The sequence below is a fragment of the Eschrichtius robustus genome, chromosome 3 (genome assembly GCF_028021215.1).
Source record: "Eschrichtius robustus isolate mEscRob2 chromosome 3, mEscRob2.pri, whole genome shotgun sequence".
NCBI lineage: Eukaryota > Metazoa > Chordata > Mammalia > Artiodactyla > Eschrichtiidae > Eschrichtius > Eschrichtius robustus.
This window is the reverse complement of record NC_090826.1, coordinates 59,364,862-59,436,950: the sequence shown is the minus strand read 5'-3', so window position 1 is coordinate 59,436,950 and position 72,089 is coordinate 59,364,862. Positions and strand designations below refer to the sequence as shown.

At 37.3% G+C, this 72,089-nt stretch overlaps 2 protein-coding genes across 3 annotated transcripts in view; both read left to right on the top strand.

Annotated features, from left to right (window-relative positions):
* Positions 1-8,346, top strand: part of DEPDC1 (DEP domain containing 1) — a 24,491-nt gene extending 16,145 nt beyond the window's left edge. For both annotated transcript variants that reach the window (XM_068538012.1, XM_068538013.1), the window contains 2 exons: positions 6,942-7,127; positions 7,818-8,346. In XM_068538012.1, coding sequence (XP_068394113.1) covers positions 6,942-7,127; positions 7,818-7,958 — 327 coding nt within the window. In that variant the 3' untranslated portion in view covers positions 7,959-8,346. The remainder of the gene's footprint in view (positions 1-6,941; positions 7,128-7,817) is intronic.
* A 38,066-nt stretch (positions 8,347-46,412) lies between these two features.
* On the top strand, positions 46,413-63,890 carry RPE65 (retinoid isomerohydrolase RPE65). Its single transcript, XM_068538011.1, has 12 exons — positions 46,413-46,554; positions 48,045-48,152; positions 48,256-48,397; positions 51,847-51,994; positions 53,206-53,287; positions 53,526-53,658; positions 53,769-53,908; positions 54,878-55,007; positions 61,740-61,854; positions 61,952-62,046; positions 62,161-62,272; positions 63,567-63,890. The coding sequence occupies exons 2-12, from the start codon at positions 48,076-48,078 to the stop codon at positions 63,716-63,718; spliced, it is 1,326 nt and encodes a 441-aa protein (XP_068394112.1). The 5' UTR covers positions 46,413-46,554; positions 48,045-48,075; the 3' UTR covers positions 63,719-63,890.
* The last annotated feature ends 8,199 nt before the right edge of the window (positions 63,891-72,089 follow it).

Genomic DNA, 72,089 nt, shown 5'->3' with positions numbered 1-72,089 from the left:
ATAGTTGGAGTAGAATGGGAAGGAACTTTTAGAAGGAGAGAAGGAATCTAAGCAGCCAAAAACAACAGATGTCTGCTATATTCACTCCTTGGCTGCCCAACGTGTATATTCATGTTTCTTCCTATACATACTATTCTAATATTGCCATGACTTACTGTAATTATAACTGTCCCCTACAATTCTTTCTCTTCTCTGCAGATTTTTTTTAATTTATTTTTTTATACAGCAGATCCTTATTAGTGATCAATTTTATACACATCAGTGTATACATGTCAATCCCAATCGCCCAATTCATCACACCACCACCACCACCCCCCCACTGCTTTCCCCCCTTGGTGTCCAGACGTTTGTTCTCTACATCTGTGTCTCAACTTCTGCCCTGCAAACCAGTTCATCTGTACCATTTTTCTAGGTTCCACATATATGCGCTAACGTACGATATTTGTTTTTCTCTTTCTGACTTACTTCACTCTGTATAACAGTCTCTACATCCATCCACGTCTCTACAAATGACCCAATTTCATGCCTTTTTATGGCTGAGTAACGTTCCATTGTATATATATACCACATCTTCTTTATCCATTCATCTATCGATGAGCATTTATGTTGCTTCCGTGACCTGGCTATTGTAAATAGTGCTGCAATGAACATTGGGGTGCATGTGTCTTTTTGAATTATGGTTCTCTCTGGGTATATGCCCAGTAGTGGGATTGCTGGATCATATGGTAATTCAATTTTTAGTTTTTTAAGGAACCTCCGTACTGTTTTCCATAGTGGCTGTATCAATTTACATTCCCACCAACAGTGCAAAAGGGTTCGCTTTTCTCCACACCCTCTCCAGCACTTGTTGTTTGTAGATTTTCTGATGATGCCCATTCTAACTGTTGTGAGGTGATACCTCATTGTAGTTTTGTTTTGCATTTCTCTAATAATTAGTGATGTTGAGCAGCTTTTCATGTGCTTCTTGGCCCTCTGTATGTCTTCTTTGGAGAAATGTCTATTTAGGTCTTCTGCCCATTTTTGGATTGGGTTGTTTGTTTTTTTGTTTTTTTTTTTTAAAGGAGAAATTTTAGGACTGAGATCTTTTTTTTTTTTTAATTTTTAATTTATTTATTTATGGCTGTGTTGGGTCTTAGTTTCTGTGCGAGGGCTTTCTCCAGTTGCAGCAAGCGGGGGCCACTCTTCATCGTGGTGCACAGGCCTCTCACCATCGCGGCCTCTCTTGTTGCGGAGCACAGGCTCCAGACGCACAGGCTCAGCATTGTGGCTCACGGGCCCATTTGCTCCGTGGCATGTGGGATCCTCCTGGACCAGGGCTCGAACCCGTGTCCCCTGCACCACCAGGGAAGCCCCAGGTTGTTTGTTTTTTTAATATTGAGCTGCATGAGCTGTTTATATACTTTGGAGATTAATCCTTTGTCTGTTGATTAGTTTGCAAATATTTTCACCCATTCTGAGGGTTGTCTTTTCGACTTGTTTACGGTTTCCTTTGCTGTGCAAAAGCTTTGAAGTTTCATTAGGTCCCATTTGTTTATTTTTGTTTTTATTTCCATTACTCTAGGAGGTGGATCAAAAAAGATCTTGCTGTGATTTATGCCAAAGAGTGTTCTTCCTATGTTTTCCTCTAAGAGTTTTATAGTGTCCAGTCTTACATTTAGGTCTCTAATCCATTTTGAGTTTATTTTTGTGTATGGTGTTAGGGAGTATTCTAATTTCATTCTTTTACATGTAGCTGTCCAGTTTTCCCAGCACCACTTATTGAAGGCTTATTGACTGTCTTTTCTCCATTGCATATCCTTGCCTCCGTTGTCATAGATTAGTTGACCGTAGGTGCGTGGGTTTATCTCTGGGCTTTCTACCTTGTTCCATTGATCTATGTTTCTGTTTTTGTGCCAGTACATATTGTCTTGATTACTGTAGCTTTGTAGTATACTCTGAAGTCAGGGAGTCTGACTTCAGAGTTTACTCCGTTTTTTTCCCTCCAGCTCCGTTTTTTCCCTCAAGACTGCTTTGGCTATTCAGGGTCTTTTGTGTCTCCAAACAAATTTTAAGATTTTTTGTTCTAGTTCTGTAAAAAATGCCATTGATAATTTGATAGGGATTACATTGAATCTGTAGATTGCTTTGGGTAGTATAGTCATTTTCACAATATTGATTCTTCCAATCCAAGAACATGGTATATCTCTCCATCTGTTGGTATCATCTTTAATTTCTTTCATCAGTGTCTTACAGTTTTCTGCATACAGGTCTTTTGTCTCCCTAGGTAGGTTTATTCCTAGGTATTTTATTCTTTATGTTGCAATGGTAAATGGGAGTGTTTCCTTAATTTCTCTTTCAGATTTTTCATCATCAGTGTATAGGAATGCAAGAGATTTCTGTGCATTAATTTTGTATCCTGCAACTTTACCAAATTCATTGATTAGCTCTACTAGTTTTCTGATGGCATCTTTAGGATTCTCTATGTATAGTATCATGTCATCTGCAAACTGACAGTTTTACTTCTTCTTTTCCAATTTCGATTCCCTTTATTTCTTTTCCTTTTCTGATTGCCGTGGCTAGGACTTTCAAAACTATGTTGAATAATAGTGGCGAGAGTGGACATCCTTGTCTCGTTCCTGATCTTAGAGGAAATGCTTTCAGTTTTTCACCATTGAGAATGATGTTTGCTGTGGGTTTGTCATATATGGCCTTTATTATGTTGAGGTAGGTTCCCTCTATGCCCACTTTCTGGAGAGTTTTTATCATAAATGGGTGTTGAATTTTCTCAAAAGCTTTTTCTGCATCTACTGAGATGATCATATGGTTTTTCTTCTTCAATTTGTTAATATGGTGTATCACATTGATTGATTTGCATGTATTGAAGAATCCTTGCATCCCTGGGATAAATCCCACTTGATCATGGTGTATGATCCTTTTAATGTGTTGTTGGATTCTGTTTGCTAGTATTTTGTTGAGGATTTTTGCATCTATATTCATCAGTGATATTGGTCTGTAATTTTCTTTTTTTGTAGTATCTTTGTCTGGTTTTGGTATCAGGGTGATGGTGGCCTCATAGAATGATTTTGGGAGTGTTCCTTCCTCTGCAATTTTTTGGAAGAGTTTGAGAAGGATGGGGTTAGCTCTTCTCTAAATGTTTGATAGAATTCACCTGTGAAGCCATCTGGTCCTGGACTGTTTTGTTTGTTGGAAGATTTTAATCACAGTTTCAATTTCATTACTTGTGATTGGTCTGTTCATATTTTCTGTTTCTTCCTGGTTCAGTCTGGGAAGGTTATACCTTTCTAAGAATTTTTCCATTTCTTCCAGGTTGTCCATTTTATTGGCATAGAGTTGCTTGTAGTAGTCTCTTAGGATGCTTTGTATTTCTGCGGTGTCTGTTGTAACTTCTCCTTTTTCATTTCTGATTTTATTGATTTGAGTCCTCTCCCTCTTTTTCTTGAGGAGTCTGGCTAATGGTTTATCAATTTTTTTTATCTTCTCAAAGAACCAGCTTTTAGTTTTATTGATCCTTGCTATTGTTTTCTTTGTTTCTATTTCATTTATTTCTGCTCTGATCTTTATGATTTCTTTCCTTCTGCTAACTTTGGGTTTTGTTTGTTCTTCTTTCTCTGGTTCCTTTAGGTGTAAGGTTAGATTGTTTATTTGAGATTTTTCTTGTTTCTTGTGGTAGGCTTGTATAGCTATAAACTTCCCTCTTAGAACTACTTTTGCTGCATTCCATAGGTTTTGGATCGTCGTGTTTTCGTTGTCATTTATCTCTAGGTATTTTTTGATTTCCTCTTTGATTTCTTCAGTGATCTCTTGGTTATTTACTAACGTATTGTTTAGCCTCCATGTTTTCGTGTTTTTTACGTTTTTATTCCCTGTAATTCATTTCTAATCTCATAGCGATGTGGTCAGAAAAGATGCTTGATATGATTTCAGTTTTCTTAAATTTACTGTGGCTTGATTTGTGACCTAAGATGTGATCTATCCTGGAGAATGTTCTGTGCGCACTTGAGAAGAAAGTGTAATCTGCTCTTTCTGGATGGAATGTCCTATAAATATCAATTAAATCTATCTGGTCTATTGTGTCATTTAAAGCTTCTGTTTCCTTATTTGTTTTCATTTTGGATGATCTGTCCGTTGGTGTAAGTGGGGTGTTAAGGTCCCCCACTATTATTGTGTTACTGTCGATTTCCTCTTTTAGAGCTGTTAGCAGTTGCCTTATGTATTGAGGTGCTCCTATGTTGGGTGCCTATATATTTATAATTGTTATAGCTTCTTCTTGGATTGATCCCTTGATCATTATGTAACGTCCTTCCTTGTCTTTTGTAACATTCTTTATTTTAAAGTCTATTTTATCTGATATGAGTATTGCTACTCCAGCTTTCTTTTGATTTCCATTGGCATGGAATATCTTTTTCCATCCCCTCACTTTCAGTCTGTATGTGTCCCTAGGTCTGAAGTGGGTCTCTTGTAGACAGCATATATATGGGTCTTGTTTTTGTATCCATTCAGCAAGCCTGTGTCTTTTGGTTGGAGCATTTAATCCATTCACGTTTAAGGTAGTTATCGATATGTATGTTCCTATGACCATTTTCTTAATTTTGGGGGGTTTGTTTTTGTAGGTCCTTTTCTTCTCTTGTGTTTCCCACTTAGAGAAGTTCCTTTAGCATTTGTTGTAGAGCTGGTTTGGTGGTGCTGAATTCTCTTAGCTTTTGTTTGTCTGTAAAGCTTTTGATTTCTCCATCGAATCTGAATGAGATCCTTACCAGGTAGAGTAATCTTGGTTGTAGGTTCTTCGCTTTCATCGCTTTAAATATATCATTCCACTCCCTTCTGGCTTGTAGAGTTTCTGCTGAGAAATCAGCTGTTAACCTTATGGAAGTTCTCTTGTATGTTATTTGTCATTTTTCCCTTGCTGCTTTCAGTAATTTTTCTTTGTCTTTAATTTTTGCCAGTTTGATTACTGTGTGTCTCGGCATGTTTCTCCTTGGGTTTATCCTGTATGGGACTCGCTGTGCTTCCTGGACTTGGGTGGCTATTTCCTTTACCATGTTAGGGAAGTTCTCGACTATAATCTCTTCAAGTATTTTCTCTGGTCCTTTCTCTCTCTCTTCTCCTTCTGGGACCCCTATAATTTGAATGTTGTTGCGTTTAATGTTGTCCCAGAGGTCTCTTAGGCTGTCTTCATTTTTTTTTCATTCCTTTTCCTTTATTCTGTTCCACAGCAGTGAATTCCATCATTCTGTCTTCCAGGTCACTTATCCATTCTTCTGCCTCAGTTATTCTGCTATTGATTCCTTCTAGTGTAGTTTTCATTTCGGTTATTGTATTGTTCATCTCTGTTTGTTTGTTCTTTAATTCTTCTAGGTCTTTGTTAAACATTTCTTGCATCTTCTCCATTTTTGCCTCCATTCTTTTTCCGAGGTCCTGGATCATCTTCACTATCATTATTCTGAATTCTTTTTCTGGAAGGTTGCCCCTCTCCACTTCATTTAGTTGTTTTTCTGGGGTTTTATCTTGTTCCTTCATCTGGTACATAGCCCTCTGCCTTTTCATCTTGTCTATCTTTCTGTGAATGTGGTTTTTGTTCCACAGGTTGCAGGATTTTAGTTCTTCTTGCTTCTGCTGTCTGCCCTCTGGTGGATGAGGCTATCTAAGAGGCTTGTGCAAGTTTCCTGATGGGAGGTACTGGTGGTGGGTAGAGCTGACTGTTTCTCTGGTGGGCAGAGCTGAGTAAAACTTTAATCCACTTACTCCTGATGGGTGGGGCTGGGTTCCCTCCCTGTTGGTTGTTTGGCCTGAGGAGACCCAACGCTGGAGCCTACCTGAGCTCTTTGGTGGGGCTAATGGCAGACTCTGGGAGGGCTCACACCAAGGAGTACTTCCCAGAACTTCTGCTGCCAGTGTCCTTGTCCACACGGTGAGCCACAGCCACCGCCCACCTCTGCCGGAGACCCTCCAACACTAGCAGGTAGGTCTGGTTCAGTCTCCCCTCAGGTCACTGCTCCTTCCCCTGAGTCCCAGTGTGCACACTACTTTGTGTGTGCCCTACAAGAGTGGAGTCTCTGTTTCCCCCAGTCCTGTCAAAGTCCTGCAATCAAATCCCACTAGCCTTCAAAGTCTGATTCTCTAGGAATTCCTCCTCCCGTTGCTGGACCCCCAGGTTGGGAACCTGACGTGGGGCTCAGAACCTTCACTCCAGTGGGTGGACTTCTGTGGTATAAGTGTTCTCCAGTCTGTGAGTCACCCACCCAGCAGTTATGGGATTTGTTTTTACTGTGATTGCACCCCTCCTACCATCTCATTGTGGCTTCTCCTTTTTCTTTGAATGTGCGGTATCTTTTTTGGTGAATTCCAGTGTCTTCCTGTCGATGATTGTCCAGCAGCTAGCTGTGATTCTGGTGTTCTCTCAAGAGGGAGTGAGAGCACGTCCTTCTACTCCGCCATCTTGGTTCCTAATCACCTTGTCTACAGATGTTATGGGCCCTGCCCATGCTCTTACATCTCAAAAATAGTAGATGAACACTTTATTACAATTTCAAAACGTTAATGTTTTGAGATGAATTAAAATATCACTTTGTTAGTGTTTTGTAGTTAAAAGAATAAAATCCATGGTTATTAGTGCTAATGATGATAGCTACCTTTGTTTAAAACTTGTGTGCTAAGCATTTTATATACATTATCTCATGTACATTCACAGTTTACAGATGAGGAGACAGAGCAAGACCAGTTTAACTAACTTGCTGATGGTTATAAAGCTAGTAGGTTGTAGGGCTGGGATTGAGACCCTACTGACTTATTGCTACTCTGCAGCATAATACAGTTTTCTTAAAGTGTTGAATGTTTGGTGGCAAAATAATAGGTATTAAAACCCATCAGAAGAACCCTTTACCAAATAGGAACATGACCAGAATTAATAGATTTGACTATATGTATCATTTTGTTCATTACAGATTAAAAATCCTGGAGATGGAGTGATTGCTCTTTTGCCAACATATTCATACTGTAAACAAATTAGTGCTCAAGAATTTGATGAACAAAAAGTTTCTACCTCTCAAGCTGCAGTTGCAGAACTTTTAGAGAATATTATTAAAAATAAGAGTTTGCCTGTAAAGGAGAAAAGGAAAAAACTAAAACAGGTAAGAGAATGAACAAGTTTCAATCGTAAATATTTTCTAATATGCTATTGCTGATTGTTATTTAATGACATTTAGAATCTAATTTCTCATTTTAATATTTTGAATTTTAAATATCATATATGTAGACTATGTATGACTACCTGCCTGGTTTTACTCTGTCCTGAAATTTTCATAATAACCATAATAACAGATACTCTCCTTTACTTCCAGTGTTTTATATTTAAAGCATGCATTACCCTGGGAAAATAATTATAAACTTAGGATTATAATACGTAACTTTTAGTGACTTATCATTACCATTTAGAATTTTTAGCTCTACATCAAAACCCTGTAGCCACATGATTCTGGCAAGTCCAATTCCTGGTCTGAGACACTCAAAGAAGTATGAAATATACTAACTAGATCCTTGTGACCTTCATAGGCTTTACCAATGACAAGGAAGAACATCTGGAATTTAAGAGAATTAACAGCAGAAGAGAATCCTAGAATGTTAATGCTAACTGGAATCTAAGAAATATTACAGGGTACCTTTCATGTGTGAGAAAGTAGAGGGAGAAGCCAGGATAAAGTGAAAGGATACTGATCTCTGTAATACATCTTTGAGAAAGGCACTGAATCCTTATAAAATGTTGACCAGTGGCTTCAGATAATACTGTTAAATACCCTCTAATTCCTCACCTCGTTTTTAAGTTTCAGAAGGAATATCCCTTGATATATCAGAAAAGATTTCCAACCTCTGAAAGTGAAGCAGCACTTTTTGGTGACAAACCTACAATCAAGCAACCAATGCTAATTTTAAGAAAACCAAAGTTTCGTACTTTAAGATACTAATTGAATTGAAAATTATGTAATACTTGTGGAACTTTGGTAAGTGAAGCCATATCTATTCAGCTACTAAAAAGGAAGTCTATTTATAAATAAGGTTTTTCTAAATAAAACATTATGTAAGGAAGTGCCAAAATAGTTTTTATCAATGTGAAACTGCTGAGAAACTAGTGAATCTCAATGGAGAGCAAGTGACAATAGGTGATACCAAATATTTTAATCAGAAATAATCTTTTGTTTTTTATACAACTATCTGGAAAAGCTATCATGATGTGTGCTAAAGTTTCATTTACTTGAATTTTGAAAAATGACATTTGCTCATCAAGATTAAGCTGTAATTCTTTAAAAAAAACAACAACTTATCTGCATGTGCTTATGGATGTTAGCTTAAAGAACTAGTTGTTTAGGATTACTTTTGTTTCTAAGTGTAAGAATGTGAAGAATATTTGAAAATGCAATGAATTAATTTTCAACTGCTAAATATTGCACTCATATATTCTTTTGCTACTTTTGATCTATTTATATATGTATGTGTTTTTAAAATATGAATATATATTATAAGACTTTGGTTTGCCTTAAACATTTACCCTAACTGCTTCAGTCATTCATTTTTTCAATAAATATCTTTTGCATTCTTATCTTCATGAATCTACTAGAATATAAAGATATGAAAGAAGTATAAGGCAATCATGTATTCATTTAAAAGATATTTATTTAGCAACTTCTATGTGCCTTTCATTCTTCAAGATGTGGAGAGAAAATGATGAATAAAACAGAAAACCTCTTCCCTAAAGTATTTGCTTTCTAATCAAGGGAGATATACCTACCAGATACTTAAAAAAACAGTACACCCCCTGAAATCAAGTCATGAGAATTCATTCAACTGAAGACTAGCCTTTTTAAATGTGGAACAGTTCCCTAAGCTAGTGTTTTTCAAATTGTTGCATATTAGAATCACCTGGAGAGTTTTAAAATAATACATGTTAAGGCCCTACCTTATACTGATTAAATCAAAAGTTTAAGGGATGGCATATCGGCCTCAGTATTTTTTAAACTCTCTAGGTGATTCCAATATTCAGCCACCTTTGAGAATCAGTGCCCTAAATACTTTTTATAAATAAAATGTCAAGCTGGTGTCACACTGGCTTTATTATTTCATTGGAAAAAAATGCCAAGTGTAAATCCCTCTCATCTTAATAGAAGGTTCTAAAAATTTCTGCTTGACTAACTTCATATAAACTTGAAGCAGCTTTTCTTCCACATTTTTCTGAAGATTATTTAATATCTATTTGGTAAGTGTAAAGATATACATAATGCCTGGGATGTAATAGACACTTATTGTTCAATGACTGTTTTGTTTTTTCAGTGTAATATCATACTGTAAAATGACAATGTTCCATTTGAAATTAATATTTTTATTAAAAATATGGACAGAAAATAACTATATCTTTTGCCCAGAAACCTTAGCTATAAAAATATTGAAGCGAATTAGAATTCTTCCCAAGGTGTTTGTGTACTAAAAGTTTTCCTGTTTAAAGGTGTGTAATAATGTGAATTATGTTGCATATTGAGATAAAAACTATTGTGGGTTTTATAACAATTTAATTTTGTATTTATTGATTGATATTAAATATATAAATATTATAGAGACATAGTAAACTTTGATCTCCATTAGTGTGCATGCAACTGAGGTTACAAAATACATGATGTAACACTTTAATAATGTGAACTCTGAAGTCAGATTTGAATCCTACTGTGCTATTTACTGTGTAACCCCAGACAGGTTATTTAACTTCTCTAAATCCCAGTTTTCTTATCTGTACGATAAAGATTATAATAGTACCTGTCCTTTAGGATTGTTGTGAGTATTAAATAGAATAATTCGTGAGAAGTTTTTAGCACAGTGTCTAGCATAGAATAGGCACTCTATTAAATGTTAGAAATTAATACTAGAAACACCTAGAATTATAACACTAGAAGAGATCTTAGCAAAAATACTGTCCTCTCAATTGCTTTGCGCAGAAAGGAACCAAAACAAAATTGTAAACAATTGGTGAGTCTTATTAAACTATTTTCTAGTCATGAAACACAGCTTCTGATTGTACGTACTGGTTGAAAATACCTGGTCTAATATAATGAGAAAATTTGATGAGGAAGGAAAGCATTAATATCTTCAAAAGCAATATCCTTGAATATGTGAAAGCAATAAGGACACATTACACAAATAGAAGGCTTATTAACCTTTGGCTGGAGCATGGATAGATACCGTTGTATCAGAAAAAAAGGGCAGAGTCTTTAATTTCAAATATTGATGGGTTGATTTGATGTTGAGTGCTTATAAAAAGTATCTTCTAATTGCTTTTGCCTTCTCAGGAAATAAGAATCAGAGTCAACCCTTGAGAGTAAAGCGTGGTGGGGAAGATATTGCAAGTTTGAAGGGAGAGGGTGTGAAGTAGTAAATCTGTGGCAACGCACAGGGAATTGTAGTTCTGGTCCCAGAAGTTATTGCCACCAACCATTCCCAACAGCTTCTGCTAATTGTTGTCATTTAATGATCCACCCTTCTCATATACTGTCTAGTTATCTAGCACTCAGTAGTGGAAAGTATCAATACAAGGAATTTCCTACTGACTAGCTTCTGTCCTTGGAAAATGTAAACTCTGAGTTTCCTCATCCATAAAATATGAATAATAATATGTATCTAATTGGGTTGTTAAGATAATTTAAAGCAGCAATATGTTTAAATCTTGATCTTAGCAAGCCCAAGCTCAATTTCTAAGTCCTTTCCTCTGATAATGAGTTTAATAAGATTTCTGCTGATTAAAACTCCTTCCCTTCCAAATCTCTGTACTCATATCTCACAATATATTTTCTTTTCTATTCTATCAGTGGTGATATTTTTTACCCCATCTTTGGAAGAATTAAAAATAGATCCAGAATTTTATATCCTGGCAGCCTGTGTACCTCTCCCAAAGATATATCTCCCTTTGATTTTGAAGGTAAAGCACATGTGTGTATATGTGTATGCATGTGGTGTTATTGTTGAAATGAAACTTCTAGGAGAGAAATAAAGGATTGCTGGTTTTAATATTAAGCTCTAAATTTAAAGAAATAAAGTCAGTTCACTGGAATAAATTTAATAGTTCTAAATACAATAAAGTATAGCAACTAAGAATCTTTTGTTAACTCAGAATTAGCTTTTGTGTTAACTAAGAATCTTATTTTCTAAGAACTGGGGGGGGGGGGGGGGAAATGTACAGAATAGCTGTTCTTATCTCTCCTGAAAACCTCTCAGAATGTGTACTGAGGAAACGCAGAATGTATAAGACATTTGAAAATAGTTTTGACTTTTGCTCATTGTAAAAACAATTTTTGTATCATTAGTTGGTCTCTAACTTACCCTTCCATAAGCAACTAGAAAACCAAAGTATATGCAACAACTGTTTCTAGGCATCGAACTACAGGTAATAAAATACTGATTCCCGAGAAAAGGAAAACAAAGGAGGTAAGTCCTATGATTGTCCCCAGATTACTGCCTACAGGCAGTTGCCAGGCCACAGTGCAGGGAGGGGCAGCCAAAATAAAGCCGAGTGTCTCACTGCATTAAGGAGCTAGAGATAAGAGTTCAGGATGACTGAGAGAGATATAAAAAAAAAAAAAAAAAGAAGAAGAAAAGAAAAAAACCCTTCAGAGATCTGCAGTGGTCTAAAGGTTTTGTTGAGTACTAATTGGCATGGGGCACGGTGAAGAAAGTCAGTTGAGTACTAAAAAAAAAAAAAAAAACTAGCCAAGGAAAGAATGAGAATGGACTGGAAAGCAGTAAACCAAACAATCTCTGTACCTCATGGATCTGGGAATAATTCGTATTCCCTTCAGCCAAAATATAGAGAGCTTCTAATACTTGGGACGTTGGGTAGCATCTTCAGAAGAGTTGTGCTTCAGTAGTGGGGCCAAATTAGCCCTAGAATAAAAACTGCTATAAATTCACCCTAATAAATTTTAAAAGCATCCTGAAAATGTTCAAATTGCTCTTCAAGTAACTTCCTGTGTGCCAGAACAAAGTTCAATACTTTAAAGAAATACAACAAAATCCAGCACTTAACAGTGTAAAAATCACAATGTCCAGCATCCAATCAAAAATTACCAGACATGCAAAGAAACAGAAAAAAATATATAATCCATAACCAGGGGGAAAAGCGATCAGTAGAAACATACCCAGAAATGACAGATAATGAAATTAGAGGCACTTTAACAGTTATTATAAATATTATAAATATATTCCAGGATATAAAGAAAATCAGGGATATAGTGATAGAAATGAAAGATACAAAAAAGATTCAAAGAGAAATTCTGGAGGTTAAAAACACAATACCCAAAATGAAAAATGCATGGAATGAAATTAAGAGCCAATTAGACACAGCAGAAGAAAAGATTCATGAACTTGAAAACAGCAGTAAGAACTACCCAAAATAAAGTACAAAGGAAACAAAACTGAAAAAGACAAAGAACAGAGTCTCAGTGAGCTATGTGAAAATATGAACCGAGTAACATGTGGATTGGAGTCTATGAGAGAAGAAAATGAGAAATGAGAGAAGAAAGAAAAAGGGAGGGCATAAAAGTTATTGACCAAAAATAATGGCTGAAGTTTTTCTAAATGTGACAAAGACCATAAACCCACAGAAGCTCAAGTAACCCCCAGCAAAAAAAAAATAAATCTGCACCAAGGCACACAATCAAGTTGCTGAAAACTAGTGATAAAGAGGAGATTCTTAAAAGCATTCAGAGAAAAAACAGTTTATACAGAGGAACAAAAATAAGAATTATAGACTTCTTTTAAAAAAACTGCAAACCAGAAGACAATTAAGTGATATTGTTTTAGATTTGTTTTCTTGGCTGAGAATTGGTGCCAATTCACTACTAATAAAAATTTTGGCAGGGCCTGTCAGTACTCTACCAACCACCAGCGATAGTCTCCTCATTACAAGCCAACCATTGATTGATCCAGATCCAAAATTCTATTTTAGTCAGCTTCCTAAGACTAGTCTTAGTTCTCCCTTAGGTCATGTTACCCATAATATTGAGACAAATGTTTGTATACTGGGTGGTGCACTTAGGAGCAGTACTTAAAGTGCTGCAGGGGATGGGGCAAAAGAAAAAGTTGAATTGCCACAGAATTATAACAGAGGCCTCAACTGATCCAGTGAACAGGCTGTGGAGCTGGGATGGGCCTTCAGAGTTGTCCGCAATAGAGAAAAGGAGCTGGGCCTTTGTACCTTCATGTAAACCAGTCACTGAATATGGGTTGATTCGGGAGGAAGTGTAACCTTGGGTGAAGCAGTTCCCTTCAGCCAACATAGTTCCTAAAAAGGAGTGCAGCCAATATTCCTGACAGCTGGGAAATGAATGACTGAGCACTGAGGGGTTCTATGGAGAACACCTCATATTCACTGCAAAGGATCCCTAGCATTAAAACGAACAAACTAGAAAAGGGATTGTGTTACTATGAGAGAGGTTATGAGAATTGATGTTTGGGGATTATTTTTTACTTTATTTTTTGTTGATTTATTAAAAAGTAATGTCTGTTTATTATAGATGATTTGGAAATGAAAAAGTTTAAATCACCTATAATCTTATCAACCACATAAAATCCTGTGAAATCTTGGAGTATTCTGTGTCTCAACAACTCAAAAGAAAGTGGCTGTCTTTTTGTCTTCTAAAGCTTATATGATTGACTAGGATTAGACATTTTTCTTAAAAGTTCATGGTGAAGCTAAAAATACAGTGAAAAGACCTACATTCTTATTCATTATGTACAGTGTCTCAGACTTTTGTATTTATGGGTTTTGATCAGCTTTCTGATTTATATCTTGGAAGTTCTAAAGACTGCATCCATCTTTAGATTAAGCAGTTTCAACCTGTCTCCTCACAATTAAGTGACCTGATTTGTCAGGCAGTACTTTATGCTCAAGCAAAGAGTCCAAATGTCTTTCTCTTCCCCAGCTTAATATTCATGTATCCCCTCCACTCAGATTTATATTTCACCTATTGCTAGGCTGTAGGGCTATTAAGCATTGCTATTAAGTTCATTAAACAGAAAATTAAATTTCAAAATCAAATCATAAATTAGAAGGAATTACACAATTTATAAATCACAGATGTTGGTGGAAGTTTAACTTTTGGAATCAGTGTTATATAATTCCTAAAATGACTGTGTATTTATTTTTTAAAAAACCTATTAGTAAGTTAGATTTGTATGACTTATGGGCAGCAGTGCCATCTGCAGGCCTCCTCTGTTGTAGTTCTTTTTAGTCTCTGATGTTCTCTTTAAAAGGGATTTGACTCTACTGAATATTTATGGCTTTATAATGTCAAGTACCAAATGGTATTAATCACAGACTGCAGAAGGGTGAACTTATAGCTACAGATCCTCATTAGGGATTTTTAAACCACTGAGCTAATATCAACTGTCATATCCATATTTATAATTCAAATATTAAACATAAGGTGTAAGATCTAGAATATATATGGAATGAGTGTGGGTATTGGAATCAGGCAGAACTGAGTTCTAATTGTGTTTATACTTCTCTGAGATGCAGGTTTTTTATTAGTAAAATGGGGATAATACTTCCTTCATGACATCTTTGAGAGCTCAAAATAGATAAAATGTATAAAGTGCCTAGCACAAATGTGCATACAATATGCCTCCAATTGATCATAGTTCCCTTTCCCTTAAAATTAAAACAAAACAAAAATCTCAAGACCATTTATTGCCTTTGTACACAGTGCATTTAAGAGTTCTAAAATATATCATTACCTTTTTGGATAAAGTGGAGTTTGAAGGAACAATCTTACTGGGATGCTTATTATGCATCCTGTCCTGTATGTCTTTTCATTCTTACGTCTTTTAAAATTTAAATGTAGATATATGTTAGAAGCTGCATAGAGTATTTCTGCAAGGTATTTACAAGAAATGATAAACAGTGATTGCTGAATTTTGAGGATATGAAGGAGTCTTATTTTTTTAATGTGTATACCCTTGGAACTGTTTTAATTTCTATCATGTACAACATTGCTTTTTCCAAAATAAAACAGTAATAAATATAAACATTTGGAAAAGGAAAATGTCTGAGATTATCCTTGTATTAAAAATGAATCATAGGGACTTCCCTGGCGTTCCAGTGGTTAAGACGCCACCCTCCCAATGCAGTGGGCACGAGTTTGATCCCTGGCTGGGGAGCTAAGATCCCACATGCTGCAAGGCACAGCTAAAAAAAAAAAGGAAAAATGATAATTCGGTCTCCTCATGCCCACCTCCAAAAATCTTTGCTTCTAAATGAAACAAGACAGAAAGGAGAAGGCTTACCTGAGCAATTCAGATTTTGAATAAACTTTCTCTGAAATTGTAATATTGATATATACTTTCAAGGGAACCTCTATACAATTTTCTTCAAAATTGATAAGAATAGAATGAACTGCCTAAGATCTCTCCTCTCAGGAAGCAGAGGCTGACATATTATTCAACTGCTAGCTCTGTGATTACGTAGTAGACTATGATTTGAATCACCTGACACGCATGTTTCCAGCTGAGGTTGAGAAAGATGAGGCTCTACCTTCTTGTTTTAGCTCTCATGCTATGAACAAGTGTCCTCTTTGCAGTCTATGTAGTGCCATGTTTTTCTTATTTTTGTGCATTTTGTAGGTGATTTCACTGTTTAAATTGAACCCCAAGCATAGTGCTGAAGTGCTGCCTTTTATTCCTAAGCATAAGCATAACAAGGTGGTGATGTACCTGACAATCAAATGTATGTGTTAGATAAGTTTCACTCAGGCATGAGTTACAGTGCTGTTGGCTGTGAGTTAAATGTTAATGAATCAACAATACATATTAAATAATGTGTTTTTGAACAGAAACATACATAAAACAAGGTTATAGATTAGTCAGTTCCTGAAAATGTTATGACCAAAGGCTCGAAGGAACCCAACCCTGTAATTCCCCTAGGAGCAACGGTTCAGGATTTGCTATTTCAGTGTTTGTGGCGACTTTATAGAAACATCACTGCAAATAATGAGAATCAATTGTATTGCCATATGTTTACAAAAGAGTGAAGGTATCATGGCTGACTTTTTTTTTCTCCTATACATTTCTGTATTTTCCAAATTTATTCTCATGAACATGCACTAATTTTATTACAAGGAATAAAATTTTTCAAAATATATACATTTTTAGAGACAGTTTGATATAAGTAAAACACATTGATTAGCAGTCAGATGTGGATTTGAGTTACTGCTCTGCCGTTTAATAGCTATGTAACTTTGGGAAAGTTGTTTAACTTTTCACAGCCTATATCCCCATCTATAAAACAGGTAATATTATGTAACTTGGGAAGTTACTCTGAGGATTAGGAACAATGTATCCTTATCCAATGTAAGTTGTCTAGCTCAATATCTGGTATAGGATGGAACTCAAAAAAATTTAACTACTAATATTAACTCCAAAAAAATGTAAGTATTAATATTAACTCTCTCCTAGGACTAAACTACAGAAGCCCAACCCTCAGAGGCTCACAGGTCTTTGTAAAATCATGATTTTCATGCCAGCTGTTATCCTCGTTCACAAGCACAAATTTTATAGATTCAGTGCTTCAGTTTCTCTATACTTATTCTTGTTCCATCAACTATTTGTTGAGTATCCACAGTGTGCAGGAACTCTTCTAGTGGGGAATAAAACAGACAAGGTCTCTGCTTTCTGGTGTGTTAAATCATGTAATTTAGGCCTTTGTAGAAGAACTTTAATGACTCTGACTTCCACTTATGTATCTCATCGAATACCCGGATTTGGGGGCTCTGACAATTAACCCTAAAATACACATATTCTGGAAATTGCTTCCTTTTTTAATCAAGTCCATCAGGTATTTGCTTAGGTATTTTTATCCCTAAACTGTTTAATATGTGTGGCATTATAATGCTTGATTTTCCTTCTAGCAATACTTAGATCAAACTTTATTGCACCTGCTCTTTTTTTTTTTTTTTTTTTTTTTTGAAAGTTCATAGTATCTCCTTTCTCTCTCTACCAACCTGGGGAGATTAAAGTTGCCGAACATTTACACTAGGTTAGTTTGAGATGGTGAATAGAATCTGACTATTATACAAATTTAGAAAGTTTCTAAAATGGAAGCTCTATTTCAAAAATCAGTTTTTGAGAATAACTGAATCCACATCTCAGACAAATTTAATAAGGATGATTTAACTTGGGCATAATTCATAACAGAAGTTATGCTTCTAAAAATAAACTACACAAATGGGAGTTCTATTTGGCCTCCCATACACAGAGAGGTAGCAGTGTATTTCTGTGTCTCTTTGCCCCCAGTCATGATCTGCTAGCTGTGTTGTCCTTTTCCTTAGTATAAGGTGCTGGATTGTCATTACCTGTGTTCCCATGTGTTGTCCAAGAGGCTGGCAAAATCCGTCCGTGTGTGGTCCAGTGTCCCATTGTGTCCATTACTAGTACAGCTTAGCTGACCTCACCCATGTGCTGCTGCCCTTTTGCATTTTTCTATTTTATCTTGTCTCTGCTTTTATGTTGCGTTCAGCTTTTCTCTTCTGCACACTGCAATGTCCTGTCTGTGCATCCTCTTTTCATCTGCTTCAGCTCTCAACCATGTGGGAGAGACTGTTTACCTTTGGGAAATGATTTTATTTTGTCACCAGAAAAACCAACCCCTTCCCCAAGTGCTTATTTTCTAACACACCCTGGATCTTGGAAACAGGAAACAGTAAGTAGTTTTTCTTCATTCCAGAACATCCTGGGCCATAGCTGCACAGCAGAGATCAAAGCAGGCACACATCAAAAGCACCCCAACCGAGAGGAGCAGCCCTGAAGCTTCAGTGCCTCCGGCTCTTGTTATCATCACTGCCTGTGAGTCGTGTATATCTCATCTTTCCCCTGTCTGCTGTTCCTTTTCTAGGCTTAGCAAAGAAAGCTGCTCTTTACCAAACTTTCTTAACAACTCAAGATAAAAACTCCTTCAATTTTTCCCTCCCTCCTTCCTCTCATAATTATTATAGTTAAACAATTTCAGTGATACTCATTTATTTGACATTTCTTAAGCTCTTATTATGTGCCAAGTACTATGCTGAGTGATGAGGCTAGAAAAAATGAATGCTACACTCCCTACTCTCAAGGAGCTTTCAACTAATGGAACAAGACAAACAACACATAAACAGGTAGTTCTAATATAGTGTGATCAAGTCCACAGTAGAGGCAGGCAAAAGGTCTGTTGCGAGTAAATGGAAGGGGCACCATTTCACAGGTAAGGTGATGTATTGAATGAGGGTTTTGCCAGGCAGAGGGTTAATGGATGTAGGGACAGGGTATGGGAGGGTTAGGGTAGTGTAGACAGAGGCAAATCACAGGGGGTAAGATATAGCAGATGTGTTCTTGAGGGAGGGGTAATAGAAGCAGGTCAGGATCGCTGAGCTATGTATTTGAGGCGGGGAGATACTGCTGGGAAGAACATCGTAAAACTTTCATTCTTTTTTTCCCCCTTTGTCCTGTTCTGCGGCAGTGATTTCCACCAATCTGTCTTCCAGCTCACTTATTCGTTCTGCCTCGTTTATTCTGCCATTGATTCCTTCTAGTGTATTTTTCATTTCAGTTACTGTATTGTTCATCTCTCTTTGTTTGTTCTTTAAGTCTTCTAGCTCTTTGTTAAACATTTTTTTGTATCTTCTAGGTCTGTGCCTCCATTCTTTTTCCGAGATCTTGGATCATCTTTACTATCATTACTCTGAATTCTTTTTCAGATGAATTGCCTACCTCCACTTCACTTAGTTGTTCTTCTGGGGTTTTATCTTGTTCCTACATCTGGAACATATTTCTGTGCCATCTCATTTTGTCTAACTTTCTGTCTTTGTGGTCTCTGTTCCACAGGCTGTCGGATTGCTTCTGCTGTCTGCCCTCTGGTGGGTGAGGTTGGTCCAGGGGCTTGTGCAGGCTTCCTTGTGGGAGGGACCAGTGCCTGCCCACTGGTGGGTGGAGCTGGGTCTTGTCTCTCTGGTGGGCAGGGCTGTGTCAGGGGGTGTGTTTAGAGGCGGCTGTAGGCTCAGGACACATTAAGCAGCCTGTCTGCTGATGGGTGGGGCTGTGTTCCCACCCTATTGGTTGTTTGGCCTGAGACGTCCCAGCACTGGAACCTGCAGGCAGTTGGGTAGGGCCAGGTCTCAGTGCCAAAATGGCCACCTCCAGGAGAGCTCATGCTGATGAATATTCCCAGGGGACTCCACCACCAGTGTCCTTGCCCCAACAGTGAGTCAGAGCTGACCCTCACCTCCCCAGGAGACTCTCCAAGACCCAGAGGTCGGTCTGGCCCAGGCTCCTATGGAGTCACTGCTTTGCCGTAGGTCCCAGTGCACATGAAACCTTGTGTGCACCCTCCAAGTATGGTGTCTCTGTTTCCCCCAGTCCTGTGGAGCTTCTGCACTCAAGCCCTGCTGGCCTTCAAAGCCAAATGCTCTGGGGGCTCCTCCTTCCAATATCAGGCCTCCAGCTGGGGAGCCTGACGTGGGGCTCAGAACTCTCACTCCTATGGGAGAAACTCTGCAATATAATTATTTTCCACTTTGTGGGTCACCCACTCAGCAGGTATGGGATTTGATTACATCACAAAAGCGCCCCTCCTACCATCTCATTGTGACTTCTTCTTTGTCTTTGGATGTAGAATATCTTTTTTGGTAGGTTCCAGTCTTTTTTGTTGATGGTTGTTCAGCTGTTATTTGTTATTTAAGTATTTTCATGAGAGGAGGTAAGCTCAAGTCCTTCTACTTTGCCATCTTGTATCCTTCCTGAACATCATAAAAATTTATCTGACACACATTCAAGAACTTGGACTTTATTCTATAAAGGTGAACTTTACTAAAATGTGACTTCTTGTGTGAGGTTGAATAACAGGCCCCCAGATAAGTTCATGTCCTAATGCCAAAACCTGAGATTATAATGCCTTATATGATAAAAAAATATATATATACTTTGCAAATGTGATCGAAATAAGGATCTTGGGATAGAGGGATTACCCTGGATTATCTGGATCATCTGTGTAAACCCAATATAATCACAAAGGTCCTTATAAAAAAAGATAGGAAGATCAGAGACAGAGAGATGTGAAGATGGAAGCAGAAGACAGAGAAAATGCTGTGCTGCTGGCTTCAAGATACAGGAAGAAGCCACGAGCCAATGAATATAGGTGGCCTCTAAAAGCTGGAAACATCAAGGAAACATTCTCTGCTAGAGGCTTCAGAAGAAAAGCAACTCTGTGAAACTAGTTTAGACTTCTGACCTCCAGAAACATAAGACAATAAGTTTGTGTTCTTTAGTCACTAAGTATGTGGTAATTAACAGCAGGAAATTAATATGCTCCTTGAGAGCAGAAGTTTTTGGTTTATTGCTGCTCTATCATCTTGAATGGTCCCAGAATAACTTTCAGAGAAGAAAATGAAATAAAAGGAATCCAAATTGGAAAAGAAGTAAAACTGTCACTGTTTGCAGATGACATGATACTATACATAGAAAATCCTAAAGATGCTACCAGAAAACTACTAGAGCTCATCATTGTATTTGGTAAAGTTGCAGGATACAAAATTAACACACAGAAATCTCTTACATTCCTGTACACTAAGAATGAAAGATCAGAAAGAGAAATTAAGGAAACAATCCCATTTACCATCACATCAAAAAGAATAAAATGCCTAGGAATAAACCTACTGAAGGAGGTGAAAGACCTGTACTCAGAAAACTATAAGATACTGATGAAAGAAATAAAAGATGACACAAACAGATGGGGAGATATACCATGTTCTTGGATTGGAAGAATCAATATTGTGAAAATGACTACCCAAAGCAATCTACAGATTCAATGCAATCCCTATCAAATTAGCAATGGCATTTTTCACAGAACTAGAACAAAAAATTTCACAATTTGTATGGAAACACAAAAGACCCCTAATAGCCAAAGCAATCTAGAGAAAGAAAAAGGGAGATGAAGGAGTCAGGCTCCCTGACTTCAGACTATACTACAAAGCTACAGTCATCAAAAAAGTATGATACTGGCACAAAAACAGAAATATTGATCAATGGAACAGGATAGAAAGTCCATAGATAAACGCACACACCTGTGGTCACCTAATCTATGACAAAGGGGGCAAGGCTATACAATGGAGAAAAGAAAGTCTCTTCAATAAGTGGTGCTGGGAAAACTGGATAGCTAAATGTAAACAAATCAAATTAGAACACTCTGTAACACCATACACAAAAAATAAACTCAAAATGGACTTAAGACCTAAATGTAAAACTCTTAGAGGAAAACATATGCAGAAAACCCTTTGACATAAATCGCAGCAAGATCTTTTTCGATCCACCTCCTAGAGTAATGAAAATAAAAACAAAAATAAACAAATGGGACCTAATTAAACTTAAAAGCTTTTGCACAGCAAAGGAAACCATAAACAAAATGAAAAGACAACCCTCAGAATGGGAGAAAATATTTGCAAATGAAGCAACCAACAAGGGATTAATCACCAAAATATACAAACAGTTCATGCAGCTCAATATCAAAAAAAACAGGCAATGCAATCAAAAATTGGGCAGAAGTTCTAGATAGACATTTCTCCAAAGAAAACATACAGATGGTCAAAAAACACATGAAAAGATGCTCAACATCACTAATTATTAGAGAAATGCAAAACAAAACTACAATGAGGTGTCACCTCACACCAGCCAGAATGGCCATCATCAGAAAAATCTACAAACATAAATGCTGGAAAGGGTGTGGAGAAAAGGCAATGTTGGTGGGAATGTAAATTTGTACAGCCTTTCTGGAGAACAGTATGGAGGTTCCTTAAAAAACTAAAAATAGAGCTACCATATGATCCAGCAATCCCACTCCTGGGCATATATCTGGAGAAAACCATAATTCAAAAAGATTCATGCACCCCAGTGTTCATTGCAGCACTATTGACAATAGCCAGGACATGGAAGTAACCTAAATGTCCATCAGCAGATAAATGGATAAAGAAGATGTGGTACATACATACAATGTAATATTACTCAGCCATAAAAAAGAACAAAGTAATGCCATTTGCAGCAACATGGATGGACCTAGAGATTGTCATACTGAGTGAAGTAAGTCAGACAGAGAAAGACAAATATCACATGATATCACTTCTATATGGAATCTAAAAAAAGGGTACAAATGAACTTATTTACAAAACAGAAATAGAGTTACAGATGTAGAATACAAACTTATGGTTACCAGGGGGTAAATGTGGAGAGGAATAAATTGGGAGATTGGGATTGACATATACACACTACTATATATAAAATAGATAACTAATAAGGATCTACTGTATAGCACAGGGAACTCTACTCAGTACTCTGTAATGGCCTATATGGGAAAAGAATCTAAAAAAGAGTAGATATATGTATAACTGATTCACTTTGCTCTACACCTGAAACTAACACAACATTGTAAATCAACTATACTCCAACAAAATTTTTTTAAAAAAGAAATATTGAAGTAAAATCTACAACTTGGTTATAGTCAATAAATAAATAAATAAAAATGAAAGCTGGAAAAGTCAAGGAAACATTCTCTCCTAGAGGCTTCAGAAGGAAAGCGACTCTGTAAAACCAATTTAGACTTCCGACCTCCAGAAACATAAGATAATAACTTTGTGCTGTTTTAGTCACTAAGTGTGTGGTAATTAACAGCAGGAAATTAATATACCCCTTGAGAGCAGGAGTTTTTGGTTTATTGCTGCTCTATCTTGAATGGTACCAGAGTAACCACCCCAAAATATGCTTCTTTGAGCTAAAAGCCAGTAGAACCTGAACACCCAGGAAAAGCTCTAAAACCAGGGCACAAGATTCCCTTTTGCAAAGGAAATTTACATTTATGAAGGAAACTTACATTTATAAGGAAGATGTCTTATTTTCCTATACCAGAAAGAGGAGGACTCTTTTAACTCTTATCAATGGAGAAGGCACCAAAAAAACTGGTTAACAAACTTTATTAAACAACTCTTGTTTACCATATTTTTCTGGCCGCCTTCCCCTAACTAGCCTCTCTCAGAAGCCCTTTATCCCTTTATCTTACCTAAGATGGTATAAAAACCCAGATTCTAACCACATTTTGGGTTGCTCATCTTTGGGTGCTCTCACGTGTACATTCACAATGCACATTGATAAACTTCTCTTTGTTTTTCACTTGTTAATCTGTCTTTGGCCTGATTATCAGGGACCCAGCCAAGGAACTTAAAGTGGTTAGAGGAAAAGACCTTTTTCCTCCCCTAGACTTCTGGCAATGAGAATGGGCTGGCTGGGACACCCCACTTGCTCTGGAGACTGCAGCTGAAATCCTGGACCCCTGACAAAGCTGGCCGAATGTAAAAATTCTTACCAAAGTCAGCCTCCCAGATTTCTATCTGCAGGGTCCAATCAAATGAGGGTGGTAAATGTCTCTTTGTCTTATCTTTCCCAAATTTAGATTAACAAGTGAAAAACATTTGTAGAAATTAGTTATTTGGATTTTTACTCATGTGAATTTGGTTCTGAGGGACTGATTATTGATCCTTTCCCTCCCAGGGACAGCTATTGCTTTCTTCTTTGTCTAGTTCTGTGTCCTGAGAGTTTCGCTTTCCTCCTGCCAGGGCATGCAGGTTGTCATACCTGCAACTGCAGGCAGCCACCTGTCAGGGAGGTGGGGTGGGGGCCAAGAGTAAGTGGATGAAAAGACAGAAATGTGGGTTGCACTGCATTCACAGCTGTTGTCTTACCATTGCCAGTTCTCAGGGTTTGTTTGTCTAAGTCTTTCTTGCTTTTGGCAACCTTTGGATAGATCATGAGATCTGTCATGAGAGCTGCTTCTTTTGCACCTTCTATGGCGAAGCCTCTTGTGTCCCTGGTTATGCTATAAGAAAGCTAATGTTTTTGGCTTGAGTCACAATTGGAATAGTATATCTTTGTTTTAAAAAATCTCCAAGACCTAAAACAGTATCTGGAACATAGAAGGTGCTCAATAAATATTTATAGAGGGGTGAAATAGAGAGGACTTAACAATGAGGTACCCCAAAGAGAGAACCAGAGGCCTTGTGAATTTTTATCCTTTACTGTATCAACAGTATATAGTTTTTTTTTGTTTTTTTGTTTTTTTTTTTGCTTGACCACCTTAATCTAATGTGCTTTTCCAACAGGAGAGGTCATATGCCAGGGCATAACCAAAGACAAATAGGACTCATCTTTCTGCAGAGTCAGTTTGTCATGAAATTTTGGAGGAGAAAAATATGTATTTATATAAACAATCTATACTATGTGATAGGGTATATGAATATTTTACAAACTTCAAGGAAATTTGGTCCTCCAAGCCAGTAGCCTCTGGTTATGCCCACAAATGCTTAGAGGGTGAGTTCATTCTCATCCAACACTGAGACTATTTGGGTGGAGAGATTTGATAGGCACATATCTACTGGTAATGATGCAAAACACCTCAGTCATGCAGAACTGCTCTCCTAAGCTTTCCATGGTCACATTCTCTTCTCTTTCGTAAGAAGTTCCTGAGCACTTTCCTTTACTTTGCTTCCAAAATCGATATGCATTTGTCCTCAATCTTTTTTATTATTCTCCTAGCATTTTGCAAATCTAGCTTTACAATTACTTATATGACCTTTTACAAATCACTTTACCTCTTTGAGTTACAGTTTCTTCATTTGTAAACTAAGGAGTTTATACCAAGATATCTTTAAAGTCTATACCAAGTTTAAAATTCTATGATAATATGTTTTATAGTATTAACCAGCTGCTAGTAGTTGGCTTAGAGTAGCAAATAAGCCAACATTTATCACTTGACATCTGTCCCTCATCTTTAATTACAAGATACCAAGTAGTTATTTTTGCATTAAACATCCACCCTCAAAATCTAAAAGCTTAAAACGACAACCATTTATTTAGCTCCCAATTCTGCAGTTCAATAATTTCAACTGGGCTCAAAAGGACAGTTTTTCTGATCTTACATGATCTAGAGTGGCCTTAGCTGAGATGACTTATCTCCATTTCATGCAGCCTCTCACCTTCCAGCAGGCTAGCCTGGGCTTTTTCTCATGGCAGAGTAAAGGCCCAAGACACAGCGTGGAATTGCACAATGCTTCTAGAGGGTTAGGCCTGGAACTGGCATACCTTCCCTTCTACTGCATTCTGTTGGTCTAAGGAAGTCACAGATCGGCCCAGACCCAAGGAGTGGGAAAATAGATTCCATCTCTTGATAGGAGGAGTTGCAAAGACACGTTGCAGAGGGCATGGAAAAGGGAGAGAAATTGGGGTCATCATTGTCCTCAATCTTCCACATAGTTCAATGATTCTTTTCTTTCTTACCCCCAGCATCATAACTACTCTCCTTCTGAAGAGACAATAATAATAATAACTCACATTTATTAAGCACTTGTTGCCAGGCACTGTTCTGAGCACATTATATTAACAATTCGTTTTCTTCTCACAAGAACTTGTTGAGGTAGTTATTATTGGTATATTACAATGAGAAAACACAGGCACAAAGAGAAAAATAATTTACAAGATCCTTTCCACCAGGAAAGAAAAGTTCTTAGAGGATAAGCCATGTGGTGTTGATGAGAATTAAGCCAGAATTGAACAGCTCTCCAGGTCATCTGAGGGCATAAACACCTTTCCATTCCTTTTCCACAAGATTCAAAGGCTAGAGCACTCAGGAGAATGAAGTTGTCCCACCATTGTTAAAGAGATATTTGTACATTTACAATCTCAGCCAATGATTTTAAAAAGGCAGATTTTAAAATCACCTTTAATAGGAAGAATTCCTCTGTATAAGTTTTCTCCATATCCCTATGGAATCTATTTTGTTTTAATTCCAGCAATCTTTATCAAGTGACAGTGATGCCAGACACTGGGGATATCAAGAACCATGGGGACTTTTAATTTAACATAACAAAATAAACTTCAACTAATTATGCAGTTCTAGAGGAAGCATCAGATAGGTAATTCTAGAGCATTCAGCCTTTCCTCAGAGCCACTAATGTCACTCAGTGACCTCAACTTTTAAGCACACTCTAACTGATACGACCAAAGACATCTGCCTCTATGTCTGAACTATCTCTGATCTTCCTCTTAAGTTTTTTCTCCCCTGGTACAGCCATCTAAGCTCTATTGTACATGCCTTGCCTGTGCTAGCCCACAGACCCTATTCTAGTGTTTTCCAACGTTGCCTAATCTATCACATCAGACCTAATGAGTCTGAATCTGCAGAGAGGGAATCTGTATTTCTAACAAGTACTCCAGGTGATTCTTATGACTATGTAGGTTTGGTAAATGCTGCCTTATCTTTTATCTAGCATGATTTTAATTAGAATGATTAGTTTAATCTAGCATGATTATAGTCTAATTCTAATTGACTTGACTGAATCCTAAAATCTGGGTTCATGAAAATTGTTTTCCATGGCAAGAAGTAAACTTTGCCTGGGAACTTAGTCTCATCATTCATACTGGGTATAGCCTAATTGGGAGACAAGATCTGGAGCCTCCACCCATGATAATTAAAAGTGATGTAGAAAAGTACTATCTGGTATCCATTTGGGCCATACATGGGCTGTTGGAAGTAAACATTCTCTGGTGGGGAGAAAAGACTAAGACTGATAGATATGGAAAAAAAAAATGTGCTTTAAATATCTAAAATCTAGTTGCTATATCCTATACCAAGGCCATTTCAATTCTGACCTAATTGAGAATAAAAGCAATGAATTCTTGGGCTTTTACTAATAGGTTAGATAATTAATCTTTTTGAGTTTTAATTTCCTAACATGTAAAATGGGAAGCTTGTACTAGATATTCTCTAAGCTTTCTAAAGACTAGTGTCTTGGATTCTAGAGTCAGTTTAGTCAAATAAAATATGACAAGTCATTAGATGACTGAAATGTTTATTGAATTTATTATAGCTTTACTATACTGATCTGATTGGTTAATTCAATAATGACTAATAAAGCTATTTGTTTCTGTAAACACAGCTAATGTTTTCCACTTAATCCAAGTTTGGATATGGAGGAGAAAGGAAGAAGGAACTCCTAGTCCCTCCCTTTTCTCTTCACCTCTTCTCTTCCAAGAACCTCTGAAAGGGTCCAGTGGTCCAATGATTGGTTGGAGTAGTTGTCACCCATTCCAAAATAGAGAAATTCACTTAATGCCCTTCAGAGAAGAAATGGTGCCCCATTTCTTCTTTTACTCTATTTCAAATGTTAACTTTACTGATTCTTTCAAACCTAGAATCTTCTAGTTAGGAGTATCACAGCCATAATACTCTAAGATAGATCTTTTGAATGTAACAGTTAAAATTTAATTTCAGTGCAGTTGGAACCTTTCTAAATCAAGTTGTTAAAAGAAATTCCTAATTAAATATAACATCGCTAATTAATGAATGCAAAAAAATAATACATTAGGCACTCAAAAATGTGTCCTCATGCAAAAAAAAATAAAACAGAAATTTGACTCAACAGTAGATAATTCAGGCAAAAATTGAAAGTGTTCATTCAGAAATATGAACATTACAGGTCAAAGTGATTTTTTAAGACCAAGATTCTTTGAATAATTGCCTCAACTGCACACAACCTGGACAGACATGATTAACTTAGCTAAAGAATGATTATGAGGAATTTATGTGGGAAAAAATTACTTGCAAATCTGATTAAATGTGAATTTCTGCATTTACGATTAATGCCAGGAAAAGACATTGTAGCAGTCTCATGGAATATCTCACAGCTCTAGTGCACATTTTTGTGCCGTTATCAGCAGTTGCAAACTAATCGACAGAGCTTGCATGGTAAGCAATTAGAATCTAGTAATCTCCTTTTTTTCCCACTCAGCTTTTTTTTTTTTTTTTTTTTTTTGGTATGCGAGATAAGCAGAGTCTGGAAATAAATAACTCAACAAGTCTGATTTGGGCATCTTCAGTGGATTCTTTTCTGATATTTCACCTTTTCATAATTATATTTGATGTCTTATCAAATGTTTGGCCAAATTTTTAATTATAAAATATCATTAAAGCCCTATAACTTATGCACAACTTTACCACATTATCTTTGTGCATGGCTTTTTTTCTTCTCTTCCCCTGTGTGCCCTTTTACTGTTCTGCTGATTACATAGAAGTATCTTCTGAGAAGCAAGTTAAAACCTGACAGAGGTTTTCAACCTGACATCTCATTTTACAAACTTGATTGGAATTCAGGGTATTGAATCATGGCTTGAATAGCTTGGCTTGAGCTAAAGCCTTATATTCCACAAATATTCTAAAAAGCAATCTGCTCGCCCATTTTCTGCAGTGGGCCAAGGCCATTTGATTAGAAAATATCTGCTTTTTTGAAGAGGCAGCTTTAGAAGAAACCCTTTGAGAAATGGAAATTCTCTTCATAAACCATAACAATGCCATCCTCATCAGATATAGATATTTGAAAATGAAGTCACCTATTTCTTTTTTTCAGCTATGCTCCCAGAGTCATTTTGCTGATAGTGAATTAGCCTTGAGAAGGATGAGATGTTCATTCATCTCTTCATTCATTTCTAGGCATTGTTCTAGATCCTAGAGACACATACAAAGATCCTGCTGCTGTGGACATGAGCCACAATTGTCTGCTGCTTCTTTTTTTTTTCTCTCTCTTTACATTGACGATCACAGAACTGCATTTGTCATATTGTGAAGTAAGTACTGAGTAATACTCAAGTGGATACATGACTAGCTTCTCACTTCTTTGAATTTAGGGAGTACTGCTGTTCATTTGTTTAAATTTGAAGGCAAAAAACCTTGAAGTTGTCATAGAAGATTAGTATTAAAACTTTAGAAAAAATGTACTGAGCACTTAACCTATTGTTATTATTACATACCAACCTCAGTTGTGCTTGAGAATAAATGTGTTGGCCATTTTGACTGACGGGTATTAGGGCAGTGGGCAGAAGGCCCATTTATCCAAAATAACCCCCTTGACAATCAACCTTAGTACAGAAAATTTGCACTGTTCATTTATCCATTCATTTATTCACTCATTAGTACCTGCTATGTGCTCTGCATTGTGTACACAATGGGGTTAAAAGACTAAATAAAACACCCTAGTCCTGATATAGAGATGCTCACAGACTGGTTAGAGGAAGAGATGAATAAATTGCCAATTATAACGTAACAAGTGCTATAACAAAGGAAGTATAAGGCTATGAGGTAACATATCATATGTTGTGTATTTTTTGGATTACATCGTCTACCCTAATTAAATAAAGCATCTCAATTAAATGAATATAAAAATACTACATTAGGTACTCAAAACTTGATCTCATGCAAACTGGGATGAAGTTTAATGAAGGAAGGGACTTTGTCATTTTATTCACTGCCATATATACAACAGTACATGACACTATTTGTATCTTATGTCTTAACAGAAAAGTCTTTCTTAAGTTTCTTGCCTCCTGCATTATTTGACTTCCAATACCACCATATCATATGTAATGCCTTCAGTCATGAAACTCCATAATCTCATTTTCCCACTTCTAAAAATGCACAACAGAAGCTCCCCACCACTGTTCTGTATGTCGCTCAGGCAGTTCTCTGAAATTCATTTCAAAAAAAATGTATATTTATCAATCAGTGAACTTTAGCTCCCAAACAAAATTAAGTACTAAGGACCAGATTAACCCTCCTATCTGAAATAATTTTTAAAAGAAACAACACTGTTCACGATATGGGACATCATCAATAAAAAAACAGTGACCACTAGACAAGGTAAGCCATCCAATTGCACCAGCTTAATGCTATGAAAGGATTCTAAGCTGTGATGCCCAGAAAGTGAATCTAGATAGAGCCTAGAAGATTCCAAGTTAAGGAGATGGAGCTGAGAATTGAGGAAAACAAGGTGACTAGAGTTCATACGAGGAGTCCTGTAAAAGAGGAAGTCTACAGAGAGAGAATTCTGAAGCTCTGCAGAGTGTCCCCCTTGAATATTCAACTGAAATACTTATTAGTGCTTCTGTCTGAGGAGATTACCCAAGGCCAAGAGAATCACCTGAGTAGATTAGAGGTCACAGTGTTAGTCACCCACACAGAGATGAGAATATAATACCTATTCCCACCACCCAAACTAGAAAGTCTCATGATTCATGGAGAATTTGGTAGAATAATCAGAAGAGTCTTGAGCTCAGTATTGGACAGTAATACTGCATAATACAGTGTTGGGGAAAATTGGTCTTACACTGAGCACTGCTTCAATCCAAGCTAACAAATCTTAAAGACAAAACTCAAAAACCAAACTGTTTCCAAAAACAATGAGTCACAGAATAAAGCTCAATAATATTTAAAGGAATACAAATAAACCTAGCAAGCAATGAAGTAAAATTTAAAATGTCTGGCACCCACGGAAGGGAGTGGCAAAATACATTCAAAGTCCTGAAAGGGAAAAATTTGCAACCTAGGATACTCTACCCAGCAAGAGTATCATTTATAGTAGAAGGAGAGATAAAGAATTTCTCAGACAAGCAAAAACTAAAGGAATACAGCAATACTAAACCTATCCTTAAAAAAATATTAAAAGACCTTCTCAAAATAGAAAAGAAGCAAGAATCTATAGGAAAGAGAAAACCACAGTTGGAAAGTAAATCACGTAAGTAAGCTGGTATACGGATTTTCTTTTTAATCAAAAAAATGTCTTGAAAGTGATGATAACCAAAATGAACAGAAAAAGGATAAACATGAGGATGTAAAAGAGGAAATCAAAGTTATAAAATGAGGGGGAAGAGAGTAAGAAAATGTAGATTTTTTTTTTTTTTAGAATGTGTTTGAGCCTATATGACTCTTAGTCTAAAACAAGTAGATATAGTAATGGGTTAACATACTTGAAAAACAGGGTGACCACAAATCAAAAACATACAATAGATTCACAAAAACCAAAAAGAAAAGAACACAAGCATAATAAAAGAGAAAATCATCAAACCACAAAAAGGAAAAGAAAGAAACAAAGAAGAAATACAAAATCAACTGGAAAACAAGGTTTAAAATGGCAATAAATACATATCCATCAATGATTACCTTAAATGTCAATGGACTAAATGCTCCAATCAAAAGACATAGAGTGGCAGATTGTATAAAGAAATTAAAAACTAAGAGCCTACAATATGTCACCTACAAGAGACCCACTTTAAGGCAAAGGACACACATAGATTGAAATAAAGGGAATGGAAAAAGATATTTCATGCAAACAGAAATGACAAGAAAGTGGGGGTCACAATACTTGTATCAGACAAAATAGACATTAAAACAAAGGTCATAAAGCAAGATAAAGAAGGACACTATATAATGGTAAAAGGATCAATACAAGAAGAGGATACTACACTGGTCAACATATATGCACCCAATATAGGAGCACCCAAATACATAAAACAAATACTAACAGACATAAAGGGAGAAATTGATAGGAATACAATAGTAGTAGGAGACTTTAACACCCCACTCACATCAATGGACAGAAAATCAATGAGGCAACAGAGATCCTAAATGACACAATAGAACAGTTCGACATAATTGATATTTCTCAGGACATTACATCCAAAAAAGCAGAATACACATTCTTTTCAAATGCACATGGAACATTCTCTAGGAATGATCACATACTAGGGCACGAAACAAGCTTCAACAAATTTCAGAGTATATAAATTATTTCAAGCATCTTTTATGACTACAACATCATGAAACTAGAAGTCAACCACAGAAAAAGACATGAGAAAAAATAAATAAAATGGCCTCAAATCAAAAATTACCAAGCATGCAAAGATGCAGAAAAATATAACCCATAATTAAGACAAAAATCAGCCAATTGGCACCAACCCAGAACTGAGACATATGTTGTAATTAGCAGACAGGTACATTAAAACATACAGAAAGTTAAGCAAAGGTATGGGAAATATAAAAAAGAACCAAATAGAAATTCTAGAGATGAAAACTACAATGTCTGATATGAAAAATAAACTAGATGGGATTAACAACAACAAAAAAACTTGATTTAATTCAAAAGAAGGCAGAAAAAAGGGAGAAAAAGGAGAACAAAGAACAGAAGAGGTGAACAAAAGACAAATAACAAGATGATAGACTCACATTTAACCACATCAATATTTACATTAAATGTAAATGGTCTGGTGGCTTCCCTGGTGGCACAGTGGTTAAGAATCGGCCTGCCAATGCAGGGGACAGGGGTTCGAGCCCTGGTCCGGGAAGATTCCACATGCCGCAGAGCAACTAAGCCCATGCACCATAACTACTGAGCCTGCACTCTAGAGCCCGCGTGCCACAACTACTGAAGCCTGCGCACCTAGAGCCAGTGCTCCACAGCAAGAGAAGCCACCGCAATGTGAAGCCCATGTACCACAACGAAGAATAGACCCCACTCGGTGCAACTAGAGAAAACCCACACGCAGCAACGAAGACCCAACACAGCCAAAAATAAATTTAAATTAAATTTTAAAAAAATGTAAATGGTCTACCAAATACTATATGATATCACATATATGGAATCTAAAAAAAATGATACAAACGAATCTATATACAAAACAGAAACAGACTCACAAACATAGAAAACAAATGTATGGCGACCAAAGTGGAGAGGGAGAGGAGGGACAAATTAGGAGTATAGGATTAGCAGGTGTAAACTACTATACATAAAATAGATAAGCAACAATGATTTACTGTATAGCACAGGGAATTGTATCCAATATCTTGGAATACCTATAATGGAATACAATCTGCCAAAAAAAAAAAATAAACCTCAAACTAATACAATATTGTAAATCAACTATACTTCAATTTCTTTTTAAAGTATATAGTCTACATAGCCCAAATAAAAGGCACATACTGTCAGACTGGATAAAAGAGCAAAATCAAATCATATTTGACCAGCAAGAACTGCAGTTTAAACATAAAGACACAAATAGGTTGAAGGTAAAAAGATATTTCTTTGAGAAGATCAATGAATCTGATAAACCTCTAACTAGACCTACCAGTAAAACAAAAAAAAGGAAAAAAGGTGCAATTACACAATACTAGAAATGGGAGATGCAACATAACTACAAATTCTATGGATACTAAAGAGATAATATGGAATTATTATGAACAACTTTATGCCACTGTATTCACTAACCTAGGTGAAGTGAACATATTCTTAAAAGGCACAAATTAACATATCTCATGAAATGAATATCTCAAATGAAATAGATAACCTAGAGTCATATATCAACTAAAGAAATAGAATTTGTAGTTAAAACTCTTTCAAAAAAACAAAGCTCCAGGCTCAAACGGCTCCACTGGTGAACTCTACCAAACATTTAAGGAAGAAATAATAGTAAATCTGTACAAAGTCTTCCAATAAAGTTAAGAGCTGATAACAATTTCCAATTTATACTTTGAATCCATCATTACCTTGATATCAAAACCAGACAAAAGCATTACAAGAAAAAAAAAAAAAAAAAACTATAGACCAATATCCTACATGAACACAAAGGCAAAAACTCTTAAAATTTTAGCAAATAGAATCTAAAAGTTGATAAAATATGTTTCTGGTTTATCCTAAAAATGCAAAATTGGTTTAATATTCTAAATAAATCAATGTAATTCACCATATTAACAAACTAATAAACAATATCCATATGATCATCTTAATGGATACAGAAAAAGCATTTGACATAATCTAACATCCATTCCTGATTTAAAGCCTTCAACAAGTAGGAAATTTTCTCAACCTGATGAAGGATGTCTGAAAAAGCCTACAGTTAACATCATCCTTTGTAGTGAAAGACTCAATACTTTCTCCTTAAGATCAGGAACAAGACAAGGATATCCTTTCTCGCCACTTCTATTCAGCACTGTCCTGAAGTTCTAGCAGTGCAGTAAGGCAAGACAGTAAAAGAAATAAAAGGCATCTAGATTGGAAATGAAGAAGTAAAACTCTCTTTATTCATAGCAACATGATCTTTATGTAGAAAACATGATGGCTTCTTTTAAAAACCTACTAGGACTATTAATGAGTTTAGAAAGATTGCAGGATACAAGATCAATATACAAAAATCAAATTTATTTCTATACACTAGCATCAACAAGCAGAAGTTCATGTTAATAAAACAGTACCATATGCAATAGCATAAAATGTTTAATCACTACTTACTAAGTGCTGGGCTTTACGACAAAGTGACAAATAAACAGGGGCACTGTCCTCAAGATGCCAAGTGGGGAAACAAACATAAAAACAAATAATACACTCTGATAAGTAAAGGAATAGAGTTAAGTGTGGACATTCGGTCGAATATTCCTAACAACTTTCTCTTGTTAGGAAACCTATTCTCCCATTGTCTGAGAATAACTCATAAGCAATCCATTAATTCCATAAACTGGATCAGCACAGCCAGAATTCCTAATGCTATTAGAATAGCTCCTTTTTCTGATGTCCATGTGCCTGAAGTTAAGAGGATAAGTCTTCCTAATCCACATGTGAGGTTCTTTTGTCTAATAAACCAGTTCTCTGGCCCAGAGTTGGGGGGTGGGGGGAGTCTATTCTAAAAGATTCAGTTGCCTTTTCTTTTTTCTTTTTTTTTTTTTTGCATTTATACCAACTGGCAGAACCTGAGAACTTAAAAGTGTACTGAGGCCTTCAATAGCTGAGGCACCATAATCCGATGAGGCTGGCCCAGAACCTTCTTTTGTGTGCCTTTTTTTTTTCTGTGAATAAGAGCTGATTAATTAAAATGAGTATAATCAAGATTTTCAAGTAAAAGTAAAATATTTCAAATTCTTTTGAAACAACAAACCCAAATCCTTAAGCACTCATTTATAAATACAATTTTTAAATTATTCTTGTGTTCAGTTCATTAAGGCAGTTCTTCTAGTGGCCTCTATTGACTTGGTTGAAGAAACAGGTTTTATTGAGTTCTTATACTGATGCCCTGAGCATAATGATGCATAAGTGTCACAGTAGGCTGCTGCCGGACCCTAAGTTTTTAAGATATCAGATGTCAAAATAGTCCACACTCAAACCAGAGACCACAAGCAATTTAAATTATTACTCACACAGGCATATACAAAGCAAGAGGGATTCCCTGAGTGAGGGGCAGGACCCACCAGCAAGAGGGCACTCTGGTGTCCCCTGTAGGAGAGAGAGAGACAGAATGTGCATGGTCAGGAGGATATATATACATATATCCTTCCTTCTCTATGACCTTTTTGAATGATGCAAGGGCCGACTAAGTTCTGGTGATGGAGGAGGAGAAAAGAGGGGCAGGGTGAGTTGCCTCACATGTCATTTTTGGAGGTGCAGAAGTAAGTGCAGAGCTTTTGATAGTCTATTGGTTTTCACCCTGGGGGAGCAGCTTGGTGGCTGCCAGTTTCCATCCTGACAGGTGCTGAATGATTTAGCCAAATGCCATTGTGCTAGGGTGATTTAGTTCTCTCTCTCTACAATAAGCAAGAAGCTCACAATCAAAAGTGGAAGACAGACATGCTAACAAATGAAACGACATGATGTGATATATACAAAAATAGACTTATATGTGAGTTTCAGAAAAAGTACAAAAGAGAGCATCCTGTCTGAGGCATCACAGAAAAACGATGCTCTATCAGGGTTGTGATAGGAACTGGGAATTTACCAGGTGGACAAGGGAAAGAAGGGAGTTCCAAGCAAAGGAGCTAGCCTGTGTGAAGAAAGGGAAGCATGAAACAGTTGACAAGAAGCAGTGAACAGCTTGGTACTGCTGGAGCACAGATGAAAGGGGAGAGTGGCAGATGTTGACACAGAAGTAGGCAGGGGTCAGGTGTGTGAGATCTTATATAGCTGTGCTAAAGTGCTTGGACTTTATCCAGTGGTAATGCAGACCTCTTCAACGATTCTAAGTATAGAAGGGACATGATCTGATTTTCCTTTAAGAGGAATGACTCTGACAGTATGGTTGGGGAATGGTTGAAGGCACAGAGTAGGGGCAAGTCAGCTGAGAAGCTTCCAGGAGCATCTGTCTACAAGGAGCACTAAAATATCACTGAGCGTGTAATGAAATCGAGAAAATAACATTTACTGAAACTTCCATTTGTGGATGGAAGTAATACTTATAACAGTACAGACCTTAGAATCCGACTGCTTTGGTTTGAATCCTATTTCTACTGAACAAGTTCCTTCAGGGTAAGGAGGATCAGGGGGTGCTACAGGAGGGAAGAAGGATAGACAAGTAAGCCCCATGGAGAAGACGAACATTTTATAGCATCTCAGATTTCACTGTGAATTCTTGATATACCCATTCCCACTCAACCTTTCCTCCTTTAGTCGTAAAGAATAGTGTAATATTCATTCAGCTGCTCAAGCAAAAACCTAGAAATCCAACTTGGTCCTCCCATGTGCCATGCTACAAAAATGGCCTGGGTTTTTCATCCGTTTCTATGTCTGTGGCCTTTGCCATGTGACACTGCAGTTCTCACTAATGACTAAAAAGGCAGAGGCTATTTTCACACCCCTTGATGCATGGACTGGACTCATGACTTGTTGGATTGACCTAATGGAAGATGGTAGAAGTGACAGTGTATTTGTTCTGAGCCTTGGCCTTAGGCAGCTTTTCATGTTTCTACTTGCTCTCTTTCATCTCTGCCATTGCCAGGAGAATATGCCCAGGTCACCCTACTGGAGAGGAGACCTGTGTAGTAAAGCCAAGTTACCCCACTCATCACAGCGGAGACCTGGATCAGCTGACAGGCAGGCAAAGTCCAGTTACAAGAGCAAGTCCAGCCAATATCAGCAAATCTACCTTAATGTTGTATGACGCTGAGGTTTGGTGTTAATTTCTATGCTGCAATATTTGCAATAAATAAATGATATACCCCATTACCCCATTTTCTTTCATCCTAGACAATATCAGTTATATCACATGAGTCCTATATTCCTACTTACAAAACAGATCTCAAATCCATTCACTTTTTTCCATCTTCATTGTTCCACTCTAGTTTAAGAACCATCATACCTCATCTGAACTACTGCTTTATCTACTTCCATGCCAGACACTTATAATCTATTCTTCAAATACCAGGGAGAGTGATTTCCCCCCAAATAACATATATTAGATCACCTCAGTCATTGCCCTGCTTAAAATCCTTTAATATCATCTCATTGCTCTCAGAATATAATCCAGATGCCTCATGATGACCTCATGGTCTGCCTAATACCAAGATGAAAAAGTAGCTTTTATTTTACCTTCAAAAATGGTTTCTTCAAAGAAATGTGGGATCAATTCTTATTTAGAAATCTCTGCTTGAAGAAGGTTGATTTACTGTTTCAACTCATGGAATATTATTTTGGTAAAAGTACCAAAATATATCAAAATGAAACAGTTTCTTTGGAAAACACAGAAATCAAACATGATGATTTGATTTTACCAAATAGCAAAAAATTAAGGTGGAGAATAAGAGGAGAGGATGAAAGAAAAAATAACAATCCATTGGTGGTCCAGTGTATCACATTGAAATGACAAAAGGATACAATTAGACCTGAAAGAGAAGTCTACATTTGGGGCTTTGGAGCGTATATAACCCAGCTGTTCTCTAACTTCACAGGGACCGGAGAACAGAGGAAATAAGTTACCCTGAGGTAGGAGGTATAAGCTGGAAGATTAGACATGAAATCAAACTCCCTGAGAATCAGCATTGGTAAGTATTACTTAATACTTAACATACAGTACTTAGCTAAAAAGTGCTTTTGCTTATTTTGCTTCGTTTATACCTGAAGACCTTGGGGTCTAGTGAGGTTCAGTGGATAGTAATTAGTTTTCATTCTGACTTTAATCACACACGGTAACTTGACAATTCACACGATCCATGAGTCTGTAAGCCTTCCCAAAATGAATTGCCATTATTTGTATGTTTAAAACAAATAGCCGTCAAGCAGCTGCCTCCTACGATTGAAGCAGGTTGAAAAATAAAGCCTACCAAAGATGCAAAATAAAATGCAAAAATCACTAAAATCAGTTCCTGTTTTTAAATAATGTGGCTACAGCCCCAGAATACCAAAGGCAGCACAGGAATACCTAAGAAAGGCATTTGGTGCAGTTGTGGGCACCAGTAAGATTGACTTTAATCTCCCTGGAAGTGATATTCAGTATTAAATGCAGTTTGTCAATGCCCTGTCCCTCAGGGCATAATGTTGTGCAGTAGGGTAGTATAGTATAGTGTGGTTTTCTGGCACCTGGCTACCGCAAAGCCTTCTCCTTTGGCCCCTTGTAATGCGAGGTGTACAGGAAGAAGAGCCTCTGGGTCCTGGTATTCCTGGAATTTCTCTTCAGTGGACTGCCAGTGTACAGGTATCACAGCGTGGCACATGGCTGTACTCAAGGAGATGAGACTCCTTCTGAGAAAATGAAATCCAGCACAAGTGGTACAGAAGACAGAAAATCCTTCTAACATGTGCCTCCCAAACTGCCTTCTCTCCCTCTGTTCCCTTCACCAGAAGTGTCCTCTCCATCTTCTCTGTCTTCTCCACACCCTGTCTATCCTTCAGATTCCAACTCATCACACTTCCCTATAAAGCTTTAAAAGTATACACGCCCAGTGATCTTTCTTTAATAAACATATATCTAAATCAGAATTTATTCTCTCTGCATTGCTGACACATCACACACACACACACACAGACTGCACTATCCCAATGAACTGTACCATAATTCAAGCCAGAAACCTACTCGTAATCCTTGTCCTGCCTTTTATTTCTCCATACCTACACCAATCAAAAAGTCTGATCAGTCTTCCTCTGAAATATCTCTTGAATATCATATCCATCCCCAACCCATCCCCCTACATCAACTACCTTCATTTGTTTGGTCTCTCTCTAATTTATCTTGCCCAAATCTCCCATTCCTACATATTGTCCACAATGTAATTAGAGTGGTCTTAATAAAAGGCAAATCAGATCATGTCACTCTTCTGGGTAAAGTATTTCAGTGATTCCCTCTGTTCTCGTGATATGGGTATCAATTTCTTTACATAGTTCACAAGGCTCTGCAAAATCTGGCCTATGATTATCTCTAGTCTAGCTTCATCTCTTGCCATTTCCCCAAATCATGCTCGCTTCCAGACTTTTGTAAATTCCCCCAAGCCGTGCCTGAACACTCTTCTCCCTACACTTTTACTGGCTAACATTTACATATTCTTCCTAGCTCAGCTTAGATACGTCCTCAAAAATCCTTCCGGGACCTCCATAGACCAATATAGATGTTCATTATATGTGATACCACAGTATCCTGTATTACCATCATTTTCTAGAGACAGAGCTCTTAGCTGTAAACAGTGAAATCAACTCTAGTTAATCAAAGCGGCAAACGAAATTTTTAAATATTAGGTAGCTAACAGAATCTCTGGGATGACTAAAGAATGAGACCTGGAGATCACCAGGCCAGTGATAATGCTCCAGGCTTCACTGTGGAATGGCTCCACACTACAGCTGCCTTGGATGAGTGGAGACAACACTGATGCTAAGCACTGGGTGCTACCACTAGGCACTCTGGCCCTGCCTCTTATTGATGGAGCCCAGGTCGCATTCCTGAATCCTCACTGCAAGGCATGCTGGGACAGTAAGGTTTTGTCATCTATCTTGAGGAGTGCTTAGATTAATTGTTTTATAGGTTTGTTGAAGAGCTTGAGGGTGACTAGCCGTAACCACTTATTAATTTTTTTATATCAGTTTTTTTTAATATTTCTTTTTTTTTAACATCTTTATTGGAGTATAATTGCTGTACAATGGTGTGTTAGTCTCTGCTGTATAACAAAGTGAATCAGCTATACATATACATATATCCGCATATCCCCTCCCTCTTGTGTCTCCCTCCTACCCTCCCTATCCCACCCCTCTAAGGTGGTCCCAAAGTATCAAGCAGATCTCCCTGTGCTAGGTGGCTGCTTCCCACTAGCTATCTATTTTACGTTTGGTAGTGTATATATGGCCATGCCACTCCCTCACTTTGTCCCAGCTTACCCTTCCCCCTCTCCATGTCCTCAAGTCCATTCTCTAGTAGGTCTGCGTCTTTATTCCTGCCCTGCCCCTAGGTTTTTCAGAACCTTTTTTTTTTTTTTTTTTTTTTTTTTTAGATTCCATATATATGTGTTAGCATACGGTATTTGTTTTTCTCTTTCTGGCTTAGGTTACCCTGTATGACAGTCTCTAGGTCCATCCACCTCACTACAAATAACTCAATTTCATTTCTTTTTATGGCTGAGTAATATTCCATCGTAGTGCCACATCTTCTTTATCCATTCAGCTGTCGATGGACACTTAGGTTGCTTCCATGTCCTGGCTATTGTAAATAGAGCTGCAATGAACATTGTGGTACATGACTCTTTCTGAATTATGGTTTTCTCAGGGTATATGCCCAGTAGTGGGATTGCTGGGTCGTATGGTAGTTCTATTTTTAGTTTTTTAGGGAACCTCCATACTGTTCTCCATAGTGGCTGTATCAATTTACATTCCCACCAACAGTGCAAGAGGGTTCCCTTTTCTCCACACCCTCTCCAGCATTATTGTTTGTAGATTTTTTGATAGTGGCCATTCTGACCGGTGTGAGGTGGTACCTCATTGTAGTTGTGATTTGCATTTCTCTAATGATTAGTGGTGTTAAGCATCCTTTCATGTGTTTGTTGGCGATCTGTATATCTTCTTTGGAGAAATGTCTGTTTAGGGCTTCTGACCATTTTTGGATTGGGTTGTTTGTTTTTTTGATATTGAGCTACATGAGCTGCTTGTATATTTTGGAGATTAATACTTTGTCCATTATTTCATTTGCAAATATTTTCTCCCATTCTGAGGGTTGTCTTTTCATCTTGCTTATGGTTTCCTTAGCTGTGCAAAAGCTTTTAAGTTTCATTAGGTCCCATTTGTTTATTTTTGTTTTTATTTTCATTTCTCTAGGAGGTGGGTCATAAAGGATCTTGCTGTGATTTATGTCATAGAGTGTTCTGCCTATGTTTTCCTCTAAGAGTTTTATAGTGTCTGGCCTTACATTTAGGTCTTTAATCCATTTTGAGTTTATTTTTGTGTATGGTGTTAGGGATTGTTCTAATTTCATTCTTTTACATGTAGCTGTCCAGTTTTTGCAGCACCACTTATTGAAGAGGCTGTCTTTTCTCCATTGTATATTCTTGCCTCCTTTATCAAAGATAAGGTGACCATATGTGCATGGGTTTATCTCTGGGCTTTCTATTCTGTTCCATTGATCTATGTTTCTGTTTTTGTGCCAGTACCATACTGTCTTGATTACTGTAGATTTGTAGTAGAGTCTGAAGTCAGGGAGCCTGGTTCCTGCAGCTCCGTTTTTCTTTCTCAAGATTCCTTTGGCTATTCGGGGTCTTTTGTGTTTCCATACAAATTATGAAATTTTTTGTTCTAGTTCTGTGAAAAATGCCAGTGGTAGTTTGATAGGGATTGCATTGAATCTGTAGATTGCTTTAGGTAGTATAGTCATTTTCACAATGTTGATTCTTCCAATCCAAGGACATGGCATATCTCTCCATCTGTTTGTATCATCTTTAATTTCTTTCATCAGTGTCTTATAGTTTTCTGCATACAGATCTTTTGTCTCCTTAGGTAGATTTATTCTTAGGTATTTTATTCTTTTTGTTGCAGTGGTAAATGGGAGTGTTTCCTTAATTTCACTTTCAGATTTTTCATCATCAGTGTATAGGAATGCAAGAGATTTCTGTGCATTAATTTTGTACCCTGCTACTTTACCAAATTCATTGATTAGCTCTAGTAGTTTTCTGGTAGCATCTTTAGGATTCTCTGTGTATGGTATCATGTCATCTGCAAACAGTGACAGTTTTACTTCTTCTTTTCCAATTTGGATTCCCTTTATTTCTTTTTCTTCTCTGATTGCTGTGGCTATGACTTCCAAAACTATGTTGAATAATAGTGGTGAGAGTGGGCAACCTTGTCTTGTTCCTGATCTTAGTGGAAATGGTTTCAGTTTTTCACCATTGAGAACGATGTTGGCTGTGGGTTTGTCATATATGGCCTTTATCGTGTTGAGGTAAGTTCCCTCTATGCCTACTTTCTGGGGGGGTTTATCGTAAATTGGTGTTGAATTTTGTCAAAAGCTTTTTCTGCATCTACTGAGATGATCATATGGTTTTTCGTCTTCAATTTGTTAATATGGTTTATCACATTGATTGATTTGTGTATAGTGAAGAGTCCTTGCATTCCTGGGATAAAGCCCACTTGATCATGGTGAGTTTCTAAAAAAATGTTGAGGTTGCCAGCTGGTATAGTAAGTATCTTGTCTGTTTCCGGGGGACTCCTTTAGTCAGTACCATGTCTGTGCTGGCAAACAATTGAGGCTAAATAAAGGAATGTGGAAATATGAATGAAATAGTGCTATTTACTATCTGAGTACAGCACACGTACCAATGAACAGGAAGGTGATGTGGAGATCAGGAAAGCATTAGTAACAAGCAAAGATATGAAAGGGCTTCATCTGCAGCAAATCAAAAGAACGTAGCTGAAGTCCTCAGCCTGGTCGGAATTGGGCCCTGAATGAAGCTGATAAGGTGACCAGAGAGAGTTAGAAGTGCTACAATATGCTTCCATAACACTCCATACTTCTCCAATCACAGCACTTATAAAATTGTATTGAATAGTTTGTTAGTTTCTTGTTATTCTTTCAGAGTTACAAGATGTGTGAAGACAGAGGTGGCTCATTCATGCCTGCTCCACAGACAATGTGTAACAGATATTTTTAAAAATAAGTAAGTGAATGAATAAATAAATGGGGGTAAAGATGAGGGCACAGAAGTGGAAGAGGGAGGTGGGCACCAGAGAATGTTGCCAGGTTCCAGTGGGGTGACACGGATCAGCACAGGCCTGATGCTAGCCACTCCCACACAACTCCTTTCTTTCTAATCCACTTCTCATTCTCTTTGGGAAGGATTGAGGTCTCTGGAAAATAGCCAAAAAACAATTAAGGGAGTGGCCAGCCCAAATTAATGCTCAAGCATCAGGAGTATCTGAGCACTGAAAGCCACTTCTATTCACCCTCTCTCAGCTGAAGGGGTGAGAAAGGGTTCCCAAAGCTATAACTCTTTTTAGGTGGATTTAGAAGGCATATAAAGGCCCCTGGCTGAGGACTTGCCTCCTCATTCCACAACTGGTGCCAGAACTCTCAATCCTCCACTGAGAGAAAATGTCCAGCCAGTAAGTATCTCTGGGAGATTATTTTTTTAATTCCTTAGTGTGTTGATAGCAAATGGTCTATTTCAAGAGCTCCTGAAGAGGATTGATGACCCCTTTAGGGAAGGCCTTGGGTCATGGTCGGGGAGTTTCTTCCTATTTATATATTGAAGCAAATATCTAGAATTCAGGTCTAAATTACAGTGGGATTTGTGTGGCTTGGAATGGGCCTTGGAAGTAGTAGTGAGCATGAAGATTTCAATGAGGCAGACCTGGGTTCCACTTCTTGCCCAGCCATTTCCTAGCTGTGTGATTTTGGGCAAATTACTTTTTGAAGTTTTGGCTTTTCCATATATAGAATGAGTAGTACTTACCCCATTATGGTGTTGTGAGATTTAAATGAACGAATAGCATACAAAGTCCTTTTTATAGTATGTGACACATGGTAAGTGCTTAATAAAAAATAACTATCATAATTAGGCAGTCTGGTCAGAGCTCTCACTCTAAGAAGTTATAAAATGGAGCCAAAGTGAGAAGGGAGAAAATAATCAAAAATATAAGACCTAAGTCTCCTTGTCTGACTATATTTAAAATGTACTGTAGCTCTTGGAGATTGGTGATGAAATGAGATGATGGGAAGAAGTGATGATATAATATGGGTGAATAACAAAGGATGACCAACTGACCCCCAAACCTGTGGTCTCCCAGTGCATAAGAGGGAGAGGAATGAGACTGTCTGTGAGGCAAGAGAATAAATGATGCGGACAGGGCAGGCTAATTCTGTGGGAAGGACTCGGTCAGGAAGAGAAGTGACAATGGCGGGATTTGTTGACTTGTCTTCAGAAATATAGGAAAACTGCAGAGGGCAAGTCCACTGTGGCATTAAAAGGGAGGTCATTTTCTCCTTCATCAAAGGAGGAGCACTGACCTGGGCCCCTTTGCCACCCTGATACATTTCTACCACCACACCACACCAAAACACTGTGTGCTCCCAGCTCAGGCTAGACTGGCAGTATGCACCACCATTGAGCAGAGAGCATCTTTTCTCCTGGAGCTCTGCCTCTGTCTCCGTGGACTTCCTGAGATTCCACATGGGCTTCCTCCTCATTATTCCACCATTTCAGAGTTGAACATCCTGCTGGTGGTTACAAGAAACTGTTTGAAACTGTGGAGGAACTATCCTCACCGCTCACAGCTCATGTTACAGGTTGGTCTCACCTATCTTGAAGCCATCTTCTCTTTTCTGTCTCAATCTCTCTTCTCTGTCTCCTTATTCATTGGCACCTCTCAGTACGGGCTCCCCCTGTGGGCTACAGAGAGAGGAATCTGGACGTTTGGGCTTTTTATACTAAGAACCCATTTCCTCTTTTCTTTACTTCTCTAATATAGAAAAATGCTACCTAACTGGAATTCCTTAACAACTGGGACTACACCTTTGTCATCTTTTTTTTTTTTTTAAACATCTTTATTGAAGTATAATTGCCTTACAATAGTGTGTTAGCTTCTGCTTTATAACAAAGTGAATCAGTTATACATATACAATATGTTCCCATTTCTTTTCCCTCTTGCATCTCCCTCCCTCCGACCCTCCCCATCCCACCCCTCTAGGTGGTCACAAAGCACCGAGCTGATCTCCCTGTGCTATGCGGCTGCTTCCCACTAGTTATCTATTTTACATTTGGTAGTGTATATATGTCCATGACACTCTGGACTTGAGGATATGGGGAGGGGGTGGGGTGAGATGTGACCTTTGTCATCTTTAAACTGTCAGGGCCGAGCTCAGTGCCTGGCACATAGAAAATGTCCTGTAAATGTCTGTTCTATCAGTTGCAGAATAAATGAAGGCCTGGTGATAAGCATCTGGGAATATGACAATAAAGGGTGGTTGGTTTCATGCCCATTATATCAGAAGTCTTGGTTCTGGAGTCAGGCAGATGTAGGTGCTAATCGTAGCTCTATTATTTTACTATCTGTGAATCCTTCAACAAGTTACTTAAACTTTCTGAGTCTCAATTCATTCACCTACCATAAACCAAATTTTACCTCATCGAGATGTTGTGAAGATTAAATGAGATAATGTAAATAGAAAGACTCACACAGTATCCAGCACAAAGTTATCAATAGATGGTTGTTATTATTACTACTGTTATCATTATCCAAAGTCACCACATGACCCACATAGCATCCTTGCTTAGACATGGTGTTATAGGAAGGTCCAAAGCCTGGGCAGGTCTCTTTCCTCCCAATTGTCTCTTATGCAAAATAGAAGGGATGAGCCCAGTGCTCTTTCTCAACTAGATTCTCATGCTAACAATCTAGGTTCTAGCAATCAAATTAATGCTGTGCATTTTAGTTAAGCCATGCCTTCTTTTCAAATTTTTGTCAGAAATATAAATCCTTATAAAGTGGGCTGCTGAAATTGAGCTATATGAAATAATACATTTGTTGTTTTTTTTTTAATGGCAAGGATTATACAAACACTGCCCAACGCTGCACTTTTCAAAGGACCAAAGGGCACAAACCTAACTGTTCAGACTGAACAGACTTAAGGCCTTTCTTGTGTGCCCCTCATTTTGCAGAGAAGGACACGGAGGCCTAGAGATGGCACATAGCAAATCCTGAACCAGAATTCAGGTCTCTGACAGCCCTTTGCACTTTCTGCTACAGCAGGTTGACCTTTATCTGGACAGTAGCCCATATTCTCAAAGGAATATAGCTCTATATTTTAAGAAGCCAGTATTCTTGTTGTTTCATTTAAATGGTTTGTTCTGTAGACACATCTTTGTTTAGTATCTAGATCCCTGCTTCTAATCCATCCCTCCTATAGATCAAGAAATTTGAAATTTTTCTTAAAAGTGAGACAGTAAAAAGGCAAATGTATTGGTAGCTGGGGAAATCTGTTAGATGGGGAATCCCATTCCATTTGAGATACTTTTCCCTGTCTCCTTCCAACCCTTTATCTAAACTCTGAGATGTTGCCACATTTCCTACCACTTGGTCTCCTAGTGAAAGGAGAGTAGGCCAGCAGGCACTTCCTGAGAGCTACCCCCCGTGAGAGCTGGGAATGGAAATGACTGCCAGCTTTAGAAGTAAGAGGCTGCCCAATCGGGCTGCTTAGATAATCACTGCTCCTTACCTGTGTGAGAAGGGCAGGGATAAGAAGCAATGTTCTGAGTCTTGCCTTCATCACAGGCAGGATCCCCCTCTGGCTGACCGGCAGTCTCCTTCGATGTGGGCCAGGACTCTTTGAAGTTGGATCTGAGCCATTTTACCACCTGTTTGATGGGCAAGCTCTCCTGCACAAGTTTGACTTTAAAGAAGGACACGTCACATACCACAGAAGGTAAAGAACACTAGGGCCCACTCCTCCTAGGGGCCGGACCTATCTCAGCTCCTCCCTCCATGTACTTTTCAACCTCCTGAACCCAAGAGGAGACTTTTATACTCGCCTCCACTCAGAATCCTCCTGGGCCAGTGAGTCTGTATGGACACCTCGGAGATGTACTACAGGATAAAGAAGCAGCTAAGAACTAGGGCTTTGGGGTCTGACATGCCTGGCTTCAAATCCTATATCCCCTACTACATACCATTTGCCTAGGTGGGTGCCCTTTGGCAAGATGTTAATCTCTAATTCTTTGTTTTGTCATCTATAAAAATGGGAGAAATGAGAATTTACTTCAGGGTTTATTACAAGGATTAAATGAGAACATGGTACCTAGCCCATAGGAAGCATTTAATAATAATAATAGTTATTTTTATTTTTATTAAACCATGGGTCTCTTGATGTCTTTCCTTTTTTATAATCAGAAAGGCCAATGGGAAGGAGGGAGGGGTGTCACAAAAGAGGCAAGGACCAAATATGTCATAATAATACAGGAAAGAGAAGTTTTGTAAAAACAGAAGATTGTTGCTAAAAGGCTTAAAGCCCTAAGCCATCACTCCAATTTCATTACAAAGATTCATTAACACCACAATAAATAGTTTGTCTTATGCCTTAATATTCAGGCCTGTTAGCAGCTTTGTTGATCACCACAGATTTCAGGCATTCTGAAGAGACATCAAAAGAAAGAATAAATGGAGTCTTGAAGTAGTCAGGATAACTTGGACTGTAATAGAAGAGAAACAGATCAGGTCAAGCAAAAATTTAGTTATGAAAGCATATTTTGGAGGTCAGGCAAAGCCTTTATATGCCTTCTAAAGACCTTGGTACTTTTTCCTTTTCATGAAAGTGCAAAATCAGATTTTAATTGGCTCTCCACATGAGAAATCCTAGGCGATGTATGCCATCTAGTCTGGGAGATATGGTTCAGGAGGTCTGTCTGTGCAAAAGACTGGATTCAAGAATATCTACTTTTAAAAGTAGCAAAATAAATTTTTAAATTGAAGAAAAACACAAGAGGAACATGAGGAAGATTGAAAGGAATATAATTCAGCATAACATGTTCTATACTTCCCGGCTCAGTGTAGATTGGTGAATCATAGGCTACAGGAAGTCAGAGGTTCAATGTGAACTACCCATGGGGCTGCATAGTGTGATATGGAAAAGGCATGTTTTCTGGCTCTGGCCACATATGCCGATCACTTAATTTCTCTGAACCTTGATTTCCTCATATGTCACTGTGAAGTTTATAAGACATAAATTTAAGCTCGTGGCACATTGTCTCTTTCTCCTTCAGTCACCCCAAGAAAGTTACAAGACTCTTCATTCTTCATGTTGTGGATTTATGATTCTGACTTTAGAAGGGCACATAGAATGACCATATTCTAAGCTCCCCATGGACTACACTAATTGCCCTTTTCTGTGACCCTTTCCCGTGTCTCAATGTCCTTCAGGTTCATCCGCACTGATGCTTACGTACGGGCAATGACTGAGAAAAGGATCGTCATAACAGAATTTGGCACCTGTGCTTTCCCAGACCCCTGCAAGAATATATTTTCCAGGTTACTGAAACCCAGCTGCATGTTATTAAAGACGTTTTACATTAGCCCTTTTTCTCTCATGGCTTGAAAGTTACTGGACTGAAAAATCCATTTGCTTCTGCAGGTTTTTTTCTTACTTTCGAGGAGTGGAGGTTACTGACAATGCCCTTGTTAATATCTACCCAGTGGGGGAAGATTACTATGCCTGCACAGAGACCAACTTCATTACAAAGATTAATCCCGAGACCTTGGAGACAATTAAGCAGGTAGGACACAGTGCTCAGGCGATATCGCTCAGGAATTTAGAATTTGCAACTTAGACTTAAGTCAGCTGTGCATTTGGGTTTGAAGAATATGAGAGCCAGATAGATTAAGTTTCAAATCCCTGCTTTGTCATCAACTACTAGCAATGTGACATAGGGCAAACTTTGTTTCTCCATCTGTGAAATTTCAAACATTTATTATGTGGATTGGAGGAAAACCATATAAAATGCCTAACATATTTATTTGTGACACAAATATTTATTGAGTCCCTTCCATGTACCAGAACTTATGCTAGATGCAAAAGATATACCAATGAGTAAGACAACATGGTCCCTGCTCTTCATGGTTTTTATAGACTAGCATGGAACTGGCACATTTAATATTGAAAATCCTACCATTCATTGTTCTAGGAAATTGTGTTGCACCAACCTGCCCCTTCTTATAGACACTTCTTGTTAGAAATAAAGCTATATCTTAAATGAAAAAGCATAGAGAAACATGTCAGCAGTATTAGAAAGTGACAAATTTTGATGAGAACTTAGGCAATCTCGGTGCAACATTCGATAAGATAGATCTACATTTTCAACCAATATTTATTAAGATGTAACTATTTGCAAGGCATTGTTCTTGTCTTCAGAAAGCTTAACACCTAGGTGGAGAAATCAAATAAATACATTACTTAACTATAATAGGACACAGAATGTGATGACTCTTTTCACAGAAGGAAAGCCTTCTATGAAAGGACAAAGAAAGATTACTTCTGGCAGTAGTTGGTAGATGTGAAGTGGGGCAGATCAAGGAAGGTTTAAAAGTCTTGCATTTGAGTTAGAAGTTAAAGGGAAGGCACAACTTCATTGAATTTGGAGAAAGAACATTTCATATACAGGGAGTACCACGATCAACTGTATAGAGGTGGGAAACTGGAGGATAAAGAATAATTTATTTGGCTAGATTTGCAGTATTTCTCAATGGAGGTGGCAGTGGCATTGGGCCGGTGGTACTTCATCATTGTGGGGACTGTCCCACCCACTGCAGAGGTTTGGTATCCCTGATCCCACCTACTAAACACCAGACATGTCCTCAATCATTGTACAAACTCCAAATGCTCCCCAACATTTCCAACTCTCCCCCTAGGGGGCAATAGCACTCCCAGGTGAGAACTAGTGATCTAAAGCATGCCATGTCAAGGGGAATAGTGAAACACAGGGTAGGGTGAAACTAAAAGTTTGAATAATGGACAAAAATTTGGAATAAGTCGTTTAGCTGATGGGAAGCTACTGAAAGTTTTTGTTCAGGGAAGTGGTATAAGCAGAGCTGTACTTTAGGTTATTTAATCTGGAAGCCACGTGTAAGCTGTATAGGAGGACAAAAGAGATAAGGGATAGCTAGGAGACCAGTTAGGTGGAATTGAAGACCAGAACTAGATATTCGGTGTAGTAGGAATAGAAAGGAAAAGGAGTCCCAACAATGGGTCTCAATATCACATGCTGATTTGTAATCCCCAACAGACTATTTACTAAGGCTTAACATATTCTCGATAGCTCTTTCTTAGTTTAGATGTATGTTTGAAACCACATATGAGTGTGTGTGTAGATCATTTAGAGAAATACTGAAGCTGAGTTTCTAAACCATCCATTTGACTTTGGCAGTGAATCCGATTACCATAGTAATTTAATTGGAAGTGTGAAGTTCATGGTATGGCTCCAGAATAGACTTTATTAGGAGTCAGGTTTCATTGTGAGCAGCACTATACCCTGACTTCGTATTAAAATGTAGTTTTAAAATTTTGAGTGTTTTTTTGTTTGTTTACTATTACTGAAATAGACTCCTAACAAGTTCCTTTGCCTCCAGCCTGATTCCCTTAAATACAGCCTCTTTAATTCAGTAGAAGCAATTTTTTTTTCTAAAATGCAAGTATAAATGTGTTATTCCAACTAGTGCACCCATAGTTTCCAAGATAAAGTTAAAAACACAGACCCTTGTGGCTGGCCCATTTTTATTTCTTCTCCTCCATGTGTGTGTATCACCGCAGCCATGCTGAATGACTAGTAATCCCCGAGCAGCATTCACTTTTTGCAACTCTATGCCTTTACATTAGGGTTCCTACTCCCTAGAACACACCGTCATCCTTCTCCATCTGGTAAATTTTACTCATCTTTCAAACATGTGTTGGAGTCATTGCCCTTGGGAAGCCCTGCCTACTCCCCTAGTCTGGGTTAGATGGCCTTTCTTTACAGATATCATTCTGCACCTACTGCACTGTATACCAGCTTATTGGTCTAATACAGTGCTATTAAATGGAACTTTCTACAGCGATGGAAATGTTCTATATTTTCATTGTCCAAGTGCTATTGAGCACTTGGATGTGGCTAATGTGACTGAGGAACTGAATTTGAAGCGCTATCTAATTATGGTTAACTTACATTTAAATTGCTATATGTGGCTACCATAGTGGACAGTGCAAATCTAGACTGAAGTTCTTGAAAGCAAGGGCCATCTCTGTTTTCCTAGACCCTGACACAGCACCTGGCATATAATAGAAGCTCAAGGAATATTTGATGAATGACTGAATGAATGTCTTGCCTTTTATTTAAATGAGGGTGCTAAAAACTCCCTATGCTTTAAAACATACTCTCCTAATCACATAGAAAGAATTTTGGTTAGACAAATATATACTCCATCGATTATTCATTCAATAAATCTTTATTGAGCAGGTTCCAGGTAGAAATTCTAGTGCTCTACATCCTTAGATAAGTCATTTGATCTCTCTGACACCTCAAGATCTCCATATGTAAACTGAGAGGTTTGTGGTAGATTAGTGGTTTTGAATTTTTTATGAGAATCCAAAATGAATTAAAGCACTGAATCCTGTCTTCAAAAAGTTTCCATTAATTCCAGGAATTCATGGTTCCCCTGAAGTCTGTTTAGGTTAAGACTTTCTATACTAGATGAATCCTGAAGTTCCTTTCAGTTCCAAATTCATTCTGTATGTAAGACACTGGATTTGGTATTTAGGTTGTATCATAAAAAATTGCCATTTTTATAAAATGAAAATTATTGACTATCAGCATACAATTCAATGTAATTCAATAAGGGGAATGTAAAGAAGTTCCAGGATTCAAATTCGTCACTGTTTGAAGACAAACTGCATGTGCAAAAGGAAAGTAACCAACCAGAGGAATGTATGGCCTACATCAATTGAAGAGCTCAATCAGGGAGAACTTGAAGATTTCAGAGGCATGAGGGGTCAGCATGGGGGTCAGAGGAGAGCTCAGCACTAAAGATGGGACTTCTACAGACTTAAAAGAGGGTAAGACCCAGAGAGATGGAAAGAGAGAGAAAGCACACTTAGGGTGAGGGTGCAAGTGGTAATGGTGAGGTCAGACTGAGGAACCAAAGGTGTAATACGATCTTTCTCTTAACATGGGTGATGTTTGTTCTCCTTCCATAGGTTGATCTTTGCAACTATGTCTCGGTCAATGGAGCCACTGCTCACCCCCACATTGAAAATGATGGGACTGTTTACAATATTGGTAATTGCTTTGGGAAAAATTTTTCAATTGCCTACAATATTGTAAAGATCCCTCCACTACAAGCAGGTCAGTTTACTACTTTGACTCTTCTTAAAACAAGTATCTATAATATGAGAAAGTTACTGGAAATACAGGGTGTCAGATCAGAAATATCAGGATAGCACTATATGGACAGTTAAATTACTCTCAGATTTTAGGACAACTGCCCCTCACCCTTACCCTAACAGGGGACCAATGCCAAAGAGCACCATAGCCGGAAATGACATCTTCAAAAATAAGTTGCCATGTTCTATTCTACAGTGTTTCAAAGATGTAGTGTATATGTGACTTTGATCATATAAGATTTAGATTCGAATCCAGCAAATATTTATTGAGCACTTATCCATGTGCCAGACAAAATTAAGATTTTAAACAAATATGTGTATGTGTAATAGGATACACACATGTATATGAAAGTGTAGTAAGTATTTTGTGTGTATTTAATTCCCAAAACTACAAACATAACCTTTTAACTCATATACTATAGAGAAAGAATATTAAAACAGAAGAGAGTACTCTTTAGAATTCTCCATTCATCCTCCATTCATTGCCAGAAATTTGATAATGATCTTGATAATAGAATTATTTGAGTATATATGGATTTTTATTTATTACTGCTTAGTATGATTCTTGAAGTATAGACCCTGGGCCAGCAGCATCACCTGGGAACCTGTTAGAAATACAAATCTTGAGCCCCACCTGAGGTAGACTGAATGAGTAATTCTAGGGGTGAGCCCATAGTCAGTATTTTCAGAAGCTTTTTATGTGGTTCTTATATACACTAAGGTTTGAAGACACTGCCTTAGTAGTAAATAAACTTTAATGTGCTTAAGAATTATTGTAAAGGGCTATGGACCCAAAACCACATATGCCATAACTTTATAGATAACTTAAGAGATTGTAAAAGGCACTTTGACCATACTAAAATTTTGCCTTACTCCCTTGACTTAGAACCCACCTCCAGATGTAAGATGTGACTCCACTGTACTCTGTCTGCCACACACTGTTTGAGTGTACTTTCCAAATCTGCCGCTATTTGGATTTTCCTGGGTGATTGCAGCTCTGCATGAAATTTCTCTAAGAAATGCCAGTGACTGAGAAAATGGAAATAAACTCTTTAAAAAATCAAGATCTGAAAATGTATTTCTTTGCTTGCATAAGCTGTTCTAAATGCTTTGTATTTAAAAAAAAAAAAAAAAGAGGCTGTTCCACAGCCTTTTGAAACAACTTTATTTCAGACAAGGAAGATCCAATAAGCAAGTCAGAGATCGTTGTACAATTCCCCTGCAGTGACCGATTCAAGCCATCTTACGTCCATAGGTAACTTGAAGGCCTGCTATGAATCTTCAGGAAAACTCAGGTTTAAAGATCTGCTTTGCCTACCTTTGATACCAATCCTGATCATGACATTTTCTTGCAGAAACCTAAATTTAAATGTAGTTAATTTCATGTAGGCACTGTTGATTCATATAACTGAGCAAACCTCATGCGTACATATTTCTCTGTGGTTTGAGAATCAACCCTTCCCACTCACAAGTTTATTTCTGTTTCTGAACAGTTTTGGTTTGACTCCCAACTACATTGTTTTTGTGGAGACACCAGTCAAAATTAACCTGTTCAAGTTCCTTTCTTCATGGAGTCTTTGGGGAGCCAACTACATGGATTGTTTTGAGTCCAATGAAACCATGGGGGTAAGTCTTACATTTATTCGTCAGCTTTATGGTTCTGAAGAATATGTCTTTCATAATGCACACTTTTTTTTCTTTTTAAATGCATCAAAATATTCTCTTCACTTTGCAAGGTTTGGCTTCATATTGCTGACAGAAAAAGAAAAAAGTATATCAATAATAAATACAGGACATCTCCTTTTAACCTCTTCCATCACATTAATACCTATGAAGACAGTGAGTTTCTGATTGTGGATCTCTGTTGCTGGAAAGGGTAAGAAAGGACATTGGATAAATGTTACATCTCTAGTTGTTCCTGGAAATTAGGGGGTTTTTTGGAGATGCCGCTCTCAATATTTAATCTGAATAACATCTAAAAAAGCAAGAAGAATGCTTAAGTCACAAAATATGATTGAAAAGGCTGTAGGGAGTTTAGATAATCAGAAACACTAACTGAACCTCAAAACTATGGTTAATGATTGAAAACTGATCAGGTCCATGAACCAGACCCGAAAATAAAAGATTCTGTGACTTGATGAGTAAACTTAAGCTTAATTTCACTCAAACTTAACAAGATCCTTTGGGGAGCCTAGAACTCCACCTAGTCTGGGTTTGGGAAAAAGAGATATGCTTTCTTCAGAACAGCAGGTCAGGGCTTCCCTGGTGGCGCAGTGGTTGAGAATCTGCCTGCCAATGCAGGGGACACGGGTTCGAGCCCTAGTCTGGGAAGATCCCACATGCCGCGGAGCAACTAGGCCCGTGAGCCACAGCTACTGAACCTGCGCGTCTAGAGCCTGTGCTCCGCAAAAAGAGAGGCCGCGATAGTGAGAGGCCCACACACCGCGATGAAGAGTGGCCCCCGCTCTCCACAACTGGAGAAAGCCCTCGCACAGAAACGAAGACCCAACACAGCCAAAAGTAAATAAGTTAAAAAACAAAAAACAAAAAAAACCCAGCAGGTCACTAAAAAAGACAGTAGCCCCTGAAGACACAGACAGAATGGTGATAGAGAAATAGAGCAGAAAGTTTCAAAGGCTGTTGTTATTTAAACATATCCATGAGCAGGATTCTTTTCTCCACCCAGAGTGGGCAGGAGAAATGGCTCCAGTATTCCTGAGTCTTTAGCAGGTTCTGGGTTGGGGTCTGAAGAATAGGTAGGCACTTGTGCTTTTAAAAGGCATGAAGCATGTCTCTAAATTATTTGTAATTGGCTGTCCTCATGTTTGACTTCTTATTTTTGCAGATTTGAATTTGTTTATAATTACTTATATTTAGCCAATTTACGTGAGAACTGGGAAGAGGTGAAAAGAAATGCCAGAAAGGCTCCCCAGCCTGAAGTTAGGAGATACGTACTTCCTTTGAATACTGACAAGGTAACCACCCTCTACATAGATTTCAGATATAACCAGAATGTTTCATCTCGCTCAGCATTTTTTCTCCTGCTGTGTGTTTATACATAAAGTCTTGAAATTTCAGAGCTGGAAGGAACTTTAAAAATTAACTAATTCCACTTCCCTCATTTTATAAACGAGGAAACTGAAGCTCAGAAGAGTCACATGACTTAGCAAAATCCAACTGTGGCGGAGTCAAAACGAAAACCAGGTTTTGACTCTACACCTGTTGTTCTTCTATTTACGAAATCCTTTAGAACTGATTGCAATCCAACTGGTTAGAACATAAGCAAAAACAGTGGAATAAGTGGGCAAAAAAACTTAAAAAAAAAAGTAGGTTGGCAGTCTTTGAAGGCTTTCAGGCCAAAAGGTTTGTGCTTTATTTGACAGGTGATGGGGAGATAGTCAAGGTTTTGAACAGAAGAAAGCCATGTTCATAGCTGGTGGACTGGGTATCAAGCATACTGACTACTCTAGTTGTCCCTGCTACTAAATGTCCGGCTTCCCTGAGCAAGTCACTCAGTGAGCAAGTTCCCCTACAGTTCGGTTGCCTGCTCAGAAACCTAAATAAATTGGACTAAATAATAACTAAGGTTATTTGCAGCTTTGATTTTCTAAAATAAGGCTGTGTTGTGTGTAAGTAGTATTGGAAGTGAAGAAAGGATGATGATAGGGACCTGGGATTGGAGAAAATGAAAATCACTCAGGTGATAGAAAAATGTAGTGGTAGTAGGAACAGACAAACAGACAAAAGTGAGAGTTCCTACAGGTAGAATTAAAAGGATCTTACATTTGATTGGATGGTAGAATGAATTAAGTCTTAGACATGCAAAAGACCATAGAGATCCTTTAAGCCTATGTGTCTAGAGTGTTGATACCTTTGGAAATAGGAAATGTAATAGGCAGAGCAGGTTTGGAGATAAACGTGAATTGTAGAACTATGAGGAAGGGGGGAGAATGAGTAAAAGGGCTGACTTCAAGACAGACCCAGGTTGACCAGGGCTTCCAGCTTTCTAGCTGTGTGATTTGCAGCAAGACATTTAACCTTTTTAAATCCCTTTTTCTTTATCTGTATCCACCATACAGGATTTTTGTGATCAATAAACGAGGTGACATATGTCAATCACTGAATATAGTCCCTCACACAAAGAAAGTGTTAAATAATATTCATTATAATCATCATCAACAACAAAATCAGCATCAACAACATTTTCGTGAAGACGTCTTGTAGGCTTTCATATGGAAGTGCAGATCCTTGAGACACAAAGTAGGGTCAGAAGAAAAGAGCTGATAGTTATTGGTATTGAAATGATGATCAAATATATGAAGATAGATAAGATTGCTAGCAGGAAAACTTCATACTTTAGAGTAAGTGTTTTAAAAGAAACATACAAATTTGTTTATTTTAAAAATGAGGAACTTGATAGCCATAAAATGCTGAAAGAAAAGAAAAGATGGCCAAGCACAAAAGTTGGGGAAACACCCATGTGCAGAAAGTGGTAAGAAAAGAGGAGTCAGAAAAAGAAAGAGAAAAAAGTCACCAAAGGTCCCTAGTTACAGCTAAGAGAGGATAATGCCACATGATAAGGTAAGAGAAGGTTTTCACTGGTGCCCACTGCTATATATAGACAAGTTGAAAAGACTGAAGATGAAGAGCCAAAAACCAGATTTAGTGATCTCCAGGGGAGTAGGGAGCAAGGCAGAAATCAGATTTCAAGGCAATAAAGGTGAGCAATTGATGAGAATGTGGGAGCAATCACTATAGCCTGCACTTTTAAAAGTTTAGCAATGAAGAGAAAAATAAGTCATAAATTAGGGAAATAGATAAACAGATTGAAGGAAGGAGAGGAAAAAGTATGAGTGAAGTTTCCAGTTTAGTGATTAAGATAACAGTGATATCTTTAAAATATACCTTTATTATTTTTGAATAGGCAGTGAATTTAAATGGTCAAAAAATCAAAATGATCTAAAAAGGTACACACTGGAAGTGTCACTCCAACCTCTATCTGCCTCCATTCCATACCATTCCCCTTCACTTCTGTGTGTAACTTTTAATGTCTTTCCTTTTCCTTTGTTTATGCAAATATAAGAAAATATAAATATATATAATTATTATTTCCCATTTTTACACAAAAAGTAACTTTCTATATCCACATTTTTGTTCCTTGCTTCTTTTCATTTTAAAATATATATTGAAGATTTGCTTTCTTCAACTGCATGGTATTCTTTTTTGTGAACATACCCAAGTCCCTCACTGCTGGGCAACAGAGTTGTTTCCATTCTTTGGCTGTTACAGATAATGCCACAAGGAATAACTTCGTATGTATGTTATTTTATATATGTGCAGATATAGCAATAGGATAGACTCTCAGAAGTGAAATTGCTGGGTCAGGGGATAAATGCATCTGTTAAAAAAATAGTGAGGGGGAGGAGTGAAAATAAGGAGCTAGTTTGGAAAGCAAAGATAATGTTACAGATCTCTTACATTAAAAACCCTAATTTAATGGTGGAAAAAATAAGATACGACAGAGTAAAATCATTAAAGTTACAGTCGCATAAGTAATATGTTCGACATCAACATTTGAACTTACTGTATACATGTATAAATATGTATGTGTGCACACATGCCGCTCTCTCCTTCCCAAAATCACCATGAAGTGCCTCGAGGCCCCACTTCACAGAATCTCACAAGACCCATCCTCACCTCCCATCTCTTCCCAATCCTGAAAATCTTTCACTATTTCCTTTTAGTTCATTGTACATACCAGAAAAATTCCATCTATCCTCTGCTCAGAAGGTTCCTTCCACCTTCTTCTTTTACCAAAAAATCTGACATTCCCTCTAGGACACTGGTCTCTTCAGCAGCAATTTCCAGGGGTAGCAGTTTCTCCTCTTACAGCGCTTGTACCACCGGGCCTGGGGTTGTGATACACTTATTCCACTTCGCTGCTTCCAGACCATTGCTCCTTCCACCCACCCTTAAAATCTTCCAATTTCAAATCTCACTTCAGCTAAGTATATAGCCAAGTGGTATGTCTACATTTACATATATACACCCCTCATTATTATTCTCACCGATTAACCACCACTCCTTCTCCCTTCTGGCTCAGTGTCACACTCCCCTGATCTACTCCTGACTCTCAGTTATTTCAATATACACATCATAGGTGACTCTTCCAACAACTGGCCTCTCAGTTCCATGATGTCTTCCACTGATTCTGTCTTCCATTCTATCTCAGCCACTCACTCCCCACACTCATGCAATTGACCCTGCCATTACCTTTGACTGTGCTTCTACCATAACCTTGGTTTCATGCATGACACATTCTGACTACCACCTCTTATCTTTTAAGATTACTTGCCCTATTGCAGTTCCCACCAGGAACCTCCAGTCTATTGAACCTATTACCTTCTCACCATCTCTCACTCCCTTGAGGACTTACCTTCCCTCCTTATTCAATAACAATTTCATGGTCAATCATTGTAATCACCCCCTTGAGTAGATCTTCATTTCTCTTGCCTCTTTCTTACTTTATAGAATTTATTTGTCAAAATCATAATCCTAGTTAAATTCAACCCTCCACCCACTCCATGCTTGTACCTCTAAGGCTGAAATTAAGTGCTAAAAACACACAATTGTGTTAATTGGCCCATTTTTAAGTACATGACCACAAACCTTACTGCTACATTTCCCAACTTCACTTTCCTAGTTAAATATTTCACACCCTCCTCTCTTCAACCTTCTAACACCTCCCACCTCCACACTCATACTCAACTGATGGCTCTGGTTCCTATTTTACTGAAACAAATGAAAGAGATCAGAAAAGAACGTAGACTCCTGCCACCACATCTACCCACCCACCAGCATCTGTACTCATACTGAATTATCCATCATCCTATTCAGAACTAGTCTTTCCCATCCTTCTTCACCCTCTCCAGGACAACACTCTACAATTCTCCCCCTCTCTCATATATCTCACTCTCCTCCCGTTTTCATTAAGCCATGCATATCATGCTATTATTTTGCCCTCTTACAAAATCCTTCTCTTAACTCTTCTTGCCCCCACCACCTATCCCCTCATTCCTCTCTTGAAGACCCCTTAATATTGGAGGGCACCAGAACTCAGCCCTTTGTTCTATCTTCTATCTGTACACTCACTCCCTTTGTAAAGACTCTTGCTTTAAAGCAGCCTAGAATTTCATTTCCAACTTTCCTTTTAACTCAAGGTTTTTATACGCTACTGCCAATGCCATGTCTTTATTTTGATGTCCAATAAACACTTCAAGTTTAATAGACAAAACCTAAACTTCTCCTCTTCCCCTACCAAAAATTACCTTCAGTAATCCCCATCTTTGTTGTGACAACTCCAACTTTTAATTATTCAGGCCAAAAACCTTGGAGCCCTTCTTGACTCCTTTCTCAGTTTCATGCCTCTTCCCCACCCCATATCTTATCTATCAGGAAATCCTCTTGGCTCTACCTTACACTCCTCACTGACTTCAGTGCTACTAGCCTAGTCTGAACCATTGTTTTCTTTTGACTGGACTACTACAAGACAAACTGGTTTCCCTGATTTCACTCTTGCATCTCCCCTACTCTTTTTTTTTTTTTTTTAATTTACATGTATTTTATTTATTTATTTATTTTTGTATCTCTCACATATATATATTTTTTTATACAGCAGGTTCTTATTAGTCATCCATTTCATACACATCAGTGTATACATGTCAATCCCAATCGCCCAATTCATCACACCACCACCCCCACCCCCCACTGCTTTGGTGGTTTGGTGGTTTGCTGCTTGGTGTCCATACGTTTGTTCTCTACATCTGTGTCTCAATTTCTGCCCTGCAAACTGATTCATCTGTACCATTTTCTAGCTTCCACATATATGCATTAATATACGATATTTGTTTCTCTCTTTCTGACTTACTTCACTCTGTATGACAGTCTCTAGATCCATCCACGTCTCTACAAATGACCCAATTTCTTTCCTTTTTATAGCTGAGTAATACTCCATTGTATATATGTACCACATCTTCTTTATCCATTTGTCTGTCGATGGGCATTTAGGTTGCTTCCATGACCTGGCTATTGTAAATAATGCTGCAATGAACATTCGGGTGTATGTGTCTTTTTGAATTATGGTTTTCTCTGGGTAAATGCCCAGTAGTGGGATTGCTGGGTCATATGGTAATTCTATTTTTAGTTTTTTAAGGAACCTCCATACTGTTCTCCAAAGTGGCTGTATCAATTTACATTCCTACCAACTGTACAAGAGGGTTCCCTTTTCTCCACACCCTCTCCAGCATTTGTTGTTTGTAGATTTTCTGATGATGCCCATTCTAACTGGTGTGAGGTGATACCTCATTGTAGTTTTGATTTGCATTTCTCTAATAATTAGTGATGTTGAGCAGCTTTTCATGTGCTTCTTGGCCATCTGTATATCTTCTTTGGAGAAATGTCTATTTAGGTCTTCTGCCCATTTTTGGATTGGGTTGTTTGTGTTTTTAATATTGAGCTGCAAAAGTGATCTCGACAGAGCAGTCAGGGTGATTCTTCTAAAAATAAATCAGAGCCTGCCACTGCTCTGCTCAGAACCCTCCAATGACTTCCCATCTCTCGCTCACAGAAAAAGACCAAGACCTCACAATGACCTATCAGTCTCTACCCCTTCACTCTCCTCTCCTGCTCTTCTCCCCTGAGCTCAGTCAGTGCAGCCACACTGGTCTCTTTAATGTTCTTTAAGGACCTTTGGCGTACTCCTACCTCAGGCCTTTGTAGTTTGTTCTCTCTGCTCAAATGCTCTTCCCCAGATATCTGCATTGCTAGCTTCCTTCATCTCCTACAAGTTTTATCCCAAATGTCACCTTTTCAATGAGGCCCACCCTGACCACCTACTAAAATTACAACTCACCTACTCTTCATACTTCTGATCCCCCTTACTCTGCTCTATTTTTTCTCCTCACATTCATGATGTACTAAACACTTTATCTATTAATTATATTTATATTGTTTATGTTCCCAAATTAGAATGTAAACTTCATGATGACAGGGACTCTGTTCTCTGAAATATCCCAAATGCCTAGAATAGAGTCTAACACAAAACATGTATTTAAGTATTTGATGCAGGTATTACTAAATGAATATGTTCTTTGAAAGAGCTCATGATATTAATTCCTTTCATAAAATAATCTGAAAAATCACGTGGGAGCAATGTGGGTGACAAGAGATCTTAGAAAACATCTGGTCAGTAGTGTTTCAATTTGTTTTCTTTTTTGACAACATACGAGTATGATTTTGTTTTCAAATAAAATAAAAATATAGCCTAACTATAAAGGAGGCAAACACTGTATGGATACCTAGAGGTTGAAGTCTTTGTTGTTCTGCAGAAAAATACTTCTTTTTCCAGAGCCCATCCTCGGAGCTGTAAATTTTCTTCGAGGTCAGTCTCATTTCACTGATGAGAAGACTGAGGGCCTATGAAGTTGTGTGACTTTCCCAGTGACACACAGCCAGTGACTGATGTGGACACAGACAGCTTTCCCAGTCATGTTCCTGGGCTCCCCTTCCTAGAGTTTTCTGCACTGCCTCTCCCTACATGTTGACTTAAGAAATGAAGAACTCAGGAGACAAAACTTGGGAAGACTATATTTATGGCTGCTTGATTTTTCTTTCCTGCTCACTGAGGTTTCTGTTATCCTCTTTCTTAGGCTGACACAGGCAAGAATTTAGTCACACTCCCCAACACAACTGCCACTGCAATTCTGTGCAGTGACGAGACCATCTGGCTGGAACCTGAAGTTCTCTTTTCAGGGCCTCGCCAAGGTGAGATGATTTAGGAAAAAACCTCACATGACAGAAAACAAAATGTTCCATTCAAAGAGATTAACGAGTTTTCCTAAGCACGTGCTCTATTTTGCAGCATTTGAATTTCCTCAAATCAACTACCAGAAGTATGGTGGGAAACCTTACACATACGCATATGGACTTGGCTTGAATCACTTTGTTCCAGACAGGGTAATTAATCCATCTTCCTAATATTCGAACAGTACTTTGAGTCACATGCTAGTCAAGTAGAGCATATGGACTGATTGACTGACTGATTGATTGACTTTTCTTTCTTACAAGCAGCTCTGTAAGCTGAACGTCAAAACTAAAGAAACTTGGGTATGGCAAGAGCCTGATTCATACCCCTCAGAACCCATCTTTGTTTCTCACCCAGATGCCTTGGAGGAAGATGACGGTAATGAAAGTAATAGATGTGTCTGAGCACTCTCTTTTCATTGCAGTTCATATAGTTAGTTAATTAGGAGAGGAGTTATGTTGATTATTCCCTAATGTTCAGAAATAATCCTTTATACTATTGAATGGGACAGCACTAAAGAATTTAAACTTATTTGAAAATAAGTTTTATCTTATGGTCAGGTTTCATTTGGTACTGTTGGAAAAATGCTAAAGCACCATCTGGTGTCACGATGGAGCGTCAATGTCTGCTCTAGATGAAGGAGAGGAGGAAGAAGGAGCAGCATGCAGTCTAGGTTTTTGCCTTTCCTGACCTAGATACATTTCTGAAAAGGGATAGAGTTCTAAGGAGAGAAATTGAGTATTCTGACAGATCCAAGAGAATGAGGATGAGGCTTTGTGCTTCTAGTTTTGGTTTTTCCTTTTAGTAAGCTGGGGCTAGAAAGGGATCCAGAGCAACAGCCTATAAAACAGCAACTCAGTTACAAATAGTCAGTCTTAGTTAACTATTGATTATCCGGGACAAGGAGGTAAGTTATCCTCTCTGGGATTAAAATATGGAAAACCACAGAGAAATGAATAAAATAAGGAATTGTAGAGCCGTTTTATGCTAAGTGATTTTACATATACAGCCTTTCCAGTCAAAACCGCAAAAAGTTTGTTCTTATTTTGTTTGAAGGAAGTAAGCTTCCAGCTAGGTCTTGGAAATTATAGAAATAATATACCTTACTGTTTTCAAAGTCTTTTTTTTTTTGGCCACACCACTCAGCTTGCGGGATCCTAGTTACCCGACCAGGGATTGAACCCGCTTCCTCAGCAGTGAAAGCGCGGAGTCCTAACAACTGAACCACCAGGGAATTCCCAGAGTCTTTTAATATACATTTTTCACTTGATTGTCACAACATTCTTTTTTTGCCGTAGGTCGAACAGGTGTTAAATCGTATGATACAGATAAAAACACAGAAACATTCATTAAATAAGAATTTAATGAACACTTACTATGTTCTAATCATTGTAGTAGGCTATTGGGATACAACAGTGGGCAAGACAGATAGGGTCACTCCCTTCTTAAAGCTTATAGTCCAGGGGACATGAAAAATTTAAAATCCCTTTCAGGGTTGCCACACAGCCAGGTGGTAGAAGAGTCAGAACAAGATATCAAGTCGTCTGGTTTTCTTTATTTGTCAATGTAATGCTTCCTTGCTTCCTGTATTATTTCAGTGACACTTAATCTATTGCTATGGGCTTTTTTTTTTTTTTAATTCGACATTGCCTTATTAACTTCTGATTAACAGGTGTAGTTCTGAGTGTGGTGGTGAGCCCTGGGGCAGGTCAAAAGCCTGCTTATCTCCTAATTCTGAATGCCAAGGACTTGAGTGAAGTTGCCAGGGCTGAAGTGGAGATTAACATCCCTGTCACCTTTCATGGACTGTTCAAAAAATCCTGAGCACATTCTAGCCTAATATGTTTCTGGTGACAAAACCCAGAAAAACATAGGTCTGCAGTCAAATTCTGTTTGGTTTTAGCCTGCTGTATATGAGTTTTAACTTGCAGATGCACACAATTTTGCAGTGTTTTACAGAAAGCACAGAGTTGAGTAAGCAATTCCTTTTTAAAAAAGTGCATATTTAGGTAATCATACTTTCTCTGTGAGACAGACACAACATAACTAAAAACTCTTTATATATTTACAATCAAAGAGCAAATGAATGTGGATTTATTAAACTTTTATTCCTATTATAAAAGTGTATTTTAGGTACCTATCTGCTCCAATTATTTTTTAACACTTAAAAGCCAGTCCTCTACACCTGATTTGTATGTGGCTTTGCCAAGTCAAAACAGTATCTTGCAAAAAGGCTTAATTATTAAATGTCAAACCAAACTTTTTCTCAAACCAGGGACTATCATCTAAGACAATCATTGTAATTGTATGCATATATATGTAATTGTTCAAAGATTCTCAAGTTTTATAAACTTTAACATTTCCATTTAATATACTTAATATACTAAATAGCAATTACTACTATTTCTGATTTTACAATGAGGAAACCTATCTCTAATCCACTGAGGGCTCTCAACCAAATAATTTCTCAGAGATTAAGTTATCTATTAAAAGCTTACATAACATCCAAGCAATTACATATAGTAGTGACTGTAATTTTTTGGAAAAACAGAGCATAAAATTCTTACAAATATAATTTCTATTTAAAATCAGAGTATGGGGTAATAATGTGTGTGTGTGGGGGGGCTATACTTTGTTGCCTCATCTGCTTAATTATATTTAAGCACTGTGCAATCACCTGAAAGTGAAAAAAGAGAAATATTGTCATTAGCTTTCCAATATTAATATATTTTAAGCACTTTTGTTTTTAAAATTATTCTCTTCTGAGCTACATATTGCAAAAAAATGAAGATTGACAAAAATGTTTATTCTATATCTTAATCCTGGCATCTATTTTATGCTCAAAAGTATTACATATCATTGTATTTAAGATGATCAGCATTGTGTTTGACTAAGTAAAAACAGCTTGAAGGAACAGACTGACTAGTGTACTTGATGCATCCATTTGATTTCTTTATTTAGATAAAATGCAAACTCGTTTTTTAAAATTATAAATACTCATTAAAGCATACTTTTCAAAGAAAATCTAAAATTACAAGAAAGTGGAAATTATAAAGTAAAATCATACACAGCTCATCTAAGCTCAACTACTGGTCTTTTCCATCATTTTTCCCCCTGTGGATTTTTAATGTAATCATTATTTCTTTGTGGATAATTCCTAGGTAGAGCTAGATATCTCAAAAAATAAAAAGAAAAATGCCAGAAAATAACATGGAATATGTGACTATAGATAAATATCAGTCTGTTGTTTTTGTCTCTAGACATGGCACATGAACATAGTTCCACAAAGAAGGCTATTTATCCATTTCTTTTAAAAATGAAGAAAATAAATTACTGAATAATTACTAAGTTTTATACTTATTTAAGTCTTTAAATTTTAGAGAATTCCCAAAACCGTCACTTCCTACACTTGCCAATCAGTCCCTGCCTCCTTCCCATTCCTTTTCCATAAGCAAGTCTGGCAATTTGGTGTGCCCACGTCTCCTGTTGCAAGATCCCATTTTGAGCCCTGTGCTCTGTGGAGATCACCACAGTGTTAAGAAGGGAGAGAGGCACATCTGACTAAAACATTCTGACAATACCATTTCACCAAAATTGGAATTCTCTATATAATCATTGCTAATATTATACCAAGAAGGCTTAGGAGCTGTTTTCAATTGCAAAGATGGAATATGAGCTTTAAAAACTTACATTAGAATAAGGGAGATTTAAGTCAGGCAAAAAGGATTAACTTGGAAATTCAGATTGAAAAAATTAAGTAACCTGGTTTCTAAGAATCAGAGGTATTCATCTAGGGGAATCTAGAGAATCATGTCCCATCCATAAACAAATAAATCTGTTTTAAGGGAAAAATTCAATTGAATTAAGATAAATAAACCTGTTAATAAGTAGTTATTTTTAATATAAGTTGTTTGAAGTCAACTTTTTTCCATTTGGGGCACCTTACATTTGTCATAGCCAAGGAGAAAGGATAATAACATCTTTGACAATATCAAAAAGTAATTAGTAACTGATAACTGCCTCATGGCAGATAATCTAGATAGAGTTCCTATGCTACATGCTAAACCAGAAAAGATCAACAGACAGCAAAGCCAGCCTACCTTCCAACTAGGATTAAGAGAAAATATTCCCTAAAGGATCCCCTAGGGAATGCCAAATCTGGTACAATTCAGTCTCAGTGGAAAAACAATCTCTGAAAGACAGGAGAAAAGGAAACCTTACTCATTGAGTGCCTTTTACTTTTACAGAAAAGTGGAAATTACTCCTAATACTATACCCACCATGATACTATATTCACCATTTTAAAGATGAGGAAAGGGAGGACCAGTTACTTTTCTAATAGTAGCAAAGCTTAAACTGAAATCTAAACCTATCATTTCTTCCACTAAAAATTTGGTTTCTGATACTTTCTAAAATATTTCTACTAAGTTAAAATTTATTTCAAATACAACCACTATCATACTACTTAGTCTTCAAGTCTGGATGCAAATAAAATCTTTGTTCAGTATTTCCCACTATTGATTAGTGGGCCAAATGCTTCTTGAATAATAGTAACCAAGTAACAAGTATATATTATGCCAGGGATTCCACTAATTAGTCTTTATGTATAGATTTGATAATTCTATTTTGCAGATGAGGAAAGTGAAGCTCAATAAAGTTAAATAACTTGGCCAACTTTCCACACAGGATGAAAATCTGATTCCAAACATCATCTGTATCTGTTGGGCACTGTGAACTACTACCTTGAGGTAGTTCACAATTTCAACATTAGATCACTACATTCCTTTTGATGACATTTTAAAAAACTAGTCTTCCATTGGTTACTGTGAAAATATAAGTACCATGAAAAAATTAATGTGGAACACAAAATAAAAATGACTGTGTCCAATCTGATTCCAAACTTTGAGAAGTTCTGCCATGTCCAAAAGGTACTAGGCTATTAGAACAAATGTATATATTATGTCACTTGGACTTAACTATGTAATAAGCAGAGGTGTTACATATTTCTTTTAGAGTGCCATAAAAAAGTTACTCAGACATTAAAGGCTTTGAGAAGCTAGAAAGAGAATCTCTGTTTAAGACTCTGGTTTTTAACTTAGTAGGTAAATCTCTAACCTCATAGGACCTAGTCTACAGGGTTGACTTAAATAAGTTCATAAATTCATCCTCAAAACAAGTCATTTTATATCAGTTCCAACATTAAATTTACATCAAAGAGCTTTACTTATTTAAGAAAAAGAAGAAAGATGAAACAATCATATCCAATATTGCTATGATTAGTCTGTTTGTGGACATTTCTTGTTCTAATATATTCATAATATTATACTAGATGGATGATAAAATAAGTTTAAGAAGCTACCAACAAAAATCTCAAAACTTGCTGTTTCTCAAGTTTCTTTAACTTGGATTCATCCATATACATATCTTCATCTCCTTCCAGAAGGGGAGCAAAGGGGTATCTCCCATTTACAAGAGCAACCCTTGCATTGGGACATAGGACTAAGAATTCAAGATCAAAGAATCTACCACACTAAAAGAAGAAACATTGCTAAGTGTTAGGGAATTATGTGAATAGTGCATTTGTATTAATGATCAACTAATCCAAGAAGCAATACATTATTGCTGAAGCTATTATAAAAAGAGTTGAATAAGTACTTAAAAACCTAGATGTGAAGGCTAAGCTGATGTGAAATATAGAAGAGACTCAAATATTCTTCATAACCGTGACTGGTTATGAGTTATTATTTCAGTGGCATAATAGGAAAGAGTACTAGACCTGACTTTGAATGATTTGGGGGAGATATTAAGTACCTAACATAGTGCCTAAGACATAGTAGCTACTTAACAAATGGTAGTTAATATTTTTAATTTGGGGTTTCAACAAACTTAACAGCTTTCTTTGCTACATGATTTTTCTTTAATATTTAAAGTATTTTTGGGGACTTCGCTGGTGGCACAGTGGTTAAGTATGCCTGCCAATGCAGGGGACACGGGTTCGAGCCCTGGTCCTGGACTATCCCACATGCCACAGAGCAGCTAAGCCCATGCACCACAACTACTGAGTCTGTGTGCCACAACTACTGAAGCCTGTGAGCCTAGAGCCCATGCTCCACAACAAGAGAAGCCACCGCAATGAGAAGCCCATGCACCGCAACGAAGAGTAGCCCCCGCTTGCCACAACTAGAGAAAGCCCGTGTGCAGCAATGAAGACCCAACACAAACAAAAATTAATTAATTAATTAATCAATTATTTTAAAAAATAAAGTATTTTATGATATCCTACATGGGAGAGAGTATAAAACAATTCTCAATCTTATACAAGGATAGAACCATTTTTATTGACACATATCATGAGACGTATGTTCCAAAACACAAGCTAGAATGCTGATAAACATCCAGTGCTTTTAAATTAAGATGTTAAGTGTAATCAGCAGGGCAACCACTAATAAGGTAACTTTAAAAATGTACTAAATATTAAAATATACACTAGAAATATTTAACAAAAAAGAACACAAGAGTGGAGGAAGAAGGAACAAAAAAGACAAAAGATACAGAAAGCAAATGGCAAAATGTCAGACAAAAATCATATCTTATCAGCAATTACATTAAATATAAATGGATTAAACATGCCAATCATAAGGCAGGGATTGGCAGGATGTATTTTTTTTAATGATCTAATTATATGTTATCTACAAGCAACACATTTTAGATTCAAAGGCATAAATAGGTTAAAAAAAAAAGGGATGGACAAAGATATACTATGCAAAAAGTAACCAAAGAGAACTGAAATGGCTATACTAATATCAGAAGAAATAGACTTTAAGACAAAAATTGTTACTAGAGATAAAGACATTTTATAATGATAAAAGGGGTAAATTTATAACGCATAAGGGAATTCTATGAACAACTCTATGCCAATAAATTAGGCAACCTAGATGGAATAGACAAATTTCTAGAAAGACAATAGCAACAAAAATTGACTCAAAAACAAATAGAAAATCTGAATATACCAATAAGAAGTAAAGAGATTGAATTAGTAATTTTAAAACTTCCCCAAAGAAATATCCAGGCCCACACTGCTTCACTCATGAATTGTACCAAACATTTAAAGAAGAATTAATACCAATTATTTGCAGACTTTTTCCAAAAGGGGACATAGAGGAAATACTTCCCAACTCATTCTATGAGGCCAAATTTACCCTGATAACAATATCAGACAAAAAAATCACAAGAAAAGAAAACCACAGACCAATATCACTTATGAATTTACATGAAAAATCCTCAATAAAATACTAACAAACCAAATTCAACAATACATAAACAGGACTCTACACCATGACCAAGTGGGATTTCCCCTAGGAAATCAAGAATTAGCTTAATATCCAAAAATTAATATAATGCACCATATTAATGGAACAGCAGACAAAGCCACAGATGCAGACAAAGCATTTTGAAAACATTCAACAATCGTTCATTTTAAAAAATGAAGAAAAAATCACAAATAGAAGGGAACTTCTACATCCTGATAAAGAATATCTATGAAAAACCCACAGTTAACATTATACTTTATGATGAAAGATTGAATTTTCTCCCCAAGATTAGGAACAGGATGTCTGCTCTCCCCACTACTATTCAACAGTGTACTGGAGGTTCTAGCCACAGCAATTAGGCAAAGAAAAGAAATAGAATGTATACAACTGGAAAAGAAGGAAAACTATTTACAGATGACATGATTTGTATGTAAAAAATTCTAAGGAATTCACTTAAAAAAACCTATTAGAACTAATAAACAAGTTCAGCAAAGCTGCAGGATACAAGATCAATATACAAAAATTGGTTGTATTTCTATATACTAGCAATGAACAACCTGAAAATAAAATTAAGATAGCAATTCCATTTACAATAGTATCAAAAAATAAAATATTTAGAAATAAACTTAATAAAATGTTTCAAGGCTTGTACACTGAAACTACAAAACACCATTGAAAGAAATTAAAGAATTCTCAAATAAATGGAAAAAATTCCATTTTCTTGCATTGGAAGATCTAATATTGTCAAAACAGCATTACTACCCAAAATGACCTACAGATTCAATGCAATTTACATCAAAACTCCAGCTGTCTTTAAGCAGAAGTTGACGAGCTGATCCTAAAATTCCTAAGGACATGCAAAGACCAAAAATAGCCAAAGTGATCTCAAAAGGAAGAATAAAATTGAAGGATTCATACATTCCCACTTCAAAACCCACTACAAAGCTGTTGTAATTAAGACAGTGTGGTACCACCATAAGGATAGAGACATAGATCAAATTAACAGGGTCAAGAGTCCAAAAATTAACCCTCACATTTGGTCAAATGATTTTCAACAAGGGTAGCAAGATAATTCAATAGGGAGAGAATAGTATTTTCAACAAATGATGCTGGGAAAACTGGATATACACATGCCAAAGAATGAAGCTAGACCTCACATCATATGTAAAAATTACCTAAAAATTGATTACAGAATTACATGTAAGTGCTAAAACTTCAAAACTCCTAGAAGAAATCATAAGGGTAAATCTCCATAACCTTGGTTTAGGCAGTGGTTTCTTAGATGTGATACCAAAAGCATAAACAACAAAAGAAAAAGGTAGATAAATTAGACTTCACAGATTTTTTTTTTTTTTTTTTTTTTTTTTTTGGCCATGCAGAGAGGCATGCAGGATCTTAGTTCCCCAACCAGGGATCAAACCTGCACCCCCTACAGTCAAAGCGGGGAGTCTTAACCACTGGACCGCCAGGGAAGTCGCCTATGGAAATTTTAAAAATTTGTGCTTCAAAGAACTCCATCAAGAAAGTGAAAAGACAACCTACAGAAAGGGAGAAAACATTTGCAAAAAAATATAGCTGATAAGAAAGTTGTGTATCGGGGCTTCCCTGGTTGCGCAGTGGTTAAGAATCTGCCTGCCAATGCAAGGGACACGGGTTCGAGCCCTGGCCCGGGAAGATCCCACATGCCGCGGAGCAACTAAGCCCATGCGCCACAACTACTGAGCCTGAGCTCTAGAGCCCATAAGCCACAACTACTGAGCCCACGTGCCACAGCTACTGAAGTCTGCGCGCCTAGAGCCCATACTCTGCAACAAGAGAAGCCATGACAATGAGAAGCCCGCGCACGGCAACAAAGAGTAGCCCCTGCTCACCACAACTAGAGAAAGCCCGTGCACAACAAAGACCCAACACAGCCAAACATTAATTAATTAATTAAAAAAAAGAAACTTGTGTATAATATATACATATATACATTTATATATATTCTAATAATATTCCTAGAAATGTTTATTAATAATTGTTATTCACTCGTATTTCAAAGCTCGCTTTGACGAAAGCTTAGTCATTTAAAAATTGTATGTGTCATTGTGTCCACTTCCCATCATATATTTTATAAAATTGAGAATACATAATACTTGACATCCTTTTAGAATAACAGAATCTTAAAATTGAAAGAACTTGAGAAGTCATCCAGGCCAGCCTTTATCTGGTATAAATCTTTTTCACATTTTAGGGAAGGGATTACCTAATCTCTTTTTCAACCCCCTGGTGACAGGAACCTATTATTTCTGAGACAGTGGGTACACTAATTTACAAATCTATTTGTGAGAAAACTAGTTTTTACTGAGATAAAACCTACTTACATTAGGATTATAAACAATAACTCTGTTACCAAGAGGAACAGCAGGAAAATCTTGCTTTGTTCTAAGAAAGTGGTGCTTGTGAATATTTTTTATGTTAGCCTTTAGATAACAGGTATATTCAAAGTATATAAACCACAATATCACAAACAGTCCAATAGTAAATAGTCACTAAGATATTAAATTTTGTGGCCTTAAAAATTAAATGGTAGAACCATAATGCCTCAAACTAGAAATGTGTTTAAACATCATGTAAGAGAGATGTGTCAAACGGAGACATTTATTTTTTTCTGACTTCAGGGGAGTTCACTTGCACTAATAAGCTTAACATTTAAGAAAAATATTAGTAAATTAACTTTATGGTATAAATAGCTAGAGTTTTACATGAAGTTATAAGTAATCCTTGACAACGTAAATGTTGAAGATAAAAGTTACTAGAAGACATGTGATGAAAGAGCTTTGGCAAGGCTCTATTGCTATCCATAGGATTGTGAAAGCCTCCTCACCTCTCTCTCTCCAGTGTCC

Excerpts from the sequence above, each read along its gene's own strand:
- RPE65 (XM_068538011.1), top strand. The coding sequence starts at position 48,076 with ATGACTGAGAAAAGGATCGTCATAACAGAATTTGGCACCTGTGCTTTC. Across the intron at positions 48,398-51,846 it reads CCTTGGAGACAATTAAGCAG|GTTGATCTTTGCAACTATGT; the intron begins GTAGGACACAGT and ends CTCCTTCCATAG. Across the intron at positions 51,995-53,205 it reads GATCCCTCCACTACAAGCAG|ACAAGGAAGATCCAATAAGC; the intron begins GTCAGTTTACTA and ends ACTTTATTTCAG.